The 72089-nt window shown below is 42.0% G+C and overlaps 2 protein-coding genes across 2 annotated transcripts; one reads left to right on the top strand and one right to left on the bottom strand.

Moving 5' to 3' along the window:
- Nucleotides 1-19048: 19048 nt before the first annotated feature.
- Nucleotides 19049-30400, bottom strand: ASTL (astacin like metalloendopeptidase). The gene is made up of 13 exons (XM_005241894.3): nt 30277-30400; nt 30020-30044; nt 27825-27841; nt 27083-27107; nt 26075-26146; nt 24760-24894; nt 23993-24110; nt 23034-23212; nt 22823-22907; nt 22082-22209; nt 20958-21073; nt 20310-20535; nt 19049-19327 (listed from the first exon to the last, which is right to left on the bottom strand). Exons 1-13 carry the CDS (start codon nt 30343-30345, stop codon nt 19293-19295), a joined length of 1230 nt encoding a protein of 409 aa, XP_005241951.1. The 5' UTR covers nt 30346-30400; the 3' UTR covers nt 19049-19292.
- A 19473-nt stretch (nt 30401-49873) lies between these two features.
- Nucleotides 49874-70076, top strand: SYT13 (synaptotagmin 13). The gene is made up of 6 exons (XM_005241893.3): nt 49874-50377; nt 55502-55724; nt 57618-57752; nt 59388-59701; nt 63732-63861; nt 64136-70076. The coding sequence occupies exons 1-6, from the start codon at nt 50195-50197 to the stop codon at nt 64438-64440; spliced, it is 1290 nt and encodes a 429-aa protein (XP_005241950.2). The 5' UTR covers nt 49874-50194; the 3' UTR covers nt 64441-70076.
- Nucleotides 70077-72089: the final 2013 nt, after the last annotated feature.

Genomic DNA, 72089 nt, shown 5'->3' with positions numbered 1-72089 from the left:
GTCATCTTGGCAATGTTAAAAAGTCAGATTTAAAGAAAACAGGTAAAAGAGCAGGGAAGAAACAAGAAGGCAAGAAACTGGCATTTCTGAACATCTTACATTCTTTTATTAATTACAGACATTTTCATTGTATGCATGATAATTTTGGTGGGAAGAACAGCTATTGTAATCAGTACTGCACACTGGGAACAGTAAAACTCATCTGGGGCCTCGACTTTGTGATTAGTCTCTGGTAGTGTTTGGGCATTCCATACAAGGAAAAATGGACTAATCAGTTTCTGGGACACTTCACTTCTGACACAGGCACTATTTTGAACCCAAATCTGAATTGAGCTGTGATACATTTTCATATTTTATTTCAGCACTCTTTCCATTTCATTAGGTATAATTGAGCCTGAGGTACCAGAAACTGAAAGGAATATTTGTAGTTTAACACATTCTAATATGACATAAACAAGCCATAACAAACCTAGAAAGGTTATCAGAAAAAAAGATTTTCTGTTGCACCTGCATGAAACAGTATTAGGAGCCAGTTTGTCTGAGGGCCATATCACATCCTTGACTAAGATTAATTATTAAAATTCAGTATTAAGCTAAATCTGCTAAGTCTTTATAATTCAGCCATACTGGGAAGCTTTCCTAGACAGACTAAAATTCTGAACATTTTGTCCAGACTTCCACCATATACACTGTAAAACCTGGAATTAATTCTTCAAGAGCCTGCCTATTGCAATTGCTCTGATGCCTTGTTTAAAAAAGGAGAAAGAAACGTGCACGTTCCCAATGATAGCTAAATCCATGGAAATGAAAGAAAGGGATGAGATGTTTTAGAGAGGGATGGAAGTATGTAATTAGCTGTTCTCTGAATTATCCTGGGTGGTATGATCAGAACCACAAGACCATTATACAGCACTTCACAGTTAACCCAAGTAGGTGCACACCTGTGTTGTGCTATGTTGCACTTATAGCTTGACCTTCAGGACAGTGTCATGCTGTGCACATTCCTGGGCTACGGGAAAAACACAGCCCACTGATGGTAACAGAGGGGCTGTGGGCAGCTCCTACTCACTGACAGGGACTACACCACCTGCATGTCCTTGCCTTTATCTAAAACTGCAGCAACAAATCCTCATGTGAACTTTTTAACAGTGGAAATGATGAATAGAGTAGATTTCTTCTAAGAAAATCCTGTAAGAGCTCAAAAGACCATAATGCTGGATAACCTTTCCGTGGGTGGGATCTGTACAGGGTGCTGGTCCTCAATTGGAGGCTTGTCAATGCTGTGCAACTCAGGGTTCCCAGCATCTGAAGGGATGTAAAATTTCCTATACTGTTCTCTCTTTCTTTATAGCATTAGCTCAAATAAATGATGTTTTAAGAGATACTTCACGGAGTCTGAGTGCATTTCTTACTGGATTCATAATGAAAACCAGCACCTCCTGGGTCAAAAATATAAGAATGTGTCACTGAGAATGTGATAGGTCAGCAGGGATACAGAGACATTTGTTTAAGGTTTCAACATAGAGACTGTTACAACACAATATTTTAATTAAAATTATCATCTGCCTTCAGGATAGTCAAACTTATTTCAGATAAGTGACAAGATGCCAGCATTTCTCAGTTCCACACAGAAATATGCTTTCTTTCACCAAACCTACATTTCAAGTCTTGCTCTGTGCAAGAAAACCTTTATGTGAAGCTGTTTACTAAAATCTTATTCCCTAAAATATTTATATTAATCCTGTTGATAAAGCCACAATACTACTGTCAGTCTCCAGAAGTGTTTGAATTAGACCTGTCCCCTTCCATTGCTCTCATTTCCTTTGACTGATCAGTGGAGAACGAAGGAGGTGGGCGGCCTGTGTCTCTGCTGCTTATGAATGATCAGGCATAGCCCAATGCACTAGACTCCACTGGGGACGGCATTTTAGGAAGAAAGAAAATACCATGTTTTACATCCAGTTGCTTACAGGACCTTGTTCCCCACTTCCTTCTCAGTGACTCTGTAACTTCATGCCTATGCCTTTCCTGCACCAGGCCATATTATCCGTTTTTCCTTTTTTGCAAAGTGCTGATGGAAGAAGCAATCTTTTAATATTTAGAAACCTTCCGTACATGTGCCATGTATATTCATGTTTACTGCTGTAGACAAGGCAGAACTGCATCAGTCCCCCAGTTACAAAATAGCTTCTTCCCGAGGAACCCCCAGAACCCGCTAATTTCTGTGTCAGGCTTGGCATTCCAAGACCTGCAGAAGTTTTCTTTTAAGTAACTTCCAGTTAACCTGTTATTAACTGTCACTTTGGTATGTAGAAGACTTTTTCACTTTATTTCTGCTCAGTCATTCATTTTATGTAAATTGTTTCTCAGTCTGTCCACTTTTTCTTATATGCCAACATTTTTTTTTCTTCAGGAAGTGTGGAATAATATGTGATCTCCATTAAGTATTTAAGTATTCTAGCACTGCTAATGCAAGTCAAGGAAGATGTAGATAATACAGGTGCTCACTGCTGAACCAAAGCAGCAGTTCAATTATGTGCTTCAGACAAACCTTGCTCTCTTCGACTTGACTGGTAACAGCTTTCAAAAATATTACTTTGGGTCTACATCAGATTTCTAAATGTGAACATTACTAAATTAGGGCAGCATCTGGATACAGGTTCTTCTTTGGATCCAGCTGCTTCTATCTTAGTAGTTAACTCATCAAAACTCTGGAAACAGAAACTCATAAGCTTTTAGAAGATATAAGTGTATGTCAGGTCAATGGTCCAGTAATTTCTTTACAATTCTGTATTTAGTGAGAAGCCATATGATCTTTCAGAAAGTTTAGCTGTCCCCTGGACACATCATTCCATTTAACAATATTGACATTACAGGTTCTGTAGTATTCCATATGGCCCCTATCAGGGTAACCTATGTCTCTCGGCATGGAAATGTATACTGAAAACAACTTCCTCAATGAAATTGCTTTCTTATTGCTAAGACAGGCTATCCCTGGCTGTGAAATCAGTTCCTGGACTACCTCACCAAACAAAAAATAATTTTCCACATGGTTCCCGAACAATGAATTCTAAGAACTTAGAGTAATTTAAAAGAAGCCCCAAACCACCAAGCTAATGATAGTGTTGTTTCCTTGTCCACAAATAATTTTCAAAATATCTGTTGCTGTGCACATTGATTTGCTCTTCTGAGTTTTTGCACCTCTGAGCCAGACACCACTGAAATCTGGGAGCAGGTAAAAATCTACACGCTGATATGCTTCTATTCTTTATTTCTTGATCTCAACTTTGAGGACAATGCCTTTTGAGGCTGCTCCCAGTTATCCTGCAAAATACCCAATGAGGATAAAGTCTCTCTATATTTATGTGTATTTATATATTTTAGTTATAAATACATGCTTTAAATATATATTTATGTATCTATAAGCACCATCTGTACAAACACACCTGGCTGCAAAATTTGATTGCTCAGGTTTTTCAAAGGCCATCTCAGATCATTCTTTGCTTAATTACTCTTGCCCACACTGACAGGTGGTTAGATTAGTATCTTCAGATCTTGCATTGCTACTGGGTATACTTGCAAGGTTTTTCATTTCCTCAGAATTAAGTGAAACACTTTGTTCAGAGACAGCGGAAGCTGATTGTGTTTCCTCTTGAATGACTGCTGCTGTTGCCTTGATGCATCACAAATTTTTTGTTATGCTTTGTACTAGTCTACTCAACTCCACAGTGTAGAACTACTCAATCTAACCAGATTTCTTGTTTGCTATTTCCATCCCTGTCAGTTGAAAAGGGTTTTTACCTTTAAACTGTGACAAGTTTTCAGCTCTGGCAGCTGTTTGATTTCTTGATCACAGCCTGTTTTGGTTTTGCAGGGGTCTCAAATTCTGTGGTACATCTAATTTTGTACTAATAATAGACTGATTAGTGGGAGAGTATTCAGGTTTGCCCACAGGTGTTAGTGATGTCTTCTGTTGGGTCATACTACTAGGCCTCTGTAGATTTCCAAGCACAGCTACCATTATTCTTGCTTTTGTTCATTTCTTTCTGGCTGTTCAGACTTTAACTTTCCAACAAAGTGGCTATGACATAGTGCAGTGTTATATTCTCTCTCACCGTCATGTACAGAAAAACTGGAAATATTTTTTTAAGTGTCTGAATCCCAGTATTTTAGGAAGCTGAGCTTCCTTTTCATTAATATTCTTATTACTCAGTAGTTGAGTCACATAATGGCAGATTTCTTTCAACAGCTTCTCCTTTCCCCTTTATCCTGTCCTCTTATGCTGCTTATGCAGTAAAAAGAAAGCAGAAATGCCCAAGACAATTGTGGCAGCAATCTATCACTATGGGAGAAGGGATTTGGTATAGGGGAAGCAGACCTATGGTAGGAATGAATCCATGTGCTTCAGTGATGATAGCTGAAGTTCTATTCAGAGTTGTTTCTCACATTACTTTGCTATTTTGCCATCAGGGTGCAGCCAGCCAGAGACACAGCATCCTCTTTGGGTTGTTATGAAAACAGCAAATGCCACCATTGGTTTTCCACTGGGAGTGAATTAAGTGTTCAGTAAACAGAACGGTCCTACCTAAGGCAAGTTCTTTATTATATTGAGAGGTAACTGCCATTCCCTTGTTGTCTTTCATCAGTTCACAGTATATGAAAGAGTGAATCTGGTAACAATTTACATAACACCTTTTGTCTTGAAGCATCCTAATTGTTTTGCAGGGATTGTTCCCTACTGTTAAAACACAGTAATCTTCAGCACCCAGTAGCACTATACAAAATTACAGGACAGGAAGTGGAACACTAATAAAAATCCCAAGCACAGGACTAAGTTTGAAGGTATTTAGCTATATATTGAGCAGATTTTAGTAGAGGACAAAAGTGTACTATCTTGGAGATATAATCTGAAAACCCAACAAAGCTTTCCTATCCATATGCTTCAAAATTGCTCTTGAGACTTCTACACCTTAGAATCAAAAACATGTTAAAGCTTCATAAACTATGCTTATTTAAGCTGCCAGTAAACTATTTCATACTGCATCTGTTTGATGTACCCAGCTAGGCAACTGTGTCAAAACAGACAGCCATTTGCTAACAGTCAGTCATTCAATCAAGCATTATATGCAGAGACTTTGTATATAAACAAGGCACTACCATTGTCTTGAATAAATTCAATATAGGCACGGAGATAAAGCAATGCTAGAGAAAACAGTTGCTTCTTCCTTGAAGATAGAAGGGGAACAGCCAACATATTCAACTGCAGCACAAACATAATAGGTAATAACTCTTTCTTAATTGTAGAGGGTCTACCATGAAATAAAGACATTATAAAGATACATTTACCTGCATAAGGTTCCATTTGATCATTATTCTTCTGGGTTGTTTCTATCTTAGTAAAACTGAATGCTAGTTACTGCAAACAGATGATGAAGATGTAAAGACGGGTAATAGAAATTAGAAGATGGACTAGCACTAATGAGAAAAGGAGAAAAATGAGATAAAGCACTAGAGCAAGGAAGAAAGAACCTATGCAGCATGACAGGCCCAAGAAATCAGCTTAGGTCAACAAAGCTAGTAAAAAGAAGGGAAACAATATTTCATATTCACCCAGATTAGCAGGGATATCTTTTCAGATATTTGGACCCATCTGTTTATTCTGTTTATTCCATTTCTGATGCGGTGTCTTTAGAACTACTGAAGGATTATTTTTTTTTTAACCATCACTTAAATTTTGCTTCAGATGAACCAGTTATTATAGAAGTATTAGTGTGCTGCACTACTCCAAGTCAGCTAGGTCAAATTCTTTCTGAAAACCTGAAGGATGCAAAATATTTTGGAAAAAATGCCCTGCCTGCAATATTTGAAGCAGAGGGATAGGAGATGTCTCCATTGGGAACTTGGAGTGATTCCACAAGGCTCAAACACATCCTTCTGCTACTTGACAAGTATTAAAGCTTTCCTCTTAAAACTGAAATAAAACAAAGCATCAGTAACACTCTGACTAGTAGCAAAACATGTCACTGTAATAGTTTATGGAAATCAGTGTCTTCAGTAGGGCATTCTGGCTCAGATTATACCAAGCACTGTGCTGTAGTGTTGAAGTTTAAAGCACTGCTGCCATCTGCAGGGGTTTATCGTTGATGTAATTTCAAACTCTTAGCTTGTGGGTACCTAAATAAATACTCTCTGGAAACTTCCCATGCAGCATCATACTGTGGTCAGTATGGTAAAGTCCATCATTATTGCTCTTTTGTTTATACCATCCTCACTTGGACCCAAAAAGGCCAAATGCATCCAAGGTTAAACTTCAAACAAAGGTAAATTGGGTCTATACTTGGCAATTTCATTACAGTTGCCCTTTTTCAGACTATGCCCTTCCTGTGGGCTTATTTCTAGCACTGCAAAATATACTATTAACCTATTATGAAACGTTGCAAACATGTTCAAAACCCAAATTTACTTGAACTTCTGCTGTACAAAGAGAGGTGTGATTGTCTTTTAGCATGGAACAGTCCTACCCTCAGAGTGATGTTAGTCTTAAACATGCTCATGTACTTATATCCTACCTGTACAGTTTAAATAAGCACATTTTATAATAATAAAGGAAGAATCCGGGTTATAGAAGAAAAACATTTCCTGGGATAGACAACTTAGGTTTTGGTGCAGACAGAGGCTAAAGGAGCCAACCTCAGTCCAACTCTTACTGGTGGTGTATGGGACTATCTGCACCAAAAGAAATGGGGAATGCTGGCTAGAAAGATTTAGGCATGTGATCATGTGAAGACAGCAGGACAGAAACGGATACAGATAAAATGACATACAGAACTGAGTGGTAGGGCAGTAAATGGGAGGAAACAGGAATATTTAGTGCTGGTGTTACATGTAAATTAATCATGAAGTTACATGTAAACCCTCAGACTACTAGAACAATAGTTGTTCTGCTGGCACACATACAGACCACTAGGCCTGATCAGTTGGTAAACTCAGGAATATAAACTATAGTACTGCAAGCTAGATGCTGGATGAAGAGTCATGAAGTCCTTCAGGACCTGGGATTACAGTGATCTGTACAGTTTGTCAGGTGTTTAGAATAGAATATATTTCAGTTGGAAAGAAATACAATGATCATCTAGTTCAACTGCCTCACCACTTTAGGGTTGAGCAAAAGCTAAAGCATGGTATTAAGGGCACTGTCCAAATGCCTCTTAAACACTGACAGGCTTGGGGCATTTACCACCTTTCTAGAAAGCCTGTTCCAGCACTTGGTGTTTGACCACCCTCTCTATAAAGAAATGCTTCCTAATGTCCAGTCTAAACCTCCCCTGGTGCAGCTTCGCACCATTCCATGCATCCTACCACTGGGTCCCAGGAAGAAGAGATCAGCACCTCCTTCTCTGCTTCCCTTCCTCAGGAAGCTGTGAAGAGTAATGAGGTCGCCCATCAGCCTCCTTTTCTCCAAACCAGACAAGCCCCAAGTCCTTAGCTGCTCATCGCAGGACATTCCTTCCAGCCCTTTCACCAGCTTTGTTGCACTTCTCTGGATGCATTTAATGACCTTCACATCTTTCTTAAGTTGTGGGACCCAGAAGTGCACACAGTGCTCAAGGTGAGGCTGCAGCCATGCTGGATACAGTGGATTAATCACCTCTTCTGACCAGCTGGTTATACTGTGTTTGATGCACCCCAGGGTGCACGTCACCCTCTTGGTTGACAGCAAGCCCAATACAAGTCAGCAGTGTGCCCTGGCAGCCAGTGCCCCCAGATCCCTTTCTGCAGGGCTGCTCTTCAGCCGCTCCTCTCCCAGTTTGTACTTGTGCCTGCCATTACTCCAACCTCGGTGCAGAATCCGGCATTTTGACTTGTTAAATTTCAACTTATTAATGCTCCAATCTAGATCCCTCTGCAAGGCAACTTGTTCCTCAAGAGAATCAACAGCACCTCCCAGTTTGGTATTGTCAGCAAACTTGCTAATGGTACATTCAACTCCTGCATCCAGATCATTGATATTGAACAGAACTGGCCCTAGAATTGAACCCCGCGGAACACCACCGGTGACCAGTCCCCGGCCAGATGTAGCCTAATTCCCTGCTGTGCTTTGAGCCCTGCCCTTCAGCCAGTTCTTCACCCAGCACACCATTCACCCGCTCACCCCACAGCCGGACAACTTGTCCAGAAGGATGCTGTGAGGGACAGCATCAAAAGCCTTACTAAAATTCAGAAAATCTACATCCAATGCTTCCCCTTTATCCACTAGTCAGGTGAACTTACCATAGAAGGATATCAAATTAGTTAAAAAGGACTTTCCCTTTATGAACACATGTTGGCTGCACTATTCTTTAAATGCTTTTCAATAGTACCCAGTATATTCTTCTCCATAATTTTCCCAGGAACTGGTGTTAAACCAACAGGTTTGTATTTCCCTGGGTCTTCCCTCACACCCTTTTTGTAAATGGGGATAACGCTGGCTAGCTTCCACTTTGCAGGGACCTCCTCAGACTCCCAAGACCTTTGGCAGATGATCAAGAGAGGCCCTACCATTAACATCTGTTAGCTCTTTCAGTACTCTGGGATGAATCCCATCAGGTCCCACGGACTTGTGAAATTTCAGCTGATACAGCTGGTTCCTTAGAATCTAAGTGTCCATCAACTGGAATTCACTGTTCCCACAGCTGTCCTCTGACTCAGGGGCCTGGGCAGCCCAAGGTCCATCTGTATGATTAAAGACAGAGGCAAAAAAAAGCACCGAGTGTCTCCACTTCTTCATCCCTGTTAATCAGATGACCCTCTTCAAGTATCAGTCCACTGTTTTTTTCAGGCTTCCTTTTGCTATTAGTGTGCTTAAAAAGACCTTTATAATCTGACACAACACTGGCCAGTTTCAATTCTAATTCAACTCCCTGTATATACAAACCACAGTGCTTAACCACATGTTCTAGGGTTTTATCACTGGAAAGAAAAAGAATGAGTTAAAATACAAGGATGAATACGAGTTTCTGATGCGATCCTTCTGCACCTTAGTTCTAAAAGCACAGTACATGAGATAGAAAGAACACACTCCTGCTTTTGCAGAGACTAAGAAAATGTCTAGCTTTTTTTTTTTATGAAAGTACTGGCTGTTGAGATGCTATTTTTCCTAGCCTGAACAGCAGCACTGAAGACAAACAGATTTACTTCTGATTCCACCAAAGTTCTGATTTATCCTTGGCATCTAACAGGTCAATTTCTTTCTCACTTGGACAGTTCAGTTTCAGGTCAGTTTCTGACTCTTGTTTATTTGACAGGATTTTCTATCCTACATTCAGCACAAGACCACTTTCACTGATGTTTTCCCACAGAGGCCACCCCTGCAGCCTCCCTCTGCCCTACTACCAAAACCTTGCCACCTATACCCAACATAAAGTGACATTAAAAATGACATGAAATTAACTTCTGCTCATATACTTTATGTTCTCAGGCCCTTCTTTCTTAAGCAGCAGCATGGTTATGCAGTGAAGGGATGACTGTATGTGGGACACTGTGCAACACATTAGAGAAAATGGCAGGGAGATAGTGTTAGAAGAAATAGCTGGGGAAAAAAAAAGTCTTATGATTTGTGCAGTTAAACTGTACTCTGAAGAAAGAGATTTAATCCCAATCTTTGCCATAAAGTTACTAAGCAGTACTTCACAGTTATTTAAAACAAGGATCACCAAGTTCTCTAAGCTTGGGAGATATTTTTCCACCAAGATAGTGACTCATGGCTAGCAAAATAACTAATGGGTATACAGTGAGATCTTCATTAGCCACAGCAGCAGATACTTAGAAGCTAGGTATTCTAGGTATGACAGGACATACTAAGGAGCATGGCATAAACCCAAGAAGATTTACACAGAGAGAACCCAGACCAATTGCTGACTGAGCTCTATAGCTTTTTAGCTCAGCCTAAAAGTGGCTGCACTGCTGAGCTGGCCAGTCCACACCCCGCTGCACCAAAGCTAACGAACTCTGTAGACCTGAGCTGGCTCCTCATGGAGTCTGAAGTAGTGTCTCTGGATCCACAGCATGATTAATCTGCAACCCAAATGAATCATGCATATGTTGCAATTGAGTTACGGCAGTCAGGAAATAACACAACACAAATAAAATAGTAAGCAACAAAAAGCTTTACCAGTGGTCAAACTCTACTGTCCATACTGTTTCACCATCCTCTAGAGGCCCGACCACACTCTTCTTTGTCTCTGCTTCATCCAGGTTTTTCTCCCACGCTTATCAGAGCTATTTAACCACTTTGCTGTAGGATCACAGCTGCACATTGTCAAAGCAAGGCCACAGCTGCATATTATCAATGTCAATCAACCCACTGTCTTGATTCCCCTACATCCATACATAATTAACAACTGCATTTTTAGTCCAAGGATCTATATAGAAGCATAGAATCATAGAATGGCTCCAGTTGTAAGGGACCTCATGTTCACGTACCTTTTCCCAAAACCTTCGTTTTTCTATGCTCTTTCACTGCACCACCCGACCCACCCCGCCTTGACGCCGTGTTTTCTCCTTCCATACATAAATTATCAACTAAGAACTACTTGTTCAACTTCTTGCACACCTTCTTTTAGACAGGACTTAGAATTTAAATTTAGGGTTAGGTAACTCACTTTTGCTTTAGAGAATTTGCTTAAGGCTTCCATTATGTTCTCTAAAAATTGTAATGCAATTAAAGCATTGTCCATTTTACAAGTCAGCGGTCAGGAGAACTTAAAAATGTTAAATGGTTTATTTAAATAAAAACACTTGTTCTGTGCTTGGCATTAAAGCTTTACACCAAAATCAATACAAACACAAACACAGGTCAGAGAATCTAAACTCCTGGAGAATCTTAGTTCTGCTTTTCAAAACCTTAGACCATTTAGTAGGCATTTTCTTCTAAAAAAGCAAATCTTATTTTTACTACCCATATAGACTGCACCAGCCATCCAAGGCAAAATAGATTGCTTTCCAACCTCTGGAACTGGAAAAAAAGCCTAGCTATTTTAAGCAGGAGTAGCCTGCTTGAGGATATTAGGCAGATTTCCCAAATTTTCAGTTACTGAAATAATACCACATATTAGCTCGTAAAGTATAGTGTTATTTACAACACTATTTTCCAATGCAAATGACAATGTCTCCAGCTGAAAAGCAGTTCCAGATCTGAAACCATTTACCACTTTCCAGTCAACTAAATCAAGCACGTTTGTCAGTAAATCCAACTGTTCGTGCAAGGCCTGGGCCTCAATTGATGAGTTTATGACAGTCTCCAGCACACAGATACTAACATTCAGTTACTCCTACCTGATACAAGCCATAACCAACATTTTTTAGCAAAATTCAAGGCGGTTCCATCAGCCATATTCACAGCAAAACCAAAATGAGCACATCATGGCTCTTTATTAGTCTGCAACTGCTGACTATTTTTTCCGTCAGGATGGGCCTCAGAGTTCCCGCCTAAGGCCCTGCCCCACTTCACCTCATGACTTCACTTGTCCTACATGTGAGATGTCCGTTATTTTTACTACTTCCAAGATTCCTGTACATGCACTGCAGTAAATTATTAATAGACTCAATCTGTATTACTTTTCAGGTTGCAAACATGGTACCTTAGCAACAGCCGTGCCTGCTTTTCCCTCTGCGTCTACTTTGCTGACTCACCTGTTTGCTGACACAGCAGTTCCATGAGGCTGATCAGCGCTGTGTGTGGCACCTGCGCACACCTATGCACTGCCTGCACTTTTTCCAAGGAGCACTGAAATATGTATTTATACACACACACACACACATATATATACAGCTTCCAGAGGGTGAAATAAGGGAAGTTTAGCTCTCTGCTGGATGTGTCCTCCTATGGGTCCAGGGGATTGACTTCAGGTACAGCAAGCGAATGGGTGCAACCTGCAAAGTCAATAACCTAAAAAGAACTTTTTGGTTTTGTTTCGTGGTCAGTGGCTGATGTTCTATGCTTTGCTCCCACAAACCTGCAAAATTCCCACTAATTCTCAAGAAATCATACCAAGCATCAACAACTGTATAAGCTGTCATTTTAAAAAGAGTTACCAGCAGTAAAATGCTGTAAAATAACCTGCATGTATTTTGGTAAAAAGTTGAGAGTATATGCTGTAAGTTGTGGGAACAAGAGCTGTCTTATACTTAGTAAAATACTGATTTTGGGGGAGTGGCTTTTTTGATATTACATCAGTCGCTGAAAGAAAAGGTATAACTCTGCCAGATGGACTGGCAATATACACGCAAAACCAAAAGAACAAGGAAAGTTACACAATATAGATGCAAAGAGGTCTTGTAATTTTAGTTTTCACTTGTCTTTTCTTTCAGGTTTCTCCTTCCACCTTTCACTGTTCATATTGCTTCTGCTACTTGCAGCTCTTTGTATCATTTCTTTTGATCTCAGTTATATTTTCCTTGACTTAATAATCTGTTCATTCAATGGAAACATTACCTAAACCAAAAAATAAATTAAAAAAAAACAAACCAAACAACAAAAACACTGCAGAGTTTTGTCCAGAATACACTGTATTGAAATAAGAAATGGTGGAGTTAAAGAGGTTAAATGTAACTAAATACCTCCTTTCATTCTAGTCTGTTTCTTTTGTAAATTTCACTTATTGGGTAGCTTGTCTTTATTCACCAGATGGCATTTACCAATTCCAACAATACAGCCTGACAAACAATACAGCTGCCAGCTTCTCTCTTTCTGACTTCAGTTTGTCTCTCATACAGGAAGTGATAGAAATGCCTGGACATCTTCTCATCCCCTAAAGAAATGTAGGAATTTCTCTCCCTGATAACAAATCCAAACTGCCCACTGACATCAATATTTGGATGCGATTGCCTCTGGACAAAATGACCTAGGAAACTGCTGGAGTTCTTATTTCTGACTTTACGGGGTTTGTACACAGGAAAACAAAAAGGCAGGAGAAGTCTGATATGGATAAAAATCAAATGAAATTACAAAAAGGAAATCACAGGTATGCAACAAAACCCCCTGAGTTATTGAGTTACCAAGTAAGCCCTGAGTTACTGAGTAGTCTTAAATTCTTTCTTCTGCCTTCCCTAGTGATTCTTTCACCACTGCCATAAGAACTGTAGACATTGCTAATATCAGATTCCTACACTCAAAGAGGTGAGTTTCTGAATTGCACAGAAACAGATTAAATAAGCAATGCTGGCCAGCAATGAGGAATTCAGTCACCTAGAAGGCCACATCTTCAGTGGAAAACCTTCCCTGATATTCTGTATTTCCCATCTACAGCCACCAAGAACAAAATGTGCTTTCAGACACTAGCGATGTGTAGATTTGACTGAAGCTTATTTAAAAACTGAAAAATTATTATTGTACACAATACAGCTTCTGTCCATGTTCAATATTTACAGAATCTGTTTTGAACTCACGTGGCTGCTTCTGTCTTGGTTATCTCAAAGTACTTTATGAACAAATACTTAAGCCTCACAACACCTTGTAGTGAAGGAAATATAGAATTTACAAGTAGGGGAAAAAAAGACACAGTAATGCTAGAGCTAAATGACTAAATATCACAACTTGAACTTACATTTTTTTTAGTCCATGTTAAGTATGTATGTCATTAAGTATGTATACATACATTAAGTATGTATACATACATTAAGTATGTATGTATTACTGTCACTAACTCTAAAGGAACCAGAAGACACTCTAGAGCTTTATAAAAGTATTTCTATTCAATTTTATAAATATATAGATAAATGCCTAATTTTACATAATACATTCCTAGGTTAAAGAGAGGTTGACTGTCATCTTCAGAAAGTATAGGGAAAAAAATCTTACATCTTGGGTTACCTTTCATCAAAGTATCCCAAAGGGCTTCACTGGATAAACAGATTTCACTGGAATGAAGATATCTGCAGTGTTCTGTGACAAATCCTTCCCAGCCCATAGAAACTTTTTGAAATAGTCTAGCAGATGAAATGAAAGGAGAAGGCTATACTCAACTGAAACTGCTGAAACTGCAGGCGAAATCTAGGTCAGCAAAATGCATTTACTGGAGCTGAGTAAGCAATGTGGGGAAAAAAATCCACTAATATACATTAGAATAAAAAAACAAGCCTTACTTTAACTTGCAAAAATAAATATAAATGTGAAAGCTTATGTTCAAATGTGATCATTCACACTTTATATTCTAAATGGGAAATGTGTGGGTAAGCTGCACAAGTCACAACTACAATGCAGAAACTATACTGCTTAGGCACTGAATTAATGCTATGATGCGAATCATGAATATCCACAACAAATTGTTCATAAAATATTCATACAAGAAAAACATTTTCCAAATAAATTTACAAAATAAGGCCATAAAGTTATTTGAGAATTTTCTGAGCATTTTGTGAACAGAAGAAAGAAAATAAGGTACTGAATAATTATTCATCAGAAATAGTTTCTTGTGATTACTGACTAGATTAGCAAAAGTAACAAAAATTTTCATGGAGCTGAGTATCAACATTTCATTATAAAATTGATTTAAATGAAAACATGTGCAGATTTTAAAATTGCTATAACTTGTATGTCTATCTCATTTTACACAGCTGACTAGGGCCCATTACTAACACACTGGGACAGCCCTGTCCCGAATACTATTCTGGGGAGAGAAGAATTGTATACCCTGCAAGGAAGGGGCTGACATTTCTGTTTTGAAAACCACTTGAACACTATTATCACTGTTGAAACTGATTTTCTCACAGGATAGTTGGGGTAAGATTCTTTATCTTGTGAAATCTAGGTGTAGGCCATCCTAGCAGAAACTTGCTGGTAGAAACACAATCAGATACAGACTTCAGACCTAAGCAAACTGAGAGCACATTAAGTTTTGCAAAGTTATTTGTTGGGAGCTACATTTTAATATGCAGAGTATAACAGAAAAGATTTTGGGGTAATACCTGTGAGTTTAAACAGACTGTTATACCTCTTTCATTTATATTATATTCTACAAACATTTTCCTTCGAACCAAACAGTGCTATGTATCCAGCTCCCAAGGATATCCAGTGTATCATGCACATATGCAACACACACATATGCTAGAAAAAAACATTACTAGCAGTTACAGTCTCAGGAACACTTTTAACTGGAGTGTTGACCATCAGCTGAGATTTGTATATTGCTTACGTACAAAAAAATGTCCAGAATTGCACACATTTTGACTAATAATAATAATAATAATAGTAGTAGTAGTAGTAGTAGTAATAATAATAATAATAATAATAATAATAATAATAATAATAATAATAATAATAATAATAATAATAATGGCTTCTTCTGGAATCAAGTCAAAGAGGAGCCTGAATCTTATTATATCAAACTGTTCCTGTCATGCCTTGCACCCAGACCAGCTGCATCTTGGCTGGCCCCACCTGTGTCTGTGTGCTCCCTTGGGGCATCAGGGGTTTGGACTAGACCATCTCCAGATGTCCCTTCCAACCCTGACCATTCTGTGATTAGCTCCCATCTGAACGGGTAGATTTGTCTGTGCTTCATGTGTAGGGCAGCCTGCACCTTTTTGCATGCATCTCCCCACTCTGTGGAGACCCCATGGTGAGCTCAGTGGGAGGGAGGGTTCGGGAGCAGATGGGGATTAGCGGTGGGGTGGGCAAAGAATTCCAGGATGGAAAGGAGTAGAGGGTGTAGGTAAGGGATTCAACACTGGCAGCGGGGTTGGTGTGGCAGGATGGTGCACAGCCCAGGCAGTTTGCATGTGCCTCAAGACTTTGAACACAAAGACCCCAGTGGGTGACCTGGGATTCAAGGTGACAGCATAATTGTCCCATGTCTGTGTAGTGCCTAGTGAAGAAGACTTCAGACCATGAGGGAGAAACACTTCTGAAATAAGCATGGAAATTGCAGCCTTGTGCCTCCCCGTAGAAGTGCCTCTCATGTTCAAACAACCTGTTTGTCATTACTGGAAGGATATGTCTGTTTTCCTACTGGGACAACAGGGAAAGGGAATGGCACATTTAGTAGCTGCAAACTCACTGGTCGGTGAGTGCAGGATCTTCCACTAACAAGTCATCTGTGCTGTTGCCTGAATGGAGTATAGACCCCGTGGTCATGCCATAAACAATACATTCCTCCATGATCCTCCTGGGTGCAGTGTCATGGGAATGATGTCCCTTGTTATCAATACAGGCTGTTCTTGTAACCCTTGTTGGGCTGCTTCTTCCAGTGCTTTCTCGCACGTGCGCATTTCCATCCCTACAGCATTCCTGCCAATCTTTGTATTTCTGTTAAGAATCTCTCCACAAGTACTGGCCTGGCTGGATTGCTATGGATGTAGTTTGGGGGAAGAGCCAGTGTCCTAAGAGAGATGTCCTGCCACATCCCTGGCAAGCTTTGGATACGTGAAGTTTTCCATATGCCCAAAGTGGATTTGATCCAGAAGCAGAAGTCCCAGCTTTGCCCCTCTGGGGCAGCACCCCAGAAACAGAAACATGCAGGAGAGCCCCACGATATGCCTGGTGCACTGTCCTGCTGAAATAGCTTCCAGACTAGGACTGCTTGAGGGTGATGCCCACTACTGTCCCAGCGGAGACGGTGCACATGCCTGGATATGGGTCTGGGACCATCCCAGCTGTGATTTATGACCCTGCTCTCCCTGCTGAAATACTCCCTTGCCCAGAAAGCATTTTCTCTGGCAAGGTGGTGTCTCTGAAGATGATGTTGCATTATCTCTTGTTTCTTCTGGAGATAATCAAGTATGAGGATGCAGACATGGCTATGTGCATGTGTTTGTGTGTGTCTGGCAATAAGTGCTTGGAACCAGCACTGGACCCACTCAGCAGTAGCCTCGTGAAGCTGTTCCTAGACTGGGACACCCATCAGTAGTCCTGCTGCCCTGTCTGTAGCTTAGTATATGTCCCTAGAGCTGGAGAGAAATTCCCACCAACATGAGAGAAAGGTTACACTTGTGCTATAGGGCCACAGGTGAAATATGAGCCTGCTGAACAGGGTGGCTTCTACTCTCAGGTTGAAATCGGAGTGGGGGATATTTATGGTCACAGCAAGGGGATGTGAAACTCCTTAGGCTAGAATGCGTTTCCAACAAAGACAGACAGGCTGGCTGTTACCGCTGTCCCTGTACACCCCAGCCGATGCCTGGGAACCCAGGCTTGGTGGGATGGATGACTGTCCTGGGCTGCTCACAATATCCTGAGTTGCTGGTATATTCAGAGAGTTGCCCTGAGGCTAGTGAGTGGTGACATGCTCTGGCTGAACCTGGGCTCAGTCTTTGTGACCAGCTTCACCCCTGCCCTGTGCAACAAGGATCAGACCAGCCCCAGGTGGGCCTGGAGTCTGCTGGCCACCTCTTGGCAGGGAAATGGCTTCCCTTGCACTGGAATTAGAGGGGGAAACTGCAGGGTCTTAACATCCATTGGGTTTGGGGTTATTTTTAACACAGATTAATTTTTCTTAACAATAAAACCTCTTAATTATTTTAGCAATACACAGATGATCACAGCTTTATTAAATACTCAGCCATTGCCACAAAGCTCTTCTCCTGAAATCACTATCCCTCCTTCAAGCATAAATACCTAAAACACCTGAAAATGCCTTTTCATCACCCTGTAGAACACCTTAATCCCACCTGAAATTCCTCTTCAAAAAAAAAAACCAAAGGGCTAGGATGTTAGTCCTCACTGACCAACCAGTAAATTCTGGCTTTGCAGTATTATTTCCTCCATTTCGTTTTGTAGGGACTCAGGAATCACAACTGTCCAATATTTTTCTCTAGAACTGCATTTTAACAATATTTCAGAAGGACTACTCCTTTTATGATGTGTTGATAGCAATGCTATCAACAATTGACAGCAACTGCTGAAAGGAACTAGAAAATGTATCAGAAATCAAACCCATCTTGCTGTGCCTGAAGAAGTGGCTCTTCTAAAGCAGATTCAAAATTGCTGTGTTCAGAGGCATTTGCACAGCCACTGTGGTTAAAGAAGCAATCTTCAATGGAATTAAAGCTTCTGTACCATCAAAAAGTGACTGTTCTTCATCAAATAGTATAAATACAGACAGGGCTTTCAGCAAATTCTTAAGTTTTTTTGACACCTCCTTTAACAAAAGAAAAGAAATTAATAATTTGTCATTTGCTGTATAAAATTTGCTCTGAGATTCAAATTCATTTCCTACTGTTCTTTTCTAGAAATGTATTTCTGTGAGAAAAATTCCAAGGATCCTAGTGTTACAGAGTAAGAACAGGACAAGTATTTGCTTATTTTAGACCTAAACATACAGATATTAAATACCTCAGTTAGTCATATGTTTAACTATCTGTCTACGCTACATGAGTAAAATAGCAGCCTATTTTGTTTTCAGATCTGTTACAGGCTTGTCTTGGTCAGGAGGATGTAATTTTAAAAGTGTGTTGGCAGCAAAAGGCTATGAAATGAACTCTCCAGGAGTTCCACAACACTTACAGCTCTCTGTCCTCCTTACGAGATCAGAGGAGGGTTTAGCTTCTTGCCTGATGAAAATTTTTCTTCCCTGAAGAACTGAAGATGTCCATGAACTCTGGCACCATTATACAGTCCACTTCTTGTCCTGTAATAGGCCTAACCATATCTGCGCACTAAGAATGGCTTGTGGATAAAAAAGCACTCTGTCCTCTGCTTAACAGAATCTGCAATAGAAAGTACCAGTGCTTTGCTGGCAATGATTTTTTCTTGTGCGTCTTCCTTGTGATTTAAGCATATAAAAGGATTGTGAAGGGAGACATTATTTTTGGAAGCTCGATTGTTAGTCTGGGGAAAGAGTGTATCTAAGACATTTTCATGCTCAAAACAGTGAAGATCATAAAATGAACTTGTAAAGTTTGGACCTGGTCTCTTCAGGCAACTAACTAAACCTATGATGATGTCAGTGGTGTACTTAAAAGATAGCCGTGGCTGAACGAAGGGGGCTAAGAAGTAAGACCACTTCAATAGTGTGTATGGCTGGAAGGGACTACTAGAAAACAGAAATGGAAACTTCTTCTTTTTTTTTTTTTTTATGAAGCTTTTTATTCAATTGTTAAATAGAAAGAGGTAATAACTTAACTGTGCAGACAAAAGGAGAAGCACGCCATATGTATAGAATTCATACATCTACATGGCTTGGGGAATAAACTTTCTCAGGAAGATGAAAACTTCGATTCTTAATAGAATTAAATTTCATACTGATCCAAGCCAGAACAGCAGCAAAGTAGGAAACACGTAATTTCAATATTCACAGAATAGGTTCTTCTTCATTAAGTCAGTTGTAGACGTTAGGTTTTCTTTGGGTCTTCACTGTAAGTGAAATGAAAGAATATTTAGCTTTCAGAGCTCTGACCAAACTGTAGTATTTATAAAGTATGTAAATGATAAATCACATTTTATCTGACAACTAGGATTGTTTTATGGCTGTTGACACATCAAAGTGGCATGGGCAGTTTTCTTATTCTTCTTCCCTTCCATAGCTACAATGGACAGAAATAGACACTACATAGACCCAATGCAAAATTGCTGGTTTGGCTTGAGTATACAGTTAAGTTACTGCATTTCAGTGGATTTATGCAAACTCTGTGTGCTTGTTCTCACCCCATGGCAAATACAAGGTCATATGATATGGCTGAGCTTTCTCACACACTATTGCACTTCTGTACAGTTGCTGTAGGCTCCAGATATGCACACATGCATGTCTTTATTCCAGCTGATACATGCTAACTTGGAAACCTGTTGTTAACTTTACTGTATAGCTGTGGCCTTGGGTCTTCATTAAATAGGACTGAAGAAAATGTGGTTTCGGTGAATACATTCCAGAGATCCTGACCATGGAAATACTGCCTCTCTTCTTGCCAGGGCCGGGTGAGCTAGTTCACTATAGATATGTCTTACTCTCTGAACTGTGTGATTGAAAACTGCATCTTTTTCAGAGGAGCAATATATTTAAATACTGCATTATGATTTATTCTCTTTCTACTGTACTAGTAACACTAGCAGTAACATTAAATTGATGTTACCCTTAATGGCACATGCTTTGGAGTGGCACATATCTGAGAGGCAAGGTGAACAGTGAATCACCTGACTAACACCATTTGTTCTGACCATGGCCCCATCTGCCTGAATGAATGAATGGTGTTGGTGTAGGACTGTTCCATTATATCAAAAGCAAGGTAGGTAGTGATGGCTCTTGTAGAGAGTAGTTCCTCAATGTTTTTCCTCTGTGAGAAGGAAGGTTGATTTGACACAGATTGTTTTTCTTTGCCATTCTCTTTGTTCTCAGACCTACCAGAAGTAAAGGTGGCTCGGAAACCAGAAGCTGTACCAGCACCATCTGTGACAAATTCTACAAGCATAAGATTACTAGAAGCAACTACATCATTGGGTATCTTTGATCCACAGGTCTTGTCCATTAGAACTGCAGAAGACTTGCTGGATCCATCATAAACTTTAACATAATCACCCTGACAGCCTCTGGTTGTCTGCAGCTCAAAGGCTTGAAAGTGCAGAGAAATCTGGAACGGAAGAGAAAACCAGCCTTTAATATATGTATGTGACTTCTTTCACAGAGTGTCCTTTAAAACAGACAGAATCTAAGCTGTAGCCAAGCCCAAACTGGAACTGGTTAGCCAGCCTTGCCTCTCATCCTCTGAAGTTGCAGAGTTCGGATCTAATGGGCCTATGACTGAATGCTTCCGTGCTCAGATTGCTTTGCCTTGATTTTGTAAGCCTGAAGCCCAAAGTATGGAATTTTTTCAAAATCGCAGGTATGCAGTTGGTTTTGCCCATACCTGGCTTAAGGTGTGAAGAAATAGAGACTAGGCTGAAATGTCTCTCATATTATCAGGCAAGTAGAATGCAGACAAAGCACAAAATGCTTAGCATAGAAAGATGTAAGTTCAGCCATATTCCAAGACCACTATTGACCTGTGATTACCTTTCTGGATCGGGTTCGGATGAGCCAGACACAGTTGGTATTGTCTGAGTAATTTCTTGGGTGGTTGGCAGAGCTCAGTGACCCAGATGCTTCATCAAGAATAGTGCTGCAGCGACCTGAGAAAGAAACAATGTTTGCAGGCTTGCAGAAGCTTCCACTCATTTACAATTACAATTACAATCTCTTCAGAATGGACTGTTCTCAATTTTCTGATCTGTCAGCATTCATTTCAGAGTACTGGTATGATTAAAATGAAGAATATTGTTGTCCTAATTTTCATGTAATGCATAAGTATCTGCATCAAAATGTAAAGTGGTGCTTGGAAAAAATGTTAGCTTTTATTGATTAGCTCCAGTTTAGCAAGGGATCTCTTTCTGCACCTCTACAAAGACTGACAGGTTTCAGCTCACTGCAATTGGTGGCATTGTTTTCCACTGAGATGGGGAAGTCAAGTGATGTCAGAAGAGTCAAGCGCACATATGATGCCTCTGCAATGCTCAAAATCTAAGCTTAGGAGGAGGATTTGGGCTTTCCTCTGTGCAAGGGGTAATACTTTATTAGTCATGTTTTTTTCCCTTTGACTGATTTCTCTGATTTTATGGAAGAATTTATTCTAGCAGACATTAAAATTAAAGAGTTAAAATACATACATATTTAGAATGACAGCTTAAATATGAAAACTGGACAAGGCATCATGACATGGTTCCTGTTCAGAGGAGCCTACAACTGTTTTGGTTTGGCTCAGGTCTTAAATACAAACTGCAAGGAGGAACAGAGATGTCTGGCTCTTTGTGGGGTTTATAGTTGTCTCCTGAGCTGTAAGAAACCAAATTATTTCAGTGAAGTATATAACATGGTATGCAGTTAGGCCAGTTGCACAGCAGCCACTTACACCGATAGTGAATGTGTTAGATTTAATTTGGAAGCACAAAACATTTTCTCACTAATCACAATGTGCCTCCAAGTTCACCTTTGCATTCCCTCCCAGGTTAACCCTAATGGGTACCATGAATTTAGGAGAAGAGTCTCACAGTCTTTGATGAGAAACTGCTGTCTGCAGTGTGCCCAAGCATCTCTGTGAAGGATCTGGGTGGAAGATGAAAGGATGGCTTTGAGATACTTACTGCAATTGTAAAGTTTGTTGATTTTGGCCACGTCCAAGTTACTCAGTCCCTGCCTCTGTCCAATAGGTACTGATCCATCAGGAATTGGTACAATAGTTGCTTTCCCAGTGGTATTAGTGAATGTGTAGCTGCAAAAAACATGGGAAAATATGTTCTTTAAGTACAATTACTTCTTTCAGGAATTAATGGCATGCTTTGGAGAGAAAACAAGAATTGTACATGTGTCATTGTGATTAACAGTGCTGTTCAAATAGGTTTAATTAAGATGTCCAGCAGTAAGCTGAGTCAATCTCAAGATGCCCTCCTTTGTTCCCAAGCTCAGCTGTACATGGTTCCTTGTATAACAGAGCTGTAGAATTGTTTGGATTGAAAAAGACCTTTAAGATCATGCAGACCAACTGTTAACCTAGCATTGCCAAGTCCACCACTAAACAGTGTCCCTAAGTGCCACATCTATGCATTTTTTAAACACCTCCAGGAATGGTGATTCCACCACCTCCCTGGGCAGCCTGTTCCAACACTTGACCACCCTTTCAGTGAAGACATTTCTCCTAATATCCAATCTAAACCTCCCCTGGTGCAACATGAGGCCATTTTCTCTTAGGGAATGGCTTGTCTGAACTCACTGTTTTTCTCAGAAGGGGGAATGGGGAAACTTGTAGTCAAGAGAGAATTATTATAGAAACTAAATCTAATTTAAGATTTGCATTCCAACAAAAGCGATGCCATGCTGCTACTTACGGGCCATAGTGCATTACTGAGGAATAGTCATATGGAAGACCCAGGTTATTGGAGTTTTCAAATTTCTTGAAGTCTGGTCTGTCAGCTGTAATATATGATATTGTACTTAGAGTATGCTTTCTATCTATTCCCTTCAGGGAAGAAGGAAGAGTTGGGAACAGTTGGATGTATCTACATCACTTTCTACATTGAGGAGTTCAAAGGTACTTACCTGGACTGATGTACTCCCACATGATCTTTACATATTTATCCCTGTCACTTCGAGAATGTTCATGCAAAAAGCCCAGAGCATGGTCCAGTTCATGTTGAATTATTCCTTTCCACATGCAGCCTCCTTTCATCACAGAGACAGTCTGTCCACCTCCTACTTTCCCATAGTTGGACCAGCAGCTGAGAGAGGCATTGAACACCAACAGAAGACTTATGGGATTTTTATCATCAGGCAGGCAAAGGGACAGTACAGAGAACCTTGCTTCACACACATCTTGTGGGAGTGGAAGGATACCTTCCTGTCCACTGTGATAGTCAGAGCCTACAGAAGAGCAAAACTGGCCACAGCATAGGAAACAACACACATGTTCATCATCACTAAAGCTTCCTGGAAGACCTTCATTAGCAGGGAGGCTCCTTCATCCTGATTTTCTGTACTCAGTGACTTTAACTCCCTAGAAATAACAAATTTTTTTTCCAAAATACTGAACAATGTGTCAGAGATGGACTAAGATCAACAACAATTTCAAGCTAATGGATATTAAACAATTCCCCTGTAGGCTCTGATTCTGAAATTGACAGCCAACTGTGATTCAGAGAACTGTTTATTTCATAAGATGAAATTAGTTTTGCTTGTGCAAAAAAGACCTACAGTAATCTGTTATATGTTGTGCTCAAGTGTGCATTATATCACACAGAAATCATGAGCTTAGAAATTCTTTCCACCTTAATGGTGTTGTCCCATGATCTCCATCACTTCTTTGGTGAGTTCCTGGTGTAACTGCTCAGCCCTTGCACTAGCAAGGTATCCAAGGAAGATGCCTTGGTGGCACTGTGATAAAACATAAAGTTTCTTCTCTAAATCTATTCCTTTTTCCTCTGTAAGGTCACACAGAATGAGTGTCATGATGAATTGAAAAACAATGTAGAAATAACTTGTTAATCTATCAATCAACTCACCCATCCGCAGATTTAATGCTGAGGTAGTCACGTTCTGTCTTGCGCTTCACAAAACTAATACAAGTCAGTGTTTCAAATTCTGCCATGGCATCATGAATCCCCTTTATGTGGCTCTCCTCTAGAGAAGAAAGGGTTAATTTAGGGGGTCACACAAGGGCAATGACAGGTGCCATTAAAAACTCACAAGTCCTCAGAAACAGGGTAAATGAGGGACAGCCTAGGCTCTTTCTTGCGTTTTGCTCAGTAATGTATTTCATTTAAGATAATAATAGTCTGGAACCAGATTCTCTATATCCAGATATTTGTCCAAATGGATTCAAGGGGGAGCCTTTTTTTCTCAACTACTTGTTTTAAATTATAGTGGTGATTGTTGATGTGTCTTCTGGTTGGACACTGGGAGACAGCTATGGGAAACTATTTTGCTAATGAAAAATAGGTGAGGGAAACCACACTGCAACGTGTGGCATGAACCTTATACAGGCAGGTATTCTGGCAAGTACCATTACTGGAGATGATCATTCTTGCCTCCAAGAGACCAGACCCAAAACATTATGGATGCAAACTTCTCAAGCAAATTTGATCTCTTTTCCTTTTTCCTGTTCAGCTGTTTGTAATTTACAATTCATCTGTGCTAAGCAAATCCTTAAAAATTATTTAATCAACTGTTTGTGTGGCCACTACAAGGAGGTTTCTACCTGAAGCTTACTGGATTAAAAAAAAAGATAACAATTAAAAAATAAAGAAGAATTATCAAATTTTACACCCACCGTAAGTAGGATCCAAGACATAGGGAACACGAACAATCCCATCTCTGGACTGGGGCCAATTGCAATGGCGACAGCTGATGGCACTGCGACTCCTTCGTGGAACTATGTCACCTTCTTGCAAGTACTGAGAGCTGCCTGTGGTGAGAGAAAAGGGATGGAAATGTCTGAGCCATAGATTGCTGTATGCTTGCTAAGCACACTTGGAAAAGTGTTACTATCAACTTATCATCCTTTTCTGGTTTTCCCTAAGCTCCTGACTAACATGAGAAATGGACCACTGGGCTATAATTCAGGGGTCCTCAAACTTTTTAACCAGGGGGCCGGCGCTGGATGAAGTGGCAGGCAGCCATCTGCAGCTGCTTGGTTTCCCCCCCGCAACCCCTGGCGGGGGGGGGGGGGGGTGGGGGGGGGGGTGGGGGGAGGAGCGGGGCGGGGGTGGTCTGTAAATACCGGGGGCTGGATTGAGGACCCCTGGGCTAGATGGACATTATCTACTTGCCTACCTTTTCTGCTGTATTCTTAGCTAAGAGAAGAGGGCAAGCTCCAGCTCTGTTGGGTGGGGTTGAGGCAAGAGGGAATGACTGAAAGCAGTTGGAATAGTGAGAGGGATGCTGCACTTTGGTACTATTTCATTATCCATCATGTGACACTGAATGAATGGCATCAAATATCCACCCAGAAAAGGTGCTAGGCAAAGGCAGGAGGTGCCAATAAGGAAACTCAAGAAGGCAAGCAAACCAAAAAGAAGAGTATTGTCTAGAGAAAACTACTGCAATGTTTGGAGCCCAGTAGTAAAACTTCTTGAATGACTGCTAAAAGGGAAGATGTGAGGAAGACAAGCTGATAGAATGGGGGATGTTTGGAAAAATCAAGGAAGAGAAAGTCTGGAGCAGGGAGTGTGGAACTGACCATAACTTATCTAGGAGTCTGTACTACAAAGCCATGTGATAACTGAACACAAGTGATGCTCGCTTTCAAGAAAAAGGCCATTAAACAATAAATCATTCAAATACCCAAGTTCTCTTTTTATGTCCAAAAAATGACAAAGATGCCAAGAGTTAAAGCTGTCTGAATAGTTCAGTTGCCTGCACACCTGGTATTACCTTCAGTATTGACACTACAGATTTCAGATGCCATGGGGATTCAGCAGGCCACACAGCAGTCCCAGTGGCCTGTCTCTGGGTGTCCCTAACATGATGGTGTTTAAAATGAGGGAAGTATTTGCACAGATTGTGGTAAGACATTGTACCTCCCACATCACCCCTATAAAGCAACAAAGGGAAACCCATGATAAGCAGGGCTTTGGTGGCATTACCTTTGTTAACTTTCAGAATTCTGTTAAAAATAACTTCGTCCTCAGAGGCAGTCTCTGTAGGCAATGGAGATTCTGCACAGAAATACAAGAGTATCATTTTCTCATTCCCAGGGAAACTACAAATCCTGATTTTTAACCTGATGTGTTTCCAGGGGCTCACTTAGATTGATCAGTCCCTGACTACAATGATGCATGGAAAACTTGCGGAGCCTATTTAGGGACTGGCATGGTGTTCAGTCATGTAGATATTTGCTCAGTGACACAATCTTGTGAACCTCCCTGCTGTGGTTATTTTGTCATTAATCCAGTACCAGGAACCATTCCCTTTCAATCTTCCCCTCTCTCCCTTTTTTAAATTTGTTTTTCCCAAGCCATTGCATTTTAAGGCCTGGACCTTTGGCTCGTATAAGTCTGTATTGTCCTGCTCAAGCGGCCAGCTGGCTGCTCCGTGCGCTCAGACAGCAGTTTTCCTTTGGCATGCACAGTTCACACTCAAACCCCCAACAGAAGACACCAGGAGCAAAAAAGGATGGAGGGCAGTCCTACTGCTTGCTGCTGGCCATGAAAAATCCTTGAAACCAATGAAACCAGAACTGCATTCCTATTCCATGGGTTGGACTGATGTCCCCATCTAAGCCCGGCATCAGGGACTCCTAGGCCTTACAAGTGGCACCAGCCAGCTCTGAGCATTGTGCAGTAAGTCCTGACATCAATAAAAAGCATGAGCACGCGGCCTTGGTGTTTCTGTAACCTTTGGAAGAGGCTTAAATCAGGTCATTATCTAAGAAGAGCTAATTTTAGCAAAAGTAACAGCTGAGGTTTTTAGCAAGACCAAGCAATAGGCCAAAACTCAGACTCTGCTTTGAAATGAAATATTATGGTAAGTGCATTTAATATTTCTTCCTTAAGATTAATTTGTGTTAAGAATGTGTTATTTTCTGGCGTAACTGGGTAGCCAATAATCAGTACTTCTATCAAATACTTACATTTAGATGGAATAATACATACCGAATATATCCTCTTGCGTAGTAACCTGCGAGAATGATGCACTAGTATTATCTCACACTTTATACTGTAACATGAATATCAAATAATATAACATCCAAAGGATCAAAATGCTACCATTGAAAGTATCCTTTACCAGTGCAGTCTTGAGCTTTTATATACTGTGCCATGTGTGAAGAAGTACCATGGTGTGGTAGATATTCTTTTCTGATAACTTGGCAGATACGGAAATCATCAAGGGAATTAGTGCAGAAGAGTTGGGAAATGCAATTTGAAGTGTAGAGTAAGTTTCAGACCTTCCAGCTTTATTTATGTCCCTGCTAGTAAGAGTGCAAGGCTGTTGAAATTGCTGATTAAGTCCTCCCATTATCACCTCCTAACACAGCGGTGAAAGGCTGTGGTAAGTAGTGCTTCTAGGGAACTGTGGGGCTGGTACCCAGCTGTGGGGGTCATGTCTGTAGCAAAACAGATTGCCACACTTATCTTGCCTTTTATATATAAAAAGCAAGTTTATGTTTTCTCTATGACCCCGGAGAAGGCAAAAGCTTCCTGGGATGTGGCTATATCTGGACATTATGGAGCAATAAATGGAATAGGGATGGAAACTGCTCACTCTGTTACACTGTTGATCTGAGAAGACTTTCCAGCACAGATGGACATACAGGTGGAGTACATGAGTCTTGACCGCAATTTCCACAATGCTGAACCCCAAAGTGATCAAAAGAGCAGATAAAGCCGTCCTTACCTCAGTAGGTTCTGTTGCTGCAAAAAGCAAGGAAGAAAAAGACAAGCAAAAGGGGTGAATTAGATTTTAAACACAACTTCACAGTGTTCAATAGCACAGGCATCCTCAACCACAGAAAATCCTTTGGCAGGTCCCTTTGCTTGGTGGGGAACAGAGTGCACTAACCAATGCATAGGCACAGAAACTAAATTGATGTTTTGACAAACACCTATGAAAAATCCTACTAGATCACGCTGAGGGACAGAATCCTGGTCATTTACCATCTAAGAATAAGCAAAGGATTTATCAGCTTCAGTGTGGAAAATGACAAAGGAAACTAGGGACAAGAATATGCTGTGTCCCTAGATTTCACTGCAACAGGTGCAGGCTAACCAGCTCAACAATCCTCTGGTTTCACAGTATCAAAGACTAAAATTATAGCATGGGATGAAGGCTATAATTTAGCATGGTGCAAATAATCTCAGCTTCAGTATGTACCTGACAGCAGCTTGGAACTATTCTGAGTCCTAAAGTGTCTTTCTAGTGTGATGTCTTTTGGTTTCTGCCGAATGTCAGTTTCTAGATACAAACACGGAAATGAAAATATTATCTGATATATAAAATTCTACGCAGACATTTCATTATAATATCATAGAAGTTTAGAAATTGCAAGGACCTCCAGAGGTCACCCAGTTTGTATGCTTTCCCTAGGGCAGAAACAGTTTTATCTGTGTTTTTCCTGACCACAGTTTGTTTGACCTGTTCTTAAGTATGATGGATATGCCACAAGCCTGTCTGGCAATCTCTTCCAGTTTGCCAATAATTGCACTCTTCTTTGTCAAAATATAAAGCCACTTTTTTTTTTCCTATCCAACGCTGACACAGGGAATACTTATGGAAATAGTTCTTGTTTCTAAACCTAACATTGTTCCTTATTTTTTTGACCATGTTTCTTCAACAGAAGATGTGCCAAGTTCTGTCACACCTTGCAGCACCTTTTCCTTTCCACAATGTTTATTGCCTAAATGTACTGAGGGGACTTCCTGCTATTCAGAAGCTATCTAGAACCTGCAACAGAATTGCTTTTATTGAACCAAAAGGGCTTCAGTCTGTCTTTCCAAAATGTTACTTCAGTTACATGGCAATTGAAGTCCACTGTAATGATGGCAGTTTATTACAGAAAAGTTCAGTCAGTTCCCACCAGCTGCATCAGAGAGATCCATGGCATCTAAAAATGTTCAGCAGGGAAACACGTTTTTGAGATGGGTTGACTGGATTCAGAATTCATGTACCCAGAAAGCACTAGATTAATTGACTAGTTAAAGTCAGTGGAAATCAGGCTCCAGATTCCTAGGCACATAAAGTCTGCAAACCCTTTTTAAAACCCAAATCAGGTATCATAGAAGGCATCTGCCACGTCCTTCAGAAAATGAACATCTGATGCGATACAGCTTTCAAAATGATACAATTCACATTTTCCCTGCACTGTAAATACTCAAAGATGTCTGCAAAGGCACAAAAAGCAGTAATGATGGTAAATTAAAGCTCACTGTATGTATTTATCCCAGTAATCCTGCAGCTTTGAGTCTCAGCTAACTAACTACTTTGAAATTGAGCAAGCACAGCTCCAAATATACTGAGTGGTAATTTTACAACATCCCTTTGCTTCCATGTCATAAATGACAGCTCAAAAGAAGAATTGGTTACTTTTCATTAGCCACTTACTTGCTGTGACTATGTTAAGCAAGTTTTTCCAAGGCCTCTTCCTCTCACAACACATCACAGCTGTGTTGTAAGCTAAGCTTGTACTATTTGTTTTCTACCCCAGCACAAAGCAAATCTTTCTCTGACACCTGAAATTTTTTCTTACTCCTGCGCTGAGGTAGGCACAGAGGTAAATCAGCAGCAGTCTTTTTGTAACACTCAACTTAATGGAAAGGTATCAAAATGTCTTATGAATATTTTATTTTCAAGCCTGTGAAAGCACATCTAAATTAACCTAACAAAACATACTCCAAAAGTATGTGTAAAGCACAACTGTGTGAAAACACATCTGTAGTCAGCCAATAACAAATTAGGAAACATAGCTTTATTTAAAAGGCCTGAGAGTCAGTGCTTTCACGTACTCTGAAGCCAAGTCATTCACACACCAAGGTGTGTGATACACAGTCAAGGATTAACAGTTCTCTTCAAAATATAGTATAAATTCTACTTACTTGTTGTGCTGTTTCCATAGCTGTCCTGCAAAACCAGTAAGTAAAAAACATTATTCTTCCACAGCTCATAAATGCAGCAACAATATCATCAAAATCAGGCCAAAGGGGGGAACTAAATTATTAGATTGGCTTTATATATTATTATATGACTAATATTTTTCCTGCAGGAACTTTATCAAAATGGGTTTTCACAGCTTCACTCCAGGAAGAACAGGTCAATCAGAAGATGGAGTACAGTTGCATAGATCTGCTCTCACCTGAATAGGGAAGCCCAGGGCAGCGTGAAGCAGAAATGCAGTGAAGACTAGGAACATCTTCAGATCCATTCTCCAGCCCTGACAGACCACCGGTGCGTGTCCTTGCCTCTGCCCGTTCAGGAACCCTGCCGCTAGATATACCAGCAGAGCCTGCTCTGCCAGGGCTGAAAAAAACTGCCCCAGCCAATGAGGACCCTAGCAGGAAGCAAACTTCTTTTGCAACCTCAACAGCCAGTTTAGCCTCTGGGCATCTCCCAGTGCTGTGCTATTGCTGTCACAGTGATCTATAGCATCCCTTGTCTTCATACTGTCATTCATGCTGTTCTCTAGAGCTGTATCAGCCTCATGCTTGTACTGCCATGCACTTCCCCTGTTTCCTGGAGGATCTTTCCTTAAGTGTTCACTTTGATACCACCTAGGAAGCCCTCCTGCCTGGGTGACTTTCCAGAGTAATGTATTGTTGGGATTTCAGAACATAAGTGATTTTTTTTATGTCACAGAAAGCACAGAAGACTATGGCAGTATTGTATTGCTTTGCAACACACAGCACATCACTACTCAAGTGAGGTCATGTCTGTGTCCTCCCTGGGAAGATATCCTTCGTCTTCTCAGCTTATAGTTCTACAAGTAGAATTTTTGTTTCCTCCTCTGTTTCCTGATGTTTCATGACATCAGGAACATTTCCTGTGTTCCATAATTTCTGGTAATCTGACAGTTGTAGGTGCCCTCATGAGCTTTGTGAAAAGCAGAGGGGAAAAAAAGACAGCAGCAGCATAAGCAGCACTTACTCATTTTGAGAACGATTAACAGATCTGCTGCTTGTGGAGTGCACTCGTCCAGAAGTGGGTGTAGGAAGCAGTGAGCAGACCTAGCAAGAAATGCTTGTAGGAGGTAAACCAGCAACCACTGAGCCTCTCATCACAGCAACCTCTTGCCACAACCACTTCTCACTGCAAACCTCTGCTTGGCAAATCATTTGCTGAAGTGTCTGGTCTCTGATACACATTTGTTTTCTGTCACAGTACACTCCCCATGCACAGAATAGGAAACAATTACAGAATGTACATATTCTGTCTCTAGATCATGCTAGGGCTCAGGTACCCTCAGAGTAAGTTTTAAAACACTCACACTGTTCTTCTTTCTGTATTGAATAAGATGTTCTAGAAGTTATCCATGTTGGTGAATGAATCAAGAAGCAGCAGAGGGCTTTGCACCTATTTGTCTCCAAATACCCAGTCAAGGCTAGCAGTTACATGGAAATGTGATCTGAACTGCATCGGTGGGGATTACTCTTCATTTTAGTGGAGGAAAGTTCACAGTCACACATTGCTACCTATTTTAGGAAAGTCTGGGCTGACAAAGTCCAGGGACAAACTTTCATTACCCCCACAGGGAGGCACTATAGGGGAGTACTACTGTTCCCTTTGAAGTAAGGTATGCCCTAGGCACCAGAGAGTAAAAGGCAGGGTAGCACATGGTCCTTTCGACCATGAAAGAACAACGATCAAGCAGGCATTGTCAGCATGCTAATCCTGCTGACACAGGCAGTTTGTGTGTCCTCTGTGTGCAGAAATGTTTGCACTTAAGCAATGCTAAATGCCTTTCTTCATATTTGGGTTTCATAGGGATGGAAATCTTCCTTGTGCTGAATCAAAGTTGTGCAGATCTGGTCTGCAGTCCTAGAATGGTTCTCCAAGTTTCTCACTCAAAACAAGGGCAAAACAAACGTCTGTGATGCCAGGTGCCTTGGTATGCCAAAACCGTACAAAAAAAGACACTGCAGAATGGGACTTGTGTAGAATCTGCTTCCATTAGAGTTTAGGGGGAAAAGGGAAGGGTCAGACTGCACTCAGAGAAAACCAGTCCAGGAGCAAAAAGAGGGATCAGCAAAAGTGAGGGAACAAGACAAACTTAAAAAGCAAGCTAAGAAGGTTGGTACCTTAGCATCTTTATAGCATGTCATTGGGAAAATATTACAGCCTCCTGAGTGAGTGATTAACCGCCTGTGCTCAGGAAAGAGCGAGGGAACTGGGCTGGCAAAAAGGGTGGTGCATATTTTATGCCGAATATGCTAATATGCTGACATATTAAGCAGTTGATCAGACAGCTGCATGCCACCTTTTCTGCATGCTGACACTAGCAATGACAGGGGAGATTGCTGTTATGATCAAGAATGTGGCTGAAAATGCTACAGCTGGCAAAGTACACACAACAGAGGGGGAGTGCTGACACTCATGCCTGCTGCTCATCCTGAAGATCTTATCAGCTTTGGTTTGTGCCTGATACTTAGATTCAATATTTGGTTATTTTCCTAAGTGAGGTGTTCATGGGGGAGGACTTGTCAGCGATCCTGTTTTCAGTAATCAAAAAATTACCTACCTTTTCTGAGATATTGCCAAGATAGGACATGGTTTTACCAGATGCGGTCAGGCTGGTACCTCCAGCAGAAAAAGTGCCACAGAAGTTGTCTTGGACCTTTAGGAACCAAACTAAGCCTTAACAAAGAGATGCTGTCTTTGCATGTATAGAAGAAAAGCATGAGTGAAATTTTGTCAGACTTGAGTTCTTCTGTGTGTATGTCTCAGTTTCTGGTGGCCAGTAGGACCACACAGACTTTGCAGATGTGAATAATGATTACCAGGTGTCCAAAAACAACAACAAAACGTCAAGAATTACTTGGACAGTGTCATACTCTGCAAGATGTCTGTCAGCAAAAAGACCACTGATCCTGAAAGGCTACTGCAAAACTTGGAGTTATGCCTGAGGATGTATGCTGATTTGCAGAGACCTATATGCATAATCAAGAAAAGAATTTACAGACATACAAGTGAAAAAATGTATTTTCTCTTCTGTTGCGTATGGGAGTTTGCTGTAAAGTGGACATAGCCAAAACCAAAACAGGAGATGTATAAAAGTTACAACACTTCTGTAGATGTCTTTCAGAATTTGCTCAGTTGTGTGTCATTTAGTCATATGTTTTATACCATTACTATTCTCTTTGGAGTGTTTCATTGTAAACAGATCTCAAAATATAATGTATTTTATCATCAAGACCTAGTTACAAAAAAGAAATAATGTGTCTATTACAGCTAACTACTAACCTCTATAACTACTAGCTACTAATTGCTGTGTAGTAAAATGCAGGAAAAAATAACTCAAGGAAATAAGAAAATTGACACATTTATGTTGAACAGCTTATGAAAGTTATGTGGTAGCTACCATGCCCAATTCATGGTAAATTACATTAACAAATCTTAGAGGTTTTAAATCATCTGGCTTTACCAAAAGCAACCATTGAAGCAGTGGTATGGTCCACACGCCCTAACTGTAATTGCTGTGGATTGGCATCACATAAATAAACACCGCACAATTACATTTACAGTCTGGGGTTAATGACAAGCCTGAACCAAAAATATATTAATTTGGACAGAACTGCTCAATATAATTTCTCAGGAACGTCTGCTTTGTGGGGCATTTCGGTATTTTGGCTCACTTTCATTTGGAAGAGGAATTCTGGTTTCAGCTCAGCTCTGGGCTCATTCATTGTGAACCCCAGTCCTCTGGCCAGGAAGTCTGCTCCCATGCATTGCTTCCAGCTCAGTGCTTTTTAGTTTCCCTCTCACTAACTCCAAGTGTTGTAACACTCTACCACACAGAGTTCACTTCCTTTTCTGTGGTGTCTTTATTATCAGATAATTTTCAGATATAAATCAGTCCTCACACAAGCTTTTTCTATGCTGGCTTAAAGGACTTTCAACCCTTTAGTCTTTCACATAATTCAACCTTTCTTGGTTCTAAAATCACTTTTTAATTCCTTCCAAATTGTCCATATCTTTTTGGTAATGCAGTGATTAGGAGTGGATCTTTTCAGTTGAATTCGTGTCACCCAGTATTGCACTGTGCTGATTGAGACTATCATTGAAGCACTGGCAGCTTCTGAGGGTTCCATAGGTAACCAGCATAGGCTTCAAGTCCCTGTACAGAAGACTGAAGTGTCATAAAAGCCAACTCTAGATAAGGCAAAGTGCAGCTGGAAGCTGTTTTCCCACACCCAAGAACATACTTGTTGAATCAATAGATTTACTCATCCTTTATGTCCCTCTTCACATTTCTTTGGATCCTACCTCCCAGAGAAAGACATGGAGTTGCTCAGCATGATTCCTATTCGACTTTCTGTTGTGCTTCCAATTTCTGAGGGGCTCCTGAGGGATTCCCATGTCCTTGCTAACACCATCTGTAGCAATGAATCTGCATAGTCTGCAGGTTCCTTAGCAGAGCACTTACACATCCTGCAGAGTATTAATGACTAGCTCCAGCCATGCTCCTAGCCCTGGCAGTGTTTCTGTGAAAGAACTCAAATATAAATTATGAACATTGGCTTGCTATTAATTAATCACTTTTCTAATCAAAAAGCCAAGCCTAGAACCTTTGATCTTTAGTCTGTCATCAGAAGAAGAGAGACAATGAAGAAATATATATATTTTTGATAGATTGTTCTTTACAAATGGAAAATATGCAGTTAGGGGGGAAAAAACCAACAAAAAACCAAAACCAAATAAAAAAACAAATTGGAAAATCAAAACATTGTAACTTCTAAAATAAATGTTGAAACAAAGTTGATTTTCATTTCAAAGTCAGATTCCAAGGCCAAATCTAGCAAAACACAATTTGGCAATTGAGCTAGCACTTGTAATGATGTATGATCCAACAATTTTTTGGGCTGAGGGAGGGGAATGGAGGTGACAAAACTGGAACTTTAATTTGGACAATTCACTCTAGTAATGAACTTCTGATTGTCTTGAAAAAAACCAACAAATTCCTTTCTTTTATCAGGAGAAGCCATCTGATTTGTCTACTGCCCTTAGGTAAAGAATGGACGGATCAAAGGTTTTCGATGATGTTTCCAGCCTGCAGAACAATGTTACGCTGATTGCAAAGGAATCCATGTGATGGGGTAAGGTGCGAGCAGTTTGAGCCGTGCCTGGGGTTATCTTTGGTCTCTCTGCCCTCTGAAGAGAGATGCCATCACATGGATGCTGGCCCAGCTGCACACGTACAGGGCTGGGGAGGTATCCTGTCTGCCTCCTTGAGACAGATTGTGCAATGCCAGCCAGCCACCCTGCTTGGTTTCATCTTCTGTGAGCAAGGGTCTCCTGTTACCAGAGGGAAGCTTTTGGTCACATTAACTGAGCCAGGACAGTTACCTTTGTGAACACCTGTTTGGTGATTTAACTGAGGGAATCAAAACATCGTCTCATGTCTACTTCTCAGATGAGTGCATGGGAGCTGAGTGTGCTTTAAGTGAAAAGCACCACATCTTTGCCTTTATGCTACACAGATTTGCCTGATAGAGTCCATCGGCAACCCTAGTCATTGTCTCTCCCCCTGGAACAAATATGCTCCCATACACTGTCATCACCATCAGGTAGCCACACTTCAATGACTTTTTTCCCTTTGTACCTCATCAGAAAGGCTGTCTGTGCTGCCTATGTCAATACCTTTGCTTGTTATTCACTTACTGGCTTCCCAACTGTCCTCTAGGCAGGACTTTTGAATATTTCAGTGGGAGTCTGGAGAAGACAGTTTCAGTCTTACTGTGTTTTTCTAAATGCCTACTCCCCACACAATGTGAGCCTTGCTGTGAACTACACCCCTTTACAGGTTAGTATATGGCTTTGCCTCCTCTTCTGGAAGGATGATTTGTAGCTCCACTCGTGCCTCCCAGGCAGGTGAGTTTGGACACTTTCCCCTGCTACTTCTGACTTTATCTGGATCCACAGAAAATTATTTTAGGAAAAGTTAGAGTGTAGCCTTTGCAGCCCCTGTCTTTTAAGATAGCTGCTATCTGGGCAGATAGTAGTAACTAAATACTGACATTGGAAAGATTGCCTGATAATAAATTTTAAACCATTAAATAACAAAGAATCTGCTTGTTGCTTCTGGAGTCTTTTGCCAAAGTGACCGTTTGTCTCCAGAGAAGAAACCATTGATCCAATTTGACAGCTTTGACCACCATAACCAATGCAGTGCGGGTTCCTGGAAACTGTGGGACAGCTGGCAAGTTTGTTTTGCTTGTCTGTTGTGAGCACGTTAGCAAAACCCAGTGGGTGTCAGACAGCCAGAATAGGGGGCATGGTCTGGCCCAGGGACCTTGGGTCTGGGCTGGACCTGCCACCCTGTCCGGTAGAACAGAAGTGCTGCAGCAGAACTGAGGCCAACAGGGTGAGTGACTGCACTAGCAGGTTTGCTCCAAGGGAGATTGGAGGAGTGTTGGCAGAGCTGCAGCGGGAAGGGGAAGAAGGGTGGGAAGCTGAAGGCTCCTCTGCCCTGTGCTGGCAGAAAGCCCCTGGGGTGGTTTACACAGTGTGCTCTCAGCCTGGGCAACCACGCCTGTTGCCTCTCATTGCTGTGGTTTACCTTTTACAAGGAAATAATTCCCATTTTAAAATCCACAACAACAACTCAAGATTTAACCATGTCATCTCTCACAGGAAACCCCCCTTCATCCTCTTTCTGTCTCTGAGGGCTGACTGTTCCTCAAGGAGCAGAAGGTTGCCTCTTTCTTTGTGCTGTGCTAGGGCTCCTGCTATCAGCATGTACAAATGCTCCAGAAATCATTTTGGATTTAGCCTTCCAGCACTCCCACCTGGAAAGGAAATAAGTTTTCCCCATTTTACAGCAGGAGAAGCTGAATGTCTACACATGTGCATGCACTCCTCTCCCTCTCCCACCACTGATTTGCTTGATGCCACCCAGAAATTGCAGGATTTCCCATCACAGGACCTGGAAGAATCCCAGAGGAGGTGGGTGCCAGTCCATGCCTTCACCATTCTCCTGGGGAAGAGGGGAACCTAGCAGGAGGATGGCTACCTGAACCATGGTGGATTTATCTGTGATGCTTCCCTGGGGAGCTGTGGCTACATTAACCTTGGCTTACAGCTGTGATTACATTAAAGAAAAGGCTTCCAAGGGGGCCTCTCTTTTCCACTCATCTGCAGTGACTCTGCCATTAGTTACTGAACACATTAAAGGGACATTGCCACATTACCTATGACTACTATTTTCCAAGCACTTACCATGTTTCCTCTGTTGCTTAAAGAACACACCAATCTCCTTAAAGAACCTGCAGTTGAAATAAATTAGAAAGACTGTCTTGAGACCTTCTGCTGGCAAGAGAAAAGCCTAGCTATGCTTTCATATTTCATTTGTTTTAGATTTATGTAATTAGCTGACAGAAGCATGCACAGCCAAACTTTAATCTGAGGGCTTTCAAGTCTAGCTTTTTGGCTTCAGATTTGTCTTTGCTGTAGTTTCAGTTCTGCTCAGTAGACTCAGCTTTCGCTCTCGGTTCACAGGCTTGTATGCAAGAAAACCATTTATTTGTAGTGGAAGGTTTGAACTGCAGCTCTGGTTTCTTACAGAAATAGTTCTGTTGTGGATCTGGAAATGATACAGTGTGAGTTCAGCAACAAATCAAGGGCAAGGCACTCTGAGGAAGCTTCTACTTAGAGGTTTGCTCTCATCCTTTACATGCATATCTGCCTTCTATCTGATAAGGAATGTCATAAACAGGATCTGTGAGGATATTTTTATTCCTCCTTTAAATAAGTAAATTATTTTTGGAGGAAACTGAAGAAGTGGATAATGTGGAATATTCAGAGTAGTTGGTTTCTGAAAAGGAGAGAAGGGTGGAGTATTTATCACTTTCTTTATCTGTAACTATCTGTTACTCATTTTGGACAATCATGAAAAGGAGAAGAGAATGCAGAGTTCATCTCTCCAAGAATTTATGAGGGATGAGGGCCATAGAGGCAGTCTCTGTGGCCTACACTTAGATGAATTATGGCTCTACCCTTGGACCACTGTAATTCTGGTATCTTGATGTCTGGTGAAGTGACGAAATAACTAAAAAACCCTAAAATGCAAATAGAAAAAAAAATGTCAAATGATCAAGTCAATCTTTTTAGCCAATTAACCAGGAAAACTTTGTCATTTTTTGCCTAATCACAGGAGAAGGATCACATGCATCTCTGCTGATGGCTTGATTAAAGCACTAATGGGGATGTTTTTTGCTGTCAGTGAAGGCAATTGGCCCAAATTATGAACTGTTATGAGACAATGATATCTTTTCCACACCCCAGTGTATGGTTACTGTAACAGATGGCTCGACTGCTACCCCAGGGTGATTCAGAGTAGCCTTTCATTAAGCACTACTTTAACTTAAATTCCTCACGCTCTGCTGCTTACAATAGATCTTTGCTATTAGCCACCTGCTAGGGGTAACAAACCAAGCCTAGGAAAAGGGAAGCAGTGGTGTTCCTCCAGAGTGATAAACAGGTGCTGTCACACTTGGAGTGTGTTTCCCCTTGAATCACAGCAGAATGGTTCGTTCTCCCCAGGCAACTCTCCTGTCCTGGTTCCTGCTGGTAGTCAAGGGTCTCAGTCACCTCTCTCCATGGTTTCCACTGCTCTGTGCCATTGAAGCTGCCAAGGAATTGCAGCTCTTCTTCCTGGCAACAGGAGTAGCAGCTGCAAAGGAAGGTCTGAGTACATTTAGAGCCCTGTACTCCAGGGGATGGACAAACAACCCCTGGAGCTGGTTGCATGTCTCTCTGTTAAGTAAAACTGTGTAGGAGGGGCGAACACCAGCCTGTTCCTTATACTGAATAACTGTCTGGGTTTGTAGCCCTCTGCTCATGTCTAAATGTACTCACGTGGCCAGGTCTGGAGGGCAGTGATAGAAAGCTGGGGAGAAAATGGGTCACCACCATCTCTTTACCTTCATCTTGGGAGTAGCTTCTTCTCATCTGCCTTCCTTGCTGCTCATCTTTCCTTATGTTGCAGGGCATGGGGAAGGAGGCCTACTCCTAGCTGAGGTCTGTGCTCAGCACCCTATCCCACTCATCAGCAGTACCACTGGACAGAGGCAGCAGCGAGAGGCTATCATGTGCTGGTAATGCAGCATGAGAAAGGGCTGGCAATATTTGCTGGCTGGTAGCTGTAGCCTCGTTTACCCTTATGATCACTCTAGTAGCTAAATTTCTGATTTTGCCAGAGACAAAGATCATTGCCGTGTTTGGAAGTGATCTCATCCTATGACAACAGAGGCAAAAGTTTTTTCTTCTTTCTCAAGACATGCCAGGCATCTGGTTTAGAAGATCAAGCTACAGTTTCTACAGCTTTAGGTGAAGAGAGTCCATTTGAACTCCTTACCTAGAAGACTACTTGGGCATTGCTGCAGAGTACAGCATGTTAAAGGGTGGGTGGGTGGGTGTGGCACCACGCTGTAGAGACAAGTGTCTTTCTGCCTTGTCTTTTCTCTGCCTGCAACATGAGAAGAAGGGGGTTTGGGAGCTTCCTCCCAGAGTCCGTTAGTATGACCCAGGAGGCACTGTGTAGTCCACTGTGGCTGGAACAACCCTACAAAGTTTTTCAGGATGCTTAAACCACCTACATGGTTGTTTTAAATAAAGAATTAGCCCCTGAATCTAATCATGGTGTGGTTTCTTGCCTTTCTGGTCTATAAATACCCCATCATTTCTGTGTCCCAATCTGTGCAGAGCTAGCCAAACTGGGAAAAGAAGTTGTAGGCAGTCACCTCTCCTATATACTGTCCTGGTTTTGGCTGGGATAGAGTTCATTTTCCGACTAGTAGCTGGTACAATGCTGTGTTTTGGATTTAATAGGAGAATAATGTTGATAATATACTGATGTTTTAGTTGTTGCTAAGTAATGCTTACTGTAAATCAAAGACTTTTCAAGTTTCCCACGTTCTGCCAGTGAGCAGGTGCACAAGAAGTTGGGAGGGAACTGACCAAAGGAATATTCCATACCTTATGATGTCATGCTCAGCATCTAAAGCTGGTGGAAGAAGGAAGCAGGGAACATTTGGAGTTACAGTGTTTGCCTTCCCAAGTCACCATTACACATGATGGAGCTCTGCTTTCCTGGAGATGGCTGAACACCTGCCTGCCCAGCGGAAGTGGTGAATTAATTCCTTGTTTTGTTTTGCTTGTGTGCGTGGCTTTTGCTTTACCTATCAAACTGTCTATCTTTATCTATGAGTTTTGTCACTTTCACTCTTCCCATTCTCTCCGCCATCCTGCCAGGGAGGAATGAGTGAGCAGCTGTGTGGGGCTTAGTTGCTGGCCAGGGTTAAACCATAACAATACCTTGCCATGCAACTGTTGAGGATTACACAACTGATTCTATTCTAGAGACAGGAGGTGACCTTTCTCTCCTACTGTCTGGTACCAACCGTGTCTCAACTTTGAACAACAATTTTGACACAAGATTCATGTATTGAGCCACAATTTAGGTGAAATGCAAAATTTAAACCTTCTTGGAATAAAAAGCCTTTGTCTCCTAAATCATAGCTTTGGGGTGATTTAATCTTAATCACATATTTTTGTCTGATAATGCCATGAAACATCTTCAGTGGAATTGGTTCTTCAGAGGAATTAGTTGCCAGAAGGGCCTGGCACTGTCCAAGAAGACGCAAATAGCTGCTGTTATGATATGTATGTCACACTGGGGACATCCAAGATGTACAGGCTTGAGTGATGAGTTTTTTTGGTATGTTACTAGTGGTGTGAAAGAAGACATTGGATGGTAAGGGCAACTTGGATGGGAAAATCATGAGTCTAGCATGACTATCTTAGACAATCTCATATGAAGTTTCTTGGGAGAGGATATTGGTGTCAACCTGAGATTTCACATTGTAAGAAGACAGACCAGTCAGATAGATGTTGGTATGGGGTCTGTAAACTATTCATGAAATATGACAGTGGGAATGGATCAGGAAAAGATCAGGTGGAGATCTTCAGAGGTCTGTAGAGGAAGAATAATCATCTATTCTCCCAATAGATAATGGATTTTCATATGGTGAGGACAAGAGAAGATGTCCTATGAAATGAAGAGATAAAAAAAAGTAAGGGGAAAGAGAGGAGGCAAAGATTTATGGAAGTAGTGGGAGGATATAACTGAGGTTCAAAAGTCATGAATATGTCCAGGGAAAAAGGACAGAGTGAGCTGGCCAGTGTAATCACAGCAGTTGAGTGGAAACAGGAGTAGAAACAACTGAGTCAAGTAAGGGAATTTGGAATAATTTACTCCTCACCATAACTGTGGCAGATTTCCTCCTACTTTACCCAGCAGACACCCTCTGACCCACTTTGCAGTTTGGCAGTTGGAAGACAATTTACTCAGGAGTTTTGAGAGGGCCTAGGGAACAGCTGAGGACACAGGGGTTCAACACAGGGAGCCCACTGGATAGAGAACAGTCCTCTCTGAAGTATAATTTGGGCAATTGTGAAAATGAAGGAAACAGTCCCTTAGAGCTACTGGAACACACACGGGAGGTCTCTTTTCAAATTTGGATATAACTTTTTCAGTCTCATGTTAGAGGAAGGTTCTGCCATGGCTACTTTGGAGATTGAAAGTTGTGCACAAAGCAAGTACAGCCCTCTGGGGCAATGCCCCTCTGCTTTCCACTACAGAAGTGCCTAAATCCTGATGAGTGGCTTTTCTCAAGATCATTTAGACAGCAAAGCTGTCAATAACAGTGCTGTCTGGAGTGCGGAGTATGAAAGACCTATTGCTCTATTTCACACTGGACAACATTGATTCTGAGTAGCAATTACCTGTCAAATTTGACCAGGACAAGGTCAGATCTCACTGTAATCTCAATCTGAAAAGCAAAAACATAGCATATATTTCTGCAGACAGCAAAACCAATTTCCAGTCTCAACTATTTCAAAGGCAGGCATGGAGGTCAGGCAGGTCACAGCAGTGTAGCAGTAAGGATATCATAAGCATGGATCCATGCCACTCTTTGCACTTAACTCGTTCAGCAAACTTGGTGGAAGGCATCTGTCCTGATAGCTGGAGGCTGTTTTCTGAAAAGGTTGTTTTTGTAGAAGGTGTCTGTAAGGTCTCTTTGTCTCTTGATTGGAATGTCTAGGCACACAGTCCTATGCACCAATTCTTTTTATTGGAGTACTCACTGAAATTTGTATAATGACAGTTTTATAGACAATGTTCCGAACCCAGATGAAATCTTGTACTTGTAGGTCACAAGCAATTGCTAGAGACAAACAGAAACATAATTTCTCAATTCTGTAACTAGAAACTGTGAGTGACTTTACCTGAAACGGTTTCCTCTGCTCTTTTCTCTGTCCCTATGTCAAGGAACAGGATCAAGCAATTTTGTCCTAGGAAAGCTGTTCCTGTGGTATTCTTGATACTAGTAACAATACAAAAATCTCTGCAAAAAGTTATTTACAATATGGCACTAAGAATTACCGCTGCTGAGGTACTTGCAGCTTCTGCTGATGGGAGTACCTAGCAAAAGACCCCAATAAACACAGTGCGCAGCTAGATGGAGCAGATCAGCTCAAAGTCTTTTCACTGTGATTTCCCACCTGTGCCTCTTTGACAGAGGGAGGGAATACATGAAAAGTCTGACTGAGACTCAAGGGAAATGTGGAAAGAATGAATAAGAGGCCAAGAGCTGCTACCAAACTGCTACTTTACATGAGTCAGTGACTCAAAATAACATTTCCAAAAAACAAGTTAATTCTCAGGGTTTTACCTAAAAGACATGGGAAACAGAATTTGCACAGCATGTGATGTCTGCTAGAATCACCACCCAGGATGAGACAACAGGCTTCTCTGACCCTGTGTCCTCTCTCTGACAGGGGCAAAAAAACGCTGCCTAGAAAAGCACACAAAACCAGGGCAAACATATATGATACTTCCCCTTTGTCTGTTTGGAACTAGGATCCTGGTTGAATATTCCTTCTAGTTCTTATACTGGAACTGGGAGATTGATCCCTAGCCAGTTTCCTCAGTACACTCAGGATTCCAGAGACCTCTTTCTTCTCCCCATGCAGTATCTCTTTTCCAGGCTAAGGAGTTATAACTTGCTGGTTCATTCATTATGCAGAAGCTGTTCCACACCTTTGGTCAACCTTTCTGATTCATGAACTTTTTTCAGTCTGGTGACATCCTTTTATAGACCAGAAAGGCAAGAGCTGCACATAACATTTAAGGGAAAAGCAATCTGCTCCCAAAACAGCATTGACTTGTACAAAAATAGGTGCTGCTTCAGCCAATATGTTGGTAGCTTGCTTCTTGCACTGCACTGAAAAACATGACAGCCTTTGTTATGAATCTTCCCTTTCTTTCTCTGAAAGTTTCTTCTGCAGTGACAGCGGTATCTGTGGTCTGACAGGCAGTGGGATGAGGAATGCAGCAAGGCAGAAGACAGCTTCCAAGCCCTACTGCAAATCCAGAAGGACTGCTTGCCTCCTTGGGCTTTCTCCCCTAACGCAGCCTCCTAAAGACCTGTTGTAGGTTATTTTTTTCAGAATGCTTAATACCACACAGTACATGCTGCAGCATGGTTCCCATGCAATTTTGCTGCAGACGCAAGCACTCAGCTCTTGTGTAGATCAGACCACAAGGTACCAGGCTGGGTGTACTGATAATGAGAAAGAAACGTGTAATTATTGTATATATTTCCAGCTGCTTAAACCACATAATCAGCCAGCAATGTAGAGTCTTATTTTTCTTTATCTACTGCTTCATTGGAGGGACACACACATAAAAAACAGCTACTTTCAGTATGTAACCCTGATTCATTCCCAAAAAGAGTGCATCTTAAGAGTTCATTTGGAATGTCATCCTGTACTTAAAGCTTTAAATTAAAACAAAACTGACATGTAAGTAGATAGAACTACGGCTTTATATAATTCTTTAATTTCCTGGATTTTCAGCCTTAACATAGCTAGAGATATAACTGTAACTAAAAGTATGAGATCCCAATGCTTTTCTCTGCAAAATATCATTTACAGCATTGGCGTTTTGAGAAATTGGAACTCGGCTTAACGAATTCTTAAAAGGCACTGTAAGAAAAACATTGTCACCTCTAGGAGGCAGCATTTTATTGCAAATACACAATGTATAATCTAGTTTCTGACAATTCGGGTTTTAAAGTTTCTCAAATCTGTCACTATTTAAAAAAATCTAGTAGAAAAGAAATAAACATACACTCACAGCAGAACAACCTGTGCAAAAATAAGCTCTGGTTCTCCAGCCAGCAGGAGCCAATTCCCAGATGAAATGGAGATAGGCACAAAATGAGCCCTGTTTTCCTGAGTTTTCAATAGCAATTTAGCAGAGTTCAATGGAAAAACAGAGTATCTGGGTTGTTCATCTGCTCTCAGCAAGATACCCTCTACCATTTCGGAAAACATTTGCTCATTTGCTTAACTTCACCGGCTCATTGGGAACATGCTTAACCTTGCACTTGCTACTTCTTAACGACACTTCCAGTTGCAGTCCAGCGATATTTTTTCCTTTCTTTCACCCAGGTCTGTCCTGAGCTGGAGCTGAAAGTTTTGTTCTCAGTCTCCATTACTGAGGTGCTAAGACCTCACACTAAAGCCGTTCACCTGGTGAAGCACGGGTCCTGTTCTTCTGCTGGGCTTTGCTGTGTGATGTGACCTAAAGCACGGCTGCCCTTCTCTTTGCAGATAGCCCTTTGATGCTCTCAGAAGAATTGTGGTTTTTTGAAAAACTGCCTCACACATTAATACTCTTCTAACATCCCAAGCAGACCCTATGTAAACATGAAACAACAGAGGACACTACATTGGTGGTGTCATTGGTGGTTAAATATCAGTTTAACTTTTAACTGAGTGAAAATAGATCCCATAAAAACAAGCTGCCCAACACTAGTCTTGATTTCAAAAACTACCCATGATGTTCCACAATCTCTTGGAAACTGTTCCCACCAAAATTATGCCTATTGTTGGAAATCTGCAACATGTTTCTACTCTGAGTTTGTCTGGCATCAGCTTCTGGCCATTAGCTCCTGGTAACGCATTGTTTGCTCAACAGAAGAGGACCTCTATTATGAAAGATTTATTCCCCAGCTGGGTACTTAAGGATTTTGACCGAGTCACCCCTTAGCCTTTTCATCGATAAACAGATTGACCTTCTTGAGTCACACTCCAATCCACTGCCTTCCAGCCCTCTATTCATTCATGTGGCTCTTTCCTGAACTCCCTCTAATTTGCCCGAGTTGGCGCTCTGCCCGGCAGCGCGGTGCAGCATTGTTCTACAGTGGTCACACCAGTGCTAATTCACACAGTACAGACCATTCCTATTCCTACCCAGTGTTTTTCCTCTTACCCTCCTGTAGATCACACTACCCTCCCTGACCACTTTTTGGTTTTGGCTCCTTCTCCCTGCTTCCTACTGTTGTCTCCCACGCTCTGCAAGTATTCGCCCAGCGCTGCCGCAAGGGATACAGAAGCTGTACCACAGCCAGGTTTACAGTGGTTGCTGGTAAGAGGGGGTACACTGCAGCCTCCTGACATTGGTACGCAGCCATATTTTTTCCATAGAACTCCTGAATTCCACAGATCTTGGTATCAGGATGGTGTAGTATCCTAGTACAGAATCATTAACAATGACCTGCACGCTGCACACGTGCAACTAGCTGCATCCTTTTGTGTGCTAAATCCTTATAATCATCCTGAGTGGCAAAAGGCTACGTATGCAGCTGGCAGGTACTCCTGCAGGTCTGAATGTTTCAGGAGCTCTATATCCATTAACACCAGCTGAAGCACCACAGCTTGAAGCTCATTTTCTTGAGGTTGAGCATTGTATATCTTCCTTTTGAAAATGATGCTTTGTTCTTCTCTTAATTACTTAATTTACTTGATTTACATCTACACGTCTGTTTCAGTGACAGTGATGGAGAGGTGAAGCCCACATTCCTCTCATAAATTTCATTTTTTTTTGGGGGGGGGGGCATATGACTATGTGGCGACAACTGCTTTCTCTTAATAGCACTGCAAAAGGTTATTTCAGTTGTCTGCGCTACTTCACGATGTGGTGGAGGAATACTTCGCCACTTGGAGGAAGAAAAAATCTCTTTCTTAAAGCATTTGCAACCTGAGGCAGCAGCATACAAAATCATAAGGAAGTAGATGTAGTCATTGTAAGCACAAGCCTTTTACCTTCATTTTTGTTTTCAGCATGGTTCCTTTACTTTTTAAGGAAATGCATGACAGCCCTATGTGGTCTTCTGTCATTAACTGGCTATTTCAGTACCCAAAGTTGGGTGGTGTAAACACCATGCTATGATCTACCAAGCTATTTTAGACCATCATCCTGTTCAAACTGTCTCATTTCTGTAGCACAGAATCTCACAATCTAATAACAAGTCAGTACAAATGAAAACATGAGCTTACACCTTCAGGCTAAATCTGACTGTTACAAGGATTTCCCTGCAAAAAACCCTCTCTTTCCCTTTTCTGTCTGTTAATTCACACTTCTGCTTGGTGAAATGTCTCAGTGAGAATCAGAGTATCTCTGACAAACACCAGCCCCTGACAGAGTGGGCTGAGTCAGGGAATGTAGTCTGCAACCATCATTCATTCAGATGTATGCTGGCTTTTCCTTGTGATAATGAGGGAGTCTAGAACTTTAATTTGTGTCTTCTAATGCCAGAATAAAAGTTGCAAATCCCTAATCTGCTTATTCAAGCTTTTGGCAGTTGCGTTAAAGGGCTTTTTTCCTGGTAGGGCATGAACTACAGCCAGGCAATAGAAAAGCTCTTGTAATTCTCCATGTGATCTGTACTACCAATTCTCCATTCAGAGAAAGCATCTTTAATACAGCCAATGGATAGAAAGGCCCAAAACATCAGTGGAAAATCTCACAGAAGGATCAAAGAATCTATAAGCACCAAAGGTTGTCCACTGCCTTCTATTTCATCATCACAGAAAGTTCATGTCTGAAGTATCAGGAGCTGAAAACCACGTATATGCTTTTGCCATTCCTATCCATGTCTTGTATCAGAATCTGGAGAAAATGGGTAGATAAAGTGACTGTAAAATATGTTGCCAGGCCTGAACCTGCCCATAAAGTTTAGCTTGCGAAAACAGGCTTTCATCTTTCTGTCTTGGCAAGTCTCTTTCCAATGGCAGATGTGACGCATAAAAAAGCTATGTGATTCTGGACAATATCAGTGTGAATGACCAGTGAGAAAGGTCGTTAGTCTGGCCCCATTTTAGCCTACTACTACTTTGAAGAAAAAGAAGCAATTTTATTATTGGGTGTTAAAACAAGCAAGTGTAAAGCTGACTTTGAAATACATTTATGGTCCAATTTTTTTTTTGGAACAGGATGTGTTAAAAATAAGCAACCACAACAGATAGATGTAGTGATGCTGTTAAGCTACAGTTAAATTATGTTAAATTTTTGGCCTGTCCCTTGTAGAAGCTCACATACTGCTAATATTCAATGTTTAGCAAGAGCTGTTTTATTTTCCTAGCAATAGCAGCAAAAGGCTGCTGCCTGGCTATGATTATCAAAATATGATATCTGATGATGATTCTGTACATCTTACATTTTACAGCATATACAATTTCTGGCAAGGAAAACTTAATCTTCATATATGAGCAGCTAGAAAACATCTTGGAGAGGTATCCTATTAAATTATTGTCTTGCAGAGATATTTTGATGTGGCCTTCCTTCCACAGCCTGTTGTAAGCAGTCTTTATATAATTTTCAGAACAGCTTGTAAAAAACACATGAAGGTTGCATCTTATGGATGAACTGAATGCCTTCCCCACTCCAAATCTCTGACAATGTGCTCTACCCTTAATAGCACCTTCTTCCTTTTTGTATCCGTATCATTTACAGATCTCTGGGGCTCTGATCTAGCTGTGTTAGATTTCATTAGCACCTTGAGGAAGAACCCGTCCTGCGGAGGAAACCAAACACATCTAAACAGTGTGCCCATCCTTTCTGTCCTCTTTCAGACTCTCCTCTCTTCTGGTTCTCTTGACTGGTGGTGGAAGTCCATAATAATATGGTACATTCTTCAAATTCAAGGTAAGACCTCGTGGCCCTATGATTATAATGTTACCTGTTCAACTACAGACTGAATGAAGTAGCTATTAGTTAAGTCAGCAAATGGTTGCAACAGTCTACCTGTGGCAGAGAAAGTTCAGATCAGCAGAGGTAAGTACAGGGATGCTGCTCAAGGCTTTGGAAGCTCCTGAGCCATGAAGAGCAAGCAGCAAGGGAGTGCTTAGTCAGATTTCTCAATCCCTTCTATGTGATTGTTCTCCCTACCTCTGAGCACAGCAAGAGATGTGCCAGTGGTCCAGCCTGGTGCAGCTCACCTTTTTCCTTCTGTGTGCTGAGCCAAAAGTCCAGTTTCTATGGACTCAGCAGTATACTGGGAGATTGTCTCTGCTTAAGGAGTCTATCATGATTCTCCTCTTGATAGGGGATCAGGAGGGTTGGAAGTGGAGGGCAAGTCACATGTCTGACAAGCCTGGTAGGGTGAGGAGAAGGCAAGAAGACAGAATCTGCACTGCACCCATAAGGATGCTGCATTGTTAAAGAGGAATCTTTCACGATTAGAGTTGGATGTGTGAGGGAAGGTTTGTGCTAAGGAGGTGAACATATCATCTATAATGGAACAAAGGCTGAGTATGTCATCATTAGTAAGGTATGAAACATTTTTAAAAAGTCAAGAAAAATCCATGGCAAAACCTGAGCTGCAGGAAGATCAAAAAAACTTAATTTCTAAACATTTCTATGTACATAGTTCATTTTTTTCTTGATTCACAGACAGCAACTGTACTCCAAAATAGAAAGACAAAGAAACTCCCAGTAGAACTGGGTACTTTTTCCAGAGCCTTATAAGGAATATTTTGTTTCTTGCTTACTAGTTTCACTCTGGTCCAGATATATAGTGACACAGAATTATAATTTTCCAGCCACTAGGTACTCCTTGTGAAGTATCCAGAAAATGGTTGTATGTCACAAGAAACGCATCAAAAGAAGACACTTACTCTCCTCTTCCCCAAGCTGGGCAGTCTAAGAAAGAAGGCAAAAATGAATGAGTCAGAGAAAGTTAGTCACTCCATCACCTCAAGAGAAAACTGATATGGACATGTAGCCCTTCAGGTCTATTCATGTCAGTTCTTCTACTGTGCTCACCAGCCCACTGCCTGACACCAGTGTAGTAAGCAGTATGACTAATACCTAGCATAAATTGTTTGCTCTCTCATCCTCTCCAGAGGAAGCAGCACATGCACCGGTGTGTCTTATTTGATAGATTTTCTGCTGTCTTTTTGAATTGAAGTGCTGCTCTGTAATGATGCTTCAGAAAGCAGATCCAAAAGGTTCAGATCCTGCACTTTGAGGGGAAGCTGGTGAGGTGTGGGACGGTGCCTAATTCTTGCACGTCTTTGCTTCCCAGCCTCTGAAGAATGGGAAAGTTTTGTCTGACTTAAACACAGGCTTTATTTACTCTGACTATAGTGCTATCATGCAATGTTATCATAACAGGGCTTCTCAGGCCAGCACTTTTTGGCAATTACTATCTTTGCCTTGAGACAGAAAAATTCAACACCTTGAGCAAATAAGCAAGCTAGTCCTCAGAAATATTGCTAGAGAGCTGATCAAACATTTGGATGCACTTTCTGTGACTTAGCTAGCAAGGCCCAGCCCCTTCTGCTGACGTCTTTCCTCTCTATCACACATCAGACTTTTCCCAGTGGAGCTGGAGAACAGGCTTCAATGAAAACTGCCTGTTTGCAGCTATATGGAGATTGCAGGCACCACAATCACTATTTCCTCTACCTGGCCTGGAGCAGAAACTCCATCATCAGGATAGAAAGGTAGCCTTGTTGCCTAGCAAAGGTGGGATGATTTATCTCTGTCTCTAGATTGGTCCTTTTTCTTTGCTGCACAAGTGAATTGTTTTCAGACTTCTAAGGGGAATGAAGCCAGGCTAGGAATAGGAGTGGCTGTGGGAGAGCTGCTCTCCCAGAGAGAAGGAGTCACAGCTTTTCTGCTTTTTGTTCCTGTGCAGCACAGGACAATGGTTTTATCTGCCCCAGTTATAGCCCTGGGGGCTACCTTAGGGACTGCAACTAGCATCCTCGCCCTCTGCGGTCTCACCTGCTTCTGCAAATGCAAGCAACCTGGGAAAGGACTCTCAGAAAAGGACCAAGAGGAGGACACGGAAAATACTAAGCCCAGTGTGCTTCAGCCAGTTCAGCAAGTAAGACAGTCTCTAATTTGCTCTGTGATTTTTCTTTAAATGCAGAGGGTGGGAATGCAACTTCTTTCTTAGGCTACGCAGCGTGTGATTTATGCTGCCTATTTATTTGCTCACTGTGTTCAGGATCTAACAACATGTTAATGGGAGGAGGTGTGAGGGAAAAACAGAGATGGGGTGGGTGACCCACAGAATTACCGAAGCAGGAGACAGTTGCTATGTTGTCAAAGAGAAAGCTGCTAATGGCAAAACTAGGGGAGAAGGACTGGAAATGCTGCTTAGCTGTCAAGCTGATCACAAGGGAAATGATTTCCTGAGGAGCAAAGACTGGACTTTATCAGGTGGCATGCAGCACTGTAAGGAGGAGGTAGCTACTGCTGAGATCTCCTATAGCAGCTATTTCTCTAACTCTTGTTAAAAGAATAAGATTAACGAGATCCTGTGGTTCCTGCAGGATAGTTCCCTGTCAACAGCTGGTTTCCTGTGAAAACTATCCCTCTTCCTCCCTCTGCCCCTCTAACTGAGTGGATTAATTATGTTTGAAGTTAAAAAAAGGCATTGAAATGATAACAAAATGCAAATGAAGATCCAGAGTGTGATAACTGGACAATCTCATCACACTGAATTGCTTTTTCACTTACTGTAAGAGTAATGTAGGGTATGGATAATGTTAGGCATCCCTGTGTGGTCTGTCTTTCTTGTTAGAATCCAAAATCCCTGATACAGTCCTGAGGTCAATGCAAAAGAGAGCAAGGGGAATTATAAGACCCTTCTAATATACTTATTAATGGGAAGCTCCCCTTCAAAGGGAAATGTTTGACTGATTTCCTTGGTTGACTATTGTCTTTAGCATGAGCTATAGCACTGGTCAGTCTCTGAAAGTATTACCTGTTGGTTGTTGCTTTTGGTGCTTGTATGTGCCTATGTCCTTTTCACTTTCATCTGACTATTCAACCAAATGTTATGCCATAGCAGCCAATTCCAAAGGCCAGTGATCCGTTGTGTAACAGTCTTTGTTTGCCTTTTAATTATCTGAGCTGCCTATTATTCTTGTAGTCTTAAAGAGTGTAGCAGGATTCCTAACTGAACTTCTCTGTAATGTTTGTAATTACAAATTCAGTCTCTCTCTGGCTACTCTTAGGATCTCAGGAGAAAAGAGCCCTGGAATCCTCATGCTCCTGTTGCAGTTCATTCTGAGGAAACATGACCAAATCTACTACTTGTATTGTAAGATCTGGTGCAGATAAACAGAATTGCATTACCAGAGCTTCTGGTTGCTGGGGGGTGGGAGGATGGCTCCACTAACCATGGATGAACATCTGCACTGAGCTTAGGACTTCCCAAGAGATTGCTGCTAATTCTGAGCATTCATCCATAAGCACGGCGAATACCTTATAGTACCTGTTTGCATTTTCCTAGGATTAATTTTTCCTGCTATTCTTTTTGATAGTCTTGTCATGTCATTTCCAGGCTCCTTTCTTATCTTTTTTAACCCATACAGGGGATGTGCCAACTCCTGTATATAGGGATGTATAGTAACGCTGAGATTTTCCAAGTTTACTGTTAAAATGAATGAGAAATGTGTAACTTTGACAGTTGTATCACTTTGCATAGTATTTTTTCTACCTGTTGTCTGGAACAACGCTACTCACAGACAACTTTACCATTGTTCTCTTTCTACAACAGACTTTTTGTTGCTGTAATCTTCTAGCTCAGAAACCTCTTAAATCTTTAAGTCCATCCTTGGACAGGACATTTTTCTTTTCTACAGCCTTTTGGGAAAGTGTTAATCCATCCTGGTGCTTGTCCTCTAGGGTGTCATCCTGCTTGCATGACTGAAATCAGTTCTAAGTCACTGTGAGGTCCAATTAAGCCTCAAATACCCAGCAGATATTAGGTTATAGTCCTCACAATATTTCTATGTTCATCAAGTTTTGCCACAACTTAATCCAGTATTGGTCCCACAAATTTTCAATATGACATCAAATTATTCAACCTGCCCTCAGTGTATCATTATAACCTAAGTGATTGTATTCTTTTAGCATTGAAGACTTTTTAATTAGAAGTATTATTTCTAATGTTACTGGTTTTGTGGTTTTTTTAAAAGAAATCTGGCCAGATTAAAGCAGCTGAATGAACATTCTGTCACAGAAAGTGCAAAATGTTCTTAGTTTGCATATTCCGTATGTTTAACAATCCTTTCCAATTAAAATAGTTTTCTTGCCAGGAACATGCATTCTCCTATGCTGTCACTGATTCAGAATCAGTCTGTATACCTTGAAGGAATTAATCTCAAATTGAGTTCTGAGCCTGTGAAGTTTTATCATCTGTGTCTATGTTTATAAATTGTCCTGTCGGGAGTCTTTTCCAACTACATTAGTAAGCTGTATGTCCTACTCAGTGCTTGACATACTTAATTATTGAAGCCTGTCAGGGCCACTGATTCTGATAAACAGAGATGACAGAAGAAAGATGAAGCAAGACCGCATTTTATTCACTTGGCATGTGTCCCATGACAGTGATACTTGTATTTGCTATAGTCAGAGGCTCCCCATGGACATGCCCTGCATACAGGAGGAGGAGGAGTTTGAACACAAAGATACATCTACAGAACAATTAAAAACTGCTGTAAATGTGCGAAGTCTCAGCAAAGAGTGCAGAATGAAGATTCCTAAACAAATCCAGCAATGGCAACAATCTGGTGCATTGAGTGACACTGGGCAGGGACCCAGAAGCGTCAGTTGCAGCCTCCTTGCCACTTTTGGTTTCTTTGCTTTCATGCATTTTATGCAGAACTATCTGAACTCCTGTCCTCATCTTTTTATTTTAAGATACTGCTGCTGATTTGCAAAGTGAACTTCCATAGGGCACTGCTATGTAACTGGATTAGCAGACAGCACTTGGGAACAGAGCTGGCAGCAAAAATAATAAACAGAGGCAGATGCAGTTGGAAGAGGGGGTGGGCTGGTCCCACTGTGCCTGCATATGTCTCTCATCTCTAATTCTGCAGAGCAGACAGACAAGAGGAATATTTAGACCCAGTGGAGCTCTTAGTTGCTGTGTGCTGATGGATTTCCTGACTAAATGTCTCGCTTTTAGCAAGTGGAAGAAAAGATTGTACTAACAATACCTCACATTTGCTTAGGTGTTTTTATCTCAAAGGATCCCAAAGTGCTTCGTATGCTAGCAGCACACAGCGACGCAGGCATACTGCTCTGGTGTGGTGGTCAGTGACTGGTAGGACAGCAGCCTTATACAGTGGCTTCAGGAGAGAAGGAACAGCAGAGACTGGCCACCATGGCAGAGACTGTATGCGTGTTAGAAGTAATGCCTTTGTAGAACGAAAGCAACCTGCTGTTTCAAGCTGTTGTCTAATGATTCCTAACATCTTTTGCTTGGTTGGTCTGCTTTAATTTTAGAATAAAGGAAAACTGCATTTAAGGTTTGGATGAGTAACTCCAAATTTCCTATGTATTTTAGGACTGATGAGGCTCACATCTCTAAAAGAGGGATCTCACTTACAGACCCACACCATATGACTTACATAATACATATAAACTCAGCTGAATGCTAGGTGGGGACTGCACACAGTGACGTCTTTCCTTCTCAACCCACTTATCTTTCAGAGCCATTAAAATTAGAGAAGACAAAATTCTGTTACATAGCAGACTTCTTAAACACTGATGCACTGACTGCCTTGAGAAGATGGAGTCGCTGACCTAATTAGTACTTTACCAGTGCCAGGTGCATGTAACCGTAATGCTATGATCTCCTTAAGCAGAGTAAGACTGAAGAGCTGAAGTCCAAGACTGCTCCCTTTCTTCTGCTCCATTTCTTGAGGAATAGGTATGCTCCCTCAGGACATGTGATCTGGGACCACAAAGTCCCAACACAGACAAGTGCTTCAGGGCATCTTCTACATTCATTATTAACAGAAAAGAATGAGACTAATGAAAATCTTTAATTACAATTATGAACATTTTCTGGCTCACCCTCGACCCAAACTTAACACAGAATAGGTTGGCAGGCAGTGGAGTTGGAAAGAATCCCACTGCACAATAATCAACTGAAATGGCAGTTTTACCTCTGCTTTTTGTTTTTCTTGTTTTGGAAACATTAATAAAATCTTTTGCAAGGGTCAGGTAATTTGTTAGTCAGCTTTTGTTCTTTCCCATTGATGAATCAAAACATAAATGAATGAGGAATTATTTAAGTTGTGAGCAGACAGGATTCTTTCTTGGGACATAAGGAAAAGAGGACTGTTATATTCCACTAAAACATCCTTCATTGTTTTGGGATAACAGTAATGACTTTGTGACAACCTTTGCTTGTGCTGCCTGAGCATTACACCATCTTTCAGGTTCTTTGGCTTATTCCATGCTCATGATTCATCAGGGAACTGAAATGTTAAGGAGAAATTTGGACATAAATCCAAATTTCAATCCCAGTACAATAAAGGGGAAAAGTGTGTCTGAGGATCAGGTGGAGCTCTGGTCCATGGTGCCAAGAGATATCCCAAGAGGCTGGGATGACCACTGAATCAACTACTCTTGGAATGCCATTGCAGGGCTCATTTGTTCAACTGGTTCTCCTTTGTCTTATTACACCATGGTCGTATGTGCTCCAAGTGACTGTATGATCCATGCCTTTGCCTTTCTAATGCTTACTACATACTCATGTAAAATGTTCCAAAATCTGTGGGTGGCTATAGTCTCCTGACCTTGGATTTGACTTCAAACATCAGAATAAAAACCACCATACCTCAATTATAGCAAAATGAACTTCATGGCTGATTTCTGTGCTAGGAGAAAACACAGGCTTGTGAAAGAAGGATTAACTGGTACAGGAACAGCTGGAATAATCAAACAATAAGAGCATATCTTGTTGCAACAAAACATCTGTGGAGGAGTAAAACTGAAAAGACATCCACGAAGTAAAAGGGTATCAGCTTTGGCAAGAAAATCTCTAAACATATAGGCAGTGGTTTCTACAACCCAAGAAACAATAATGGTAAGAATGACCAGAGGCACCGTCTTTTCTCCCTTTGTCTCGGCTCATTTAACATTGACAGAATCAGAAGAATGAGTCTAATTAGTGCAAAGTAATAAACATGGTTTTAATTTTCAGTTCAACATTAAGAAAACTGCAGAGCCAGTCCAGCCCCGAGCACTCCTGAAGTTTCCCAACATTTATGGCCCCAAACCAGCAGTAACTTCACCTGAAATTGTTAACTACACGCAGTACTCCCTGAAGACAACAGAAGAACCAGCTGCTGGAAGACATATTGGTTTGGATGAGAACAGGATGAAGATACAAGTCAATGAAGAGCTGTTTGTTCTCCCTCAAAACGGTAGGAACATTGGGTCTTCAGACTAACAATTGCTTTTTTAGGTGTACATCTGTAATTCTTCTAAGCATAATGCAGCTGTAGTTAGAGAAATAAATGTGAAAATGAAGACATGGGGTGCTTTTGGCTCGCATCATGAGCATTGTGACTTCTCTCCTTAATGCATGTGTTTGATAGAAAGTAGTCACGGAGCTCATCAGGACATTCAGGTAACAAAGCTGTACTGGTGTCTGATTGTAAATTTTTTAACCTAAACATCTTCTGTGTGGAAGAACCTGGCTCACTGGAGGCAGACATTTTGTAGAAAAACATGTATTTAAGTGTAGTTTTACTGAGAGCAGTTGCCAGAGTATGGCTGAAATATCTGGCTAAAACTAGGCAGAGTACTTGCTCCAGCACAAATGCTAGCTGCACAGCAACTGTCCTTGTCAGGGACATTGGCAGCAGAGGTTCAAGCTTCTGCTTTATTTTCTGTGTTGCTTTTTTTCCACCAGTTTGGTGAGATGTTCTCAGCTTGTTGTAATGTGCAGTGAAACCAAAAGCTGACACCTCAGGCATTTTTGCCAAACAGAATTCTTGTTTGCCAGCCAGCCCAAAGGGTAGAATGCCAAAACCTGGAGCATAGGATTCTTGGAGCCTGAGAGAAAACGCAATGTTATTATATACATCTGGCAGCATGTCTGGGTCCCATCCATACTGATTTTTACCTTCACAGCTGTATTTTAACAGGATAATTGACTCGTATGGTTAGCACATTAATAAAACCTTCCTGAAGATTTGCCAGAGACACAATGCCATCTGTCATGGTTTTTTTTTAAGAGAACTCTTTAGTTTTTTAAAATTGCTCAAGATTTTATTTTTGTCCTTCTGGGAGGACAATTGCTGCATTCACCCCTCCACCCTGAGACCTGTGAGTATAGAAAAGAAAGTGCCATGGGAAGCAGCTGCACTGGAGAAAGACTATTTGAGACACATCCTTAGCTGTCAGGGAGGTTATAGGGTGGAGAGGCTGAAGGATGATGGCTGCATGTAGGCTAAAGCTTTATATAAGTGTGTTGGTGTAAGAGCCTTTCTGCACTGCTAATGGCACAAGCAAGTTTGCTTCCTGCTGTGCCTGATTTCATAGCTCAAGTATTCCTGAAATAAAGCAAGAATTGTTGCATTCTCCTTTTGGTGTCACATTGAACTGGTCTGGACTGTGGCTGAGACTTTTAGGAGGAAATGTCCCACTATTGTTTTTCTGTGTGAATCAGAATGGTCCTTGCAGATAACAGCTTTTGATGACAAAAAGCTGTGGCTTCCCTTCAGCCTTGCAACTTGCTTTATTTCAGTATGAAATGCATACTTCAAAATCACATGTGGAGAAACTGCCTCACAGCTTCCTGAGCTCATTATCTTCAATGTGGTCAAGCACTATGGAAGCAGATGTCTTCTGTATGACAAAGACTGTATTGTTAAAACCAAAAAATATTTAGAGATGTCTGAACTAATGCAGAGTTGCATGGCAGCTCAAAAGCAGAATCATGTTCTCATTCCAAAGACACAAGTTTTAATTCACCAAAGCGAGTTAAAACCAATATAAAACATTATAACAAGTAATGAGTGTAGTTTAGACACCTTGGCCTAGGCACAAGATAAAAAAGCAAGCATGTGAACCATGTTGGAGCACAAGGTGGTGGAGAGCAGAAGGCTTGTCCAAGTGCTCTAGAAAGAGCTGAAAGTGAGAAAACAGCAAAAAGGAGATATGATGATGAAGGAGAAGGAACATAAATTATATTCCTGCATACAAGGTGCAGGAATAGTAAGACATTTAGAAAAGTGAAGGTCACAAGAGGGTGGATTTGTTCACCTTGGAAAGTGAATGCCTGCTTGCTAAAGGGGTTCTTTCATTTCCAGGTGTGGTAAAAGACGTCTGTGTCACAGAGCATTTGAACCCCGAGAGGGCAGCCAGCTGCAACCAGGCCCCTGAACTGCGCTACTGCCTTGCATATGATCAACAAAAAGCTGAGCTGCGTGTGGCCCTTCTGGAAGGTAAGGGGCATAGACCTTCCACTGGTGATTCTCTCTCTGGAGGGTACAAGACACCTGTTGATTTTATAGAGTCCCCCTCCTACCTTAAAATCAATGTTTCCCCGGGACCACTGGATGTTTCACTGGTTCTGGGCTTGCAGAATAGAAACACCTGGCAATGCCACTGCTTGAAGTGAGCATGCAGGGCATGGCTTGGGGACAACTGTTTGCACAGCTCAAAAGCAGAAGTCAGGAAGCAAAATAGGTTCCTCCAGCTCCAAATGTGGTACAATGGTACAAAGTAACTTCTTTTTACTTTTGCCTTTGGGGTCAGGGGGTTGCTATCTCCTTCCTCTCTATAACTTTCGTTCTTCAACTTGACCCACTTCCTACTGCTTCTTGTCAAAGCAAGTCAAAGGTTGAGCTGGAGATACCAGACTTATCTTGTAGGCCACTGAGGAAGGTCCTGCTGGCTGTGCCTGACCAGGCAGCCAGGCTCTGTGTCACTCTCTGAAGCGGGAACTGACAACTGTAACAGTTTCTCAGCTCAAGGCTGGAGCATCATCAGTTCCTCTGGGAAAGTAAAATAAGCTGACTGAATAATTCATGCACAGTGCAGATCTCTGTAGAAACCTAATCAAATCACACCCTCTGAAGTAAGAAATGAAAGGGTGCTAAACAGCAGCCGCTGATGTGGGCCACCTGCCAGCAGAAAGCCTACAGCTCCCTTCCAGGGTGGATACCCATGCCTGCTGGCTGTCATCCTGGCTCTCTTACATGTGTGCTCCTCCCTGGGTGCCCCATGGCCACCCAGGCAGGATCTGGCTCTGCTCCCCAGCTCTGCTCCCTCAAGAAACCAGGAGACCCCTGTGAACCATGGGACCTGGCAGCTCAGGAGCAGCTGTCCTTGGACTGGCTGCAGCAAGGACAAAAATTTTGAGCACACAGACATGCTATTTTATGACCCCTCGGAGGAAGACATGTTTTTCTTGCTGCAGAGAAAGCAGCACAATTTTGTTGATGCAACTGAAGAGGAGTGTGAAATGCCATTCTCACTCTAGGCTTTTTGGCATAAAAGTGATATAAAATTAGGGATGAATATCTCTTGACACAGATCTTTTGGGCTGTGGGATGGTTTCTGTAGGATTCATTTAGCAGAGGTTAGACAAGCAGAATGTAATAACCCATAGACATACCCCACACTGGTCTGCTGAAATGGATGTGGGCCAAGAGGGAGGTCTCTTCCACCTCTGATGTCTGTGACTGACCATCCTGCTTTGTAAACCTTTGTAAGAAGTTTTCTTTCTGCACCAAGGTAAAAGTAAATAAGAGTTGCCAATCCTTGTGCCATGCTGTGTCTCATCTTTTTGCTGCTCTACATCTTTCAAAAGAGCATGTTTCCCTGAACTCAGCTTTTGCTCTCCTAAACACTAATAATGTCCTTCTACTGTGGCAGAAGGACAAGGACATTGTGCAGCATGAGGAAAGCACTACAGCATGGGCTCACAGCTTAGTCTGCCCCATACAAGCAGGAACATGGGTCAATGTCTATGCAGCTGTTTTATTTTATGGTTCTCGTTAAATAAGCAATTTTGCCACAGATATTTCAGGGCTGTCTTTTGTAAGAGTTCCTTACAATCAATCTTTCTTTTCCAGCTATGCATGGCAGAATGAGTGGGGACCAAGATGCTGGCTGCCATTGCTACATACTGGGCACACTGGTGAGCAAGTCTGGTATTGCTGAGGCCCAGACAGAGCTCAAGAAGAAGGTGCTTCACACCCTCTGGGAGGAGGTGCTGCGATTCCCGCTAACGCAGGAGGAGATGTCAGAGGGGACACTGACTCTCACCCTGAGAAACTGTGACAAGTTCTCCAGGCACAGCATTGTGGGTGAACTCAAACTGACCCTTGCTAACATGGAGGAGTCCTTTGGAATAACCCAGTGTGAAAGGCTAAAGACCCCAGAGAAGGTATGGCCTCAGTCTGTGTCAGCAGTCCGGAAACTCTAATGATTAATTGTCCAGACAAAAGAAGCCCTCTTCCAAGATGGCTGCATGTCAGTGTGTGGCTTTGTTTGTTTGAAGCCAGGTTTAGAGGGGTGATGTGTGACTGCAGAGGTCACTCAGCACTGCTGTGTGTTGGCCTGTAGCTAGCTGTTTCAGAAAGCAAAGGCCTATCAACACAGCCCTTCCATCTACAGCTGCCAGTAGTTAAGGTGTGTCAAAACTCCCTCTCCTCCCTTAGTTACATGACAATCTGACAGTGATATATGTAATTTAAAGCCTATGACTAGAAAAAGTTATGTGAGTTTTTGTGAATTAGCGATGCAGGACAGTGGTGGTAAGAGCTGAAATACCAGAGTGCCTATAGAGCAGAACGAAGGGACTCCGCAGAGCTGGGTGAGGGTAGGGCATATGGTGGCACCCCTGGGGAGCCTTAAGCTGGGAGTGAAATACATGGTTGGGACTGAACTGTTGAACTGAAGGCCACTTATCCTTACTGGGATCAATCCAGTGTTATTCGTTCTGGGAGATGTCAAAATATTCCTCATTGCATTGTATTGGTTTTCTCAAACATCAAAACCTCCCTTTCTTTCCTTATCCATACCTTCCCAGCTGCACAGACAGGGAAAATGGAGGGAAGGATTCCAACAGTACTTGAAGTAATGTTTCATGTGCGCTAACTTCTTGCACATTTCCTCAGGACTCTTTTCCTTGCCATGAACCAGATTTCTAGCAGCAATACACTTAATAACATGACAGCAGGGCTCTACTATTGTTGTTACTAGTACATCACTACAAATAGGTACCTGTTGTACTCAGTATGGTATAGGGTGAGCAATGCTTAGCGTTGTCACTAAGAATGCTGAAATAAATTATTGCCTGTCACCGTTAGGGGTGAGGGCTCTCCACTGAGTTGGCCACATACACACAGTACAGAGTTAGCACTTCTGATTTCCAATACTGCTAATTTATCTGATTGCCACTTGAATGCTAATAGGGCTGGCTGCTCTAAAAAACCTCTGACAGAGAGAGAGGCAACAGAAACAAATGGGTGGTCTGAAATCAGCTTAATAAACTTCAAGCACAAGGCTAAATATTTGCTTAATAGCTATAAATTGAACTGAGATTCCAGTCCACCGCTGAAAAAAAAAGATGAGAAATTATTCCAATATAATAATTTATATTCCAAAACTGAGATAGATGGACCCCACTCCACACCCCAATCTACTGTAGTATCTGCTTTGTAAGCAACACCCGAGGAACAACCTGTTCACAGCAATGGTCAGTTGTCATTTAGGTACCCCTGATGGAGTCCTGACATTCTGGGTATTCTGCCTTGGTCCAGCTTCACAACTATGCATAGAAGCAGGGCAGCATTCATTTCTTCAGTGCCCCAGTTTGAGCTGAGGATGTGCAGTGAAAGCTGAATTTGCGTCATCTGGGACCTGAGAGAGCCAACCATTGCTCAGATAGCTTATATACAGATCCTGAATCATTCATTGAGAACCAGAGCGGGAGGGAGTGAGGGAGAGCTGATCAGAAAAAAAGGAGCTATTTTTGACAGCATCCATCCAGGAACAAAGTTACTGGGGTTTGTTTAAAGTCTGACATTTCCTTCAAAAGCCATCAGGGGCAGAAATTTCGTTCCTACCTTCCTAGTAATTCTCACACACACAAGGGAAAGAGCTCGGAGGGGAGCTTACAGCTTACCTGGTAATGTAATTAGTATTCAGGAATTCATGGAGTCCTGTGAGCAATGCAAAGCATAGATATTGCAGACTGATATCCTTATCTTGTCTTCCTTCCCTCCCACTGCTTTGCTAATGACAGTGATGATAGTGGCTCCTTGCATAGCACCTTCCCTTTTGTTAACTCTTTGTTATGTACACGTAATTCATTGATGACCACCAGATGCTTCTTACCCTTATTGCACAGAAAGGAAGGCTGAAGCTCTGGTGGTTGTGTGAATTTGAAAGGTTGCAGCACAAAGTGCAGGTTATGGATTTAATAGGCAAAAGAAAAAGAAAAAAACAAAACCCAGAAGGAAGGGGAAGAAGGATCTCTGGCTTTGTCTCTTCACGCAGAGATCGACCACGATAGGTTTTGGTTTCAGGTGGATACAGGCTAATCAAAAACTTGATCAGAATGTTAGGAGCTACAAAGCCATAAGCACAAGATGAGAGATGTGTGTACAATGTGTGTGTTTGTGTGAGCGTGCGTGTGTGCACGTTTACAGAGCCCTGCCACTTCTTACCCCCCCCCCTCCCGCAATATCCACTGTATCTGTCTGCGCCTGGAGCTACAGGAACCAAATTCTAACCAAGAGCTATAGAGTGGGACCTGGTGAGATAAAGAGGGAATAAATAAACAAAAGCAGCTTATGACTTGCCTAAACTGTCATTTTTTTATTGAGGAGGTATTTGTATTTGTCCCTCCATGTACAAACACCTATTCTTCCGTAGTGGACATATAGCCATTTGAATCGGTCTCTGTTTGGTTTTATGTGTGGGTGTTTTTTTTTTAAGATCCACTTAGATTTAGGACAGGATTTATGCAAGTGAAATGCATAGGAGTCTTTTGTTGCTACCTGAGCGCATGAAAAAAAGATTTACTTGGGCTGATTTGGGATTGAATTTCAGGCTTCCTTGCTAATGGCCTCCCACTTGATTTGTGCACGACAAATAAGTCATTCAAACCAGACAGCGATGACAGCTATGTTTTCTGGAGAGTCAATCAGCTCACGGGGAGCATACAGGGGCCTGTCCTTGCCTGTTGCAAGTAACCGGATGAAAACTTAATTTGAAATATTTATGGCTCACTTAGAAGCGCGAGTGCGGAGCACACAAATGGCCCAGAGAAGGGTTGTCTGTCCTAAGGCGTGTAGATCATGATAAAGAGTCCAAAGGGAGTCTGCTGAATCGCCATTGGCTTTCTGGGACTCTTCTGGGTCATTAACCTCACACTAAACCAGACTTCTGTCACAAGCTCCTACTCACCGAGAGAATAACTGCTCCCCTTCAGCCCCTTGCCAGTGGTGTGGGCCACCTCTCCTTCCCAGGGCTCCTGAGGAGGGAGCAGGGGGCTCTTCCAGTGGGAGCGAGGGCTGGCGGGGACCTCCCTCCGCTTGCCCGCCGCGGCCGCCTGCCCAGGGTAGGTGGGAAGGAAGGGCAGAAAGGTCGGGAGGCTAAGAGGCCAATCACTAATGGGAAGAAAGGAATAAAAGAAAAGAAAAAGAAAAAAAATAACCGTGGCCCCCTGAAGTGGGTGTCTGATGGTTCAGAGCGTTTGCCCAGGAGGAAATTCTGCAGGGGCAGCAGGGAGAGCAGCTCACAGGCCTGAGGGGAGACAGGCCAGGAAGCAAGTGTGGAATACTGTGCCGATCCCACGGAGGATTTCAAGCTGGCTGGGTTCTCCCCCATGCCAAGTGAGGATGTCAGAGAAGGTCCAACTCCAGCTCCAGGGTCTGGCTGTGTGGCACAGCCCCGGGTATCACCTGCTCTTCCCCAGGGTGCCCTACGCTCCTGCTAGGCACCGTGGGCCAGGGTCCACATCTGCTCAGCACCCCCTGACAAAAAGAGCAGCTGAAATGAAGCATTAATTACAAAATGCAGTAATGGAAGTAGGGGACATAAATGAAGGGCAGCTAGATTATCTCTCAAAAAAGGAGTATCTGACTGCATGCATGTAGTTCAGCCCCAGATCCTCTTCTTCTGACTAACTACTTCACTGAAAGTAGATACTAGGAAGCAGTTACCTTCCAGTGACAAAAAGAAAGCAATCACTCACATGATCAGGGCCTCATGCATGGAGGAACGAACTCAGACATCTTTGCCAGGTTTATTCTCATCCAGTGTAACTGGAAAGATCTCCTACACAAAGACATGGAGACAACTTGGTCGGTCCACGACCTTCCACCCATCATTATACTATTTAGCTGTCCTAATATTATGGCCAAGATTGTATAAAAGATTAACCCTTCCTGTGTCTCCATTTCCAGGAGCCATCTACGGGCCATGGGGAGGTTCTGCTCTCTATCAGCTACCTGCCAGCAGCTAATCGCCTGCTGGTAGTGATTATTAAGGCTAAAAATCTCCATTCCAAGCAGCTGAAAGATCTACTTGGCAATGGTGAGTAGAATAGCAAGAAAAGAGAGACTTTTGTTTCTGCTATGATGTAAATCTAGAAAAGAAAGTGGGAAGGGTGGCGTTTGGCAGAAAAACCCCAGATGTTTGGCTTAGAAAGCCAAATATTTGAATAATTTCTAAAAAGTGAAAACCAAACTCCTCAAGATCAAGGTTTTTTATGTTCTCTCTCTCAGTCTGGTGTCACCAGTTAAAATTCTCTTGCATTCATTTTGTTGTATGCTCATTAATACAGTGCCCCTCTCCACTTCCTATACAGATGTTTCTGTCAAGGTGACACTGAGGCATCAGTCCTTGAAGCTGAAGAAGAAGCAGACCAAACATGCAAAACACAAGATCAACCCTGTGTGGAATGAGATGATCATGTTTGAGGTGCCTCATGATCTCCTGCATGCCTCCAGCATGGAGCTGGAAATGCTGAGCCAGGATAGTATTGGGCAGAGCCACGTGCTTGGCAAGTGCAGCCTGGGCTTACACGTCACAGGCACGGAGAGAAACCACTGGGAAGAAATGCTGAGGAACCCTAGGAGACAGATAGCTATGTGGCACCAGCTCCACATGTAGGCTCATCATGATTACTGCCAGCCAGATTTCCAGCAGGCCTCTGAACTGTGGGAATAAGCTGCATTTCACCTTCCACCTTCCACAAAGTTGCTTGGCACAGCATTCTTCTCATACCACCTTCTCTGATTTTCCTGTCTCATCCTAGTCCAGGAAACTGGCTGGAAAATGTATTTAAAGAACAATCTCTCACCTAATCAAGTGGTTCTCTCAAACAAGGGGTTTGGCTGCCTGGATGATTTGAATTAATTTCATTAGCCTGCCCACTGACATTTCTGTAAAGTCCCTGTTTCTGCAGAGGAGCAGAGAGGAGCAATGGTATCATGGAAATATGAGCCACTCTGTGGCATCTGGCACTGTCACCCAAGTCCTTTGATGAATGCTGGCTCCATAATCATAAACATGTAGCAGATGTTTTACCAGTCACTGTTTTTCACAATACTTTACAAGGCGGTGAGAAATGAAGATCACAAACCTAACTTTCACTGCAGACACAAAGTATCAGTATGAAAGAAAGTGAAGGCAACATGCAGTAGATGGATACCTAGAAAAAGATACAGAACTGGGGGAGAAAACAGAGGAAGAAGAGAGTGTGAGGCAGTCAACGCTATCATCCTGTGTAGCCTTTGAAGCAAACACTGCCAAACAAGAAGTCAAATACCTTCCTTTACGTTTTTTTTCCTGGAGTGTTTGGTACATTTTATTTAGGATTCATGAAAACTGCTGAAAATATCCATATTTCAGGATCCTTTAGCAGAATACTTGTATCTTCTATCTTTCTACAGTGTCACCCAAGAAGACCCTAAACATTGTCAAAAAGTTATTGTTGATGTTACCTCCAGAAACTTGGACCAAATCTTTCTGCTTACTGCCACCTTTTCTGTTTGGTTTTTCTGAGCTAGGAAGTTTCAAATACTATAATTATATTCCAGGCAACATCTAAGATTAGGTAAAAGAAGTGGGATCATTTCATACCTTAGCAGTTGATTGACGCTTTTGGTTTGACAGTTAACTATCACATCCAAATCCTCATACCAGCATTACTTGAAGATAACCCTTAAGAACTGCCATGTATTTCATCACTTCCAGGCAGAAGGAATTCACTGACCAGACAGACTCTCCAGGGCTTGTTTTTCTGTGGGTGCTTTCAGGATTTGATGTGGCTTAAATGTGTTACTGTTTACTGTTCTTTTTTTTGTGTGTGTGTCTAGATGGACTGAAACTCTAGCATCGGCAGTGATGATGTTATAACCCCATAAGAACAGTTTGTCCTACCACTTTATTTCAAGTAGTAGGCACAGCTTTAAGGGACTTCCATGGGAACAAGGCATCCAAAAATCTGAAAATAGAACCATATAGTTTGTAGCACTGAAAAACTCAGAGAACTTCATATTGCAGGGTCAGCTTGACCCTCTGTTTAATTCAAAATATTAAGCTAGGCTTTATTTAGTATCCATCCTATTTTGGTGGCTTGGTCAGAAAAGCCTAGCAGACCGTCATGTGAAGGCTGCCATCCCATTGGCAAAGGGCAACCGCCAGAGCCAGTGTCTGAAAACTGGCTGAAGCACCAGGCACAGAAGGTTATGAAAAGGGGAATGAAGTTCAGCTGGAAGCCTGTCACTAGCAGTGGCTGGGGCTGGTAGTGGTACTGACACTGTTTAACATCTTCATAAATGACCTGGACAATGGGGCAGACTGAGCCCTCAGCATGTTTGCAGATGATACAAAACTGGGAGTGGGGATTGATACACTAGACAGTTGTACTGCCATTCAGAGGGATGTGGAGAGGCTGAAGAAATGGGCTGACAGGAACCTCCTGAAGTTCAAAAAGGAGAAGTGCCAAGTCCTACACCGGGGGAAGAACAACCCCATGCACCAGTGCAGGGCAGAGGGCTGACCATCTGGAAAGCAGCTTTCCAGAAAGGATCTGGGTGTCCTGGTGGACACCAAGCTGAACATGAGCCAGAAACAGGCTCTTGCAGCAAAGGCAGCCAACAGTGTCTTGGGCTGCATTAGGAAAAGCATTGCCAGTAGGTTGACAGGGATGATCCTCTCTACTCAGCACTGGTGAGGTGAGGGCACATCTCAAGTGTTGTGTCTAATTCTGGGCAAGAATGCAAGAAAGATATGGACTTACTTGAGAGAGTACAGCAGCTGGCCACGAAGGTGACTAAGGGGCTGGAGCATCATCTGCAGGAGGAGAGGCTGAAAGAGCTGGGACTGTTCGGACTGGTCAAGAGAAGGGTCAGGGTGGGAATTTATCAATATGTATAAACACCTGATCTGGGAGAGGAGAAAAGAAGATGGAGCCAGACTCTTCTCAGTGGTGTCCAGTGACAGGACAAGAGGCAAGGGCGCAAACTGCAATACAGGAAATACTGTTTGAACACATGAAAAAAACAAAGGACACCCCCCCCCCCCCCCCAACTTCTTTACTGTGAGGATGGTCAAACACCAGAGCAAATTGCCAAGAGAGGTTGTTGGGAGTCCCCATCCTTGGAGACACTCAAAATCTGATGGGATACAGCACTGAACAACCTGCTCTAGTTTACTCTGCTTTGAGCAGGGGTGGATTTGGACAAGATGATCTCCAGAGGTCCTTTCCATCCTTAATGATGTTGTGATTCTGCTAAGAAACCGACAAGGTTGATGCACACTGAAAACTCTGTTATCTTTATGCTGCTATTTTCTTCATAGATGCTATAGCCAGGAGTTACAGGACCGTTTTGGCCAAACAAACAAACAAGCAAGCAAGCAAGCAAACAGAAAAGCTAAGTATGCCCAGTGTTTTAATTTCTGATATTGCTCCACTGGCTAGAGGGTATTTAAACAAAAAGAAAACTGACTTTTTGTTCTGCTCTATGGATTTTTGTTTACTAACAAAAAGCTCTAGGAAACTGTGAATAAACTAGGCACAGGGTTTTAGTTGACAGTGAATTATAATAGTTCTGTGTTCATGATTTGCCTGTAGATATACCTGTAGATTTGGAATAATTATTTCCCTTTAAGTGCAAAATTCACTGTAATGTTGGCCTACTCTACATATATGTTCCGTGATTCTTCCTTCTTTTTAGGGTAAGGATAAGAAGGATAACTTCATGGTATGTGGCGCGATGCTATTTGGCTGGCACAGGAAAGCCTGAAGGGCCAAATATTTGCCTTGCTGCCAAGAGGTTTCTCTAGTTCTGCCTTCTGCTTATTTTAATGAGCCTTTTATAACATCTTGGTGACTGATTGTAAACAGCATTATCTGCCTCTGCCCCTGGTGATTTTGGCACACCCTGTAATTAGATGGCAATCCTATAGCATCTAAAGGCATAGCCACTTGCAATCTGATTTTGCTGTGACAAAATAATGTCTTCTTTTACAGCAGAAAAATATGTGTATACACACTACTTAACAACAAATCTGTCTTACAAGCAAAGTGGTGCCATCAGCATTAAAAAACTGTTGCTCCTTGCTTTGCTGCAACGGAATTTAAACGGGGAAGAGAGGAAGAGTGAAAACACATGCATCTTTCCCGGCTGGATCATTTTTGTTGTCTGGCATTTTAGCCTAGAAAGAATGTTTCTTGCATTTCAGCTCAGCCTGAACAAAGGCTGCCAGGTGTTTATTTAAGGAGGCAGCCATTTGCTATGCTGGGGTCAGAAGCAAGCACAGTTAAGGGTGCTGGCTGTCCCAAGCAGGAGGAATGCTGCCTACGTGTGGTACTGGAGGGGCAGGGATGCTCAGCCAGGGCCCTTTTGAACTCTGTTAATAGGAGTTGTTTGTCATTGCATTCCAGCACCTGCCCAGGGCCTCGCCCTTATCCCTCTGAACACCTATATCACCTGTTTAGCAATGCTTGTATGCCCCTGAGCCTCGGCATCCAAAGGGCTGGAGGTGCTGAACTGGCCCAAGCAGACAAACTGGGGGGAATTGTTGTGGTAGGTAGACGACAACATTATTGACATAAATGCAAAGTATTTGCAAATGCATAGTCCCATCATATCCAGCAGCTTCAGAAACAGAAGCTGTTAAAGTATCACTGAAGTGCAGTAAGTCCAGAGAAATAAAGCCATGGTTTTCAGCTCCTGAAGCTGTAAATACAGGAGCATCAGCGAACACCACTAGCATGTTTTAAGTTAAAAGGTGCTGCTTATAAACTGCATCAGAAGAGAAGAAGCAAAAAAAAACCCAGTTATGGCACTTAATGTTCTTTAGCTACGTGTGTGACCAAAAACAACCATTAGGGTCTCCAATGGCTATTTGGTGGTTGCGCTGATTATTCTGCCTACTATAACGTGTTCAAATGAAGAAGCTGGAAGTCAAGAGACTTTGGGGAGAAAGGAATAAAAACCCCAGAGGGTGGGGGCAGTCCACCTGGTGGAATGAACAATCCTTTTCACAAAGGGCCAGAGAGTTGTGAATTTAAGGACAGGGATGTGCAGTCCCCCGTCCTGTGACAAAACCCGAGCAACATATCTACTGTAAATGAGAAACCGCTTCCACATCGCATCCAGCATTGCATGGGAGAGATGCTCTCCTGCTGTGGCCTCTGTTCAGAGGCCAGAGAAAGTAACTTGTGACTACATTAAGGAGTTATTTGGTTAAAATATAGGTTATAACCATGCTGTTTTGCCTCAACCTGCACTCAGATCTAGATCTTCCCAGAGAAATTTTTATTTTAGGCAATTTGTGCTACAGTAGACAAGATTAAAAAGCACAGATCACTGATAGTCACTAAAACATCTCTGGGATGTTTTAGACTCATCACCACCCTCAGTCCTCTGCCCCAGTTGTAAGGGGGAGTAGTTGCAGCTGGTCTTCTGTAAGGGTAACACTTTTTCACTGCACAGTTTTCCCCTCACTTCTTGTCCCAGATATCCCTGCATGGTGATAGGAACCATGTTCACTTTGCTATGAGGTAATAGATCAGAAATTAATGGAAAATTCCCTTCAAAAGGGCTGGGAAAATTTTCAAGCTCAAGTATTCTCCCCAGCATTACTGTGCTTTCAACACCTTGAACAAAAGTACTTTGCATTTTGCTAGCATCTGTCATCAGTATTATCTGGCAGTAGTGTCCAAAGACACCCATTTTTTTCCCAGAGGTTTTAATTTGGGCTCTAGAAATACAGCTCAAGGTTTTGCCCAAATTTTCCTGATGCCTGAGATGAGTTGAGCACAATGACATTTAGTAAGGGCTGGGAGACAAGAAGGCTTGGACCACGCTTCTTGCACTGTTTTGAAGGTCACTTTGAAGTTTAATTGAATTGAAGGGCAGAGCTTTGGCAGCATTTTTTTATGTGTTTCAGAATTTAACTATGTCCAAAAATGTATTTCATTCATTTGCTGAAAGATAAGCATGATGTGTAAATATACTTCACACTTTATATTGTTTCTTCTGTTGGTAATAATCAAATTGCACTAGAGTAGTAGCAAAGTGAAATAGTGCTTTGTAGCCTTCCAGCATGAGAAGGTTACTTGGTCCTTTAGTGTCCCAGTGTGTTTATTGTACAGAGCCAGATATTGTTTGTCAAGTCTATACTGTTTGCACAGTCCAAAGCACAAAAACAGAGCATGAGGCTCAGCCATTGCGTCTAATGTTAACAGCACAACATGTACATCACCACAAGTAAATAATTCCAACCTGTATCAACAGTGTGTCTGCGTTGTTTACTCTAGGATAAGACCCCTCTGCTTGCAGCTCATGTCAGGGGTGCAAAGCACGGGGATGAGCCAACATCAGAAGGTCCTTGGAAGGGTGTCATCAAGGGATGAGTGTACAATGAGAAGGTGAGCACTCAGCAACGGAGTCCCATCCTGGCCAAGCATAGAAAACCTATTGGTTTTTCAGCAAGGTGGCAGCTAAACAAAGCTGTAGAGGCTTTCCTGCAGCTGCAGGGAGGTGACGGAATAGGATCCGGGAATCAGATTCCTCACAAATACTGGCTCCATCTCCAAAACAAAACAAAGAAGTGAGTTTGGATTCAGTCTTTTTGCTGATCTCTGTACTTTCAAGGTGGTGCTGATGATACTCTGTAAACTGTGCATCTCTAAGGAGGAATACCTACTTAGCTGACCTGATACCATCACTGGAATTAGCTCGTTCTGAACAAGACACAGAGATCAAAACCTGCACATAAAAGTAAGAGAAAACAGATTTTTGGGGCAGGAATGGGAAGTATTTACTTCATTGACAGTTTGGGGGCACTCCCTCACCCATCACAGTCAGTGTTAAAGCACGAGGAGAAACAACAAAGTGAGTTTGCGGGAGCCCCAGGCTGCTGCTGGCTTCACAAAGAGCGTTGCCACCAACCTGTCAGCTGCACAGTGAGGCTGATTCTACTGAAGTATTTGCCATGGACATGGAGGGAAAGTAGCTGTGGTTTTGCCACACTGGGAGCTGAACATGAGTGGTGCATTTGCCAGGGACAATCCTTCCTGCCTAGGGGATTAGTGCAGGGTCAATCAGTAATTTCCAGCATGGCATATTGAAAAGCAGCAATAACCGCCACAGAACCATTCTCCTATTAACCCTGCTGATCATTGTCACTTCAGATTTATTAGAAGCCTTTCCCCTGCCACTGTATTTAAAATTTAAAATGGGACTGGCCCATAATCCTCTGTCTGCCAGGAGGGTGACACCTAACCCAGCAGTTGTGTCGCACCCTTCACCAGTGCTAGCCCTGGAGGTTTGCAGCCAGTTCCTCCACTTCCCTGAACTCTTAAGTGACTGCTGAATGTGGAATAAACCCAGCAAGGAAGGGGCTCCAAGAAGCCCCTGAGAAGGCAGCTTAGGCCTGCAACCTACCCTCTACCCAGTTTTCGAGGTAGTCACCTGGAAAGTCACTTTCCCAAGTGTCATCTCCATGCTGTTCTCCCACCCCTGCATGCCTCTAGAGGGAACACCAATCTCCTCAGAAATGGAGCAGCTGACAGCAGTGCAGACAGGATGCTTGTTTTTCCCCTTGAATCAAAACAACTTCAAATAGGGGACTTCAGAGAGCTGAGAAGTCTAGTTAGCATATATGCTGTTCTGCAGGAGCCTTTGATTATCCTTCAGATTTTTTAGAGCTCCTTGTAAATGAGCTGTGGCTCCATTTGTGTGGCAACAGCTCTGCGAGAAGCAGCCTCTGGTCCCCTGTGCCCACTGCTCTGTGCCACCATGGAGCTGGACCTGGCACTGCCTCAATGCCTGCCCTGGGCCCTCTGATTTAAACAGCTTGGGGGGCACCCGCCTAAAGCCACTGATGTGCTTGGCTGCCCATTTTCCCTCCTGCCGCAGGAGAGGCAGATAGGGAAGACAGACCCTAGGAAGCACTGCAACCCCCCTCTGGTTATGCCTGCAAGCCCTGAGCACTGCAAGCACCAGAGTCCTCCTCTTTCCAGGAAGAAATAACACATTGGCTTTTTTAGCTAAAACAAGTTTTAAGTGCCAGCTGCTAACAGCCATCTCTGTGAAGGATGTCCTGGACACCAGCAGAGTTGAGGAGGAGGAGTGCACCAGGTTTAATGCTATGACAACCATCACAGAGGAATTTTTCAATTTCCTTTTCACTCATATTGACATGAGAATCAGAGGTCCTAAAAATGAAGGGTGCCTTTAGTCCTAGATCAGATAAATTTGTGCAGGCTTCCCTTCCTGACACTGGCTCAGATCATGCACTTT

This window comes from Falco peregrinus, chromosome 1, assembly GCF_023634155.1.
Source record: "Falco peregrinus isolate bFalPer1 chromosome 1, bFalPer1.pri, whole genome shotgun sequence".
In the NCBI taxonomy this organism is placed as follows: Eukaryota; Metazoa; Chordata; class Aves; order Falconiformes; family Falconidae; genus Falco; species Falco peregrinus.
This window is presented reverse-complemented; position numbering and strand designations above follow the sequence as displayed.

What these genes read in the sequence shown, in the direction of transcription:
- SYT13 (XM_005241893.3), top strand. Translation starts at nt 50,195, where the DNA reads ATGGTTTTATCTGCCCCAGTTATAGCCCTGGGGGCTACCTTAGGGACT. An exon ending in GTTTGTTCTCCCTCAAAACG is followed by an intron (nt 55,725 to 57,617) that starts GTAGGAACATTG and finishes TTTCATTTCCAG; the next exon opens with GTGTGGTAAAAGACGTCTGT. An exon ending in GGCTAAAGACCCCAGAGAAG is followed by an intron (nt 59,702 to 63,731) that starts GTATGGCCTCAG and finishes CTCCATTTCCAG; the next exon opens with GAGCCATCTACGGGCCATGG.
- ASTL (XM_005241894.3), bottom strand. Translation starts at nt 30,345, where the DNA reads ATGGATCTGAAGATGTTCCTAGTCTTCACTGCATTTCTGCTTCACGCT. An exon ending in TCAGTAATGCACTATGGCCC is followed by an intron (nt 22,210 to 22,822) that starts GTAAGTAGCAGC and finishes TGTTTTTTGCAG; the next exon opens with CTACACATTCACTAATACCA. An exon ending in CCGAGCCACCTTTACTTCTG is followed by an intron (nt 19,328 to 20,309) that starts GTAGGTCTGAGA and finishes TTTCACTTACAG; the next exon opens with TGAAGACCCAAAGAAAACCT.